Source organism: Pinus tabuliformis, chromosome 2_2 (genome assembly GCF_031772625.1).
Source record: "Pinus tabuliformis cultivar Carrire ecotype Pingquan chromosome 2_2, CPIR1, whole genome shotgun sequence".
NCBI classification, from domain to species: domain Eukaryota; kingdom Viridiplantae; phylum Streptophyta; class Pinopsida; order Pinales; family Pinaceae; genus Pinus; species Pinus tabuliformis.
In genome coordinates this window covers 817,844,974-817,917,062 of record NC_142300.1, presented here as the reverse complement: position 1 = coordinate 817,917,062, position 72,089 = coordinate 817,844,974, and positions in this window count along the sequence as shown.

Below are 72,089 nucleotides of genomic sequence, written 5' to 3'. Positions count from 1 at the left end.
TTATATGTATTATTGTGTTATGTAACATAAAATTTTGAATGAAGAAATAGTAATTCAAGTGGTTTAGAAGATATTGTGGAAGTTATTTAACATTAAGATTTTAAAGAGAATGTCAGTGCTTCATACTATGTCCGCAAGCCCTTATACACTATATGAAAGGCTCATACGAGTTTTGGGGGAGGTGAAGGGTTGAGAATGCAACTCCATATAAGTGGCGGCATCAACTGAGGAAATCATGAATCCTAAATGCAATGATGCATGCAAGGTAGGTGATGATAAGGGAAAGTAAAAGGGTTATGGAATTTTGCTTCAAGGTAGAGTGAGCATATATGTTGGTGCCATCCTCTAATCTTGTTATGTACATTATCCTTAGTAATAACATACAATTATGGATAATATATTCAAGTATGTGTTGATCTAGTGTTTCACCTATCAGTCCCTTGAATGTAGTGTTTTGATAGTGATGTACATTCATTCTATCAAATTTATTTCATAGATTGTCAAGCAATACTATTGTAATAAGGAATATAGCATGTGCATGATAATTGTCCCATATTTCTATGGCCATCATAGTGATTTATTATGTTAGATATATTTGGCTCTAAGCACATAGTTCTTTAGAGACATCACCATTCAACATCAATAGCCTAGTGTGATTGTTCTAAATTTCCTCTCCATCCATGCATAATCTTCCATTCACATGCATGGATAGGGTTGGTGATGAAAACCTTGAGTTCTATGATCCATTTATCAATTGCAATATTTTCTTTTATTGTTTTTTACTTTAATTAACTATTTTTAAACTAAGCAACGCGGACTAGCTATTATGTAGCACTTGTTTTGATAATGGATTGGGAATGAACACACCATTTATTATAAAACTAATGATAAAGTGATGATCAACATTATGAGATAAGAACAAAATGTTGAAGCACTGAAAAACTATAAGTTTCTAGTAAATGCATAAGATTAGTTATAGGAATAACCTAATTTTATTTTTGTTCTCTACTATTATTGAGACTATTGTATAAATAATATACAATATAATTTGAAAGAATACAAGTAATAATTTCAACAAAATAAGATACAGTTCATTAATATCCCTTAATCCATCAATTATAGAACCTGGGCTTAAGAATTACCATCTTCCAATGGTCCAATTCAAGAATTCTAATTAGAATATATTAGATTGTTACCTTCTCTCATGATTAAGTAATAAGCCAAAGGATACCAAAAAAAATGTTGTACTCCTCAACTTACAACTTCAAATTCAACCTAGGGATCATAAAAACTTGAGAGGTGTTGTGGACTATTTGTGAAAACTTCATAGAAACACATATCTAACAATAGGAAACATGTTCACCCTAGGATATCAGGGATTGCTTCATCAATGGAAAGGACTGATAAGAAATTTGATTGGAACTAAAGGAAATTTGCGATTCTACTAAAAGAAAGCTTCAATTTAACCAAAAATAAAGTTACAAAATAGAATTGAAAATAAAATTAACAAAGAGACCAATTCTACTCATATTGACAACAAGGAAAGTTAGGATGAAACATCTATAAATATAAGTAAGCTGAATTGAGTTTTATGATCCAAGGTATAGAAATAAACTTGTTAAAATAACATTTAATCAATATATATTCATCCATTGAAACTAGAGTAAGCCTTGCAACAAGTTATTCTATTGAAAAGCTAAACTAAATCATGAAAAGAAAAAGTTAATTCTAAGTTTAGGCAACCTATCCTAATGCTAAATTATTCTAAGGTTAATATAGCCTCCTTAACAATGAAGAAAAAAAATAAACTCCTTGCATTAGTATGTTGGAATTTATGCTATAGGAAATAACGGATTAATGCAAAATTTTATTCATAACATGGAAAATAGGAAGAATGAGCTAAGCAAGACTAAAATTAAAGAAGTGAAACAAACATGTAAATATGCCATGTTTAGCCTTGAGTGGGCCCTACTCTAGGATTCTATAGGGAACCTAAGAGACTACCAAGGATAGAAAACATGAAAGATAAACATCTACATTAACACACTTGCTCAAAACAAAAACACATCTCCAATGAGTTCAAATTATGTAAGAATGCTTATTTCTCAATACATTAACTAACTTCCTAGGGTTAGCACCTAGCTCCAACTTATGCTAAAAATTTACATCAATTATCGCTTCAATCAATCCTTCATAAAAGGGCTTATGTCTCCAAGATCCCTATAATTAAGGACATATTCTCTAAACATCAAATCCATTCCTAGATTGCCTACAATAAGGTAGAAATACAAACTATTCATGATAGATTTGGTGCCTTCTGTTATGAAACTATCTCATAAAACAGAAGAAAAGATAGATCAATGACTTGAGAAACAACTTCTTCAAGGGGAAAAACTCCTTTACATCACATAAATGAATGTTTCTTGGATTATAAAAATGAGAATACCTCCTTGGTATATATAGGAGTCTAAGAGGTCAAAATATAATTAGAGCCTAAATAACAATAATAATGTAAAGACACAACAATAAAAATAGTGGGCTTCTATGGGGCATAATAGTAACAATATAGGGCCTATGTGGGCACAACAATAACAATAGGGGGCTACACTAGTAATATAGGGGCCTAACATACCCCTCTCCTTCAAGATGATGTTGTCGTCAATGCTTGAGTAGTTCTCGATGTTTATAAAATTCTCATCGTCCCATGTGGAATCTTCAATGGGTAAGTTCTTCCACTTAATGAGACACTCTGAAATTGATCAATTTCATAGTTGTCATGTTCTTGTTTTTGTGAATTCTTCAGGCTCTAATATGATTTTTCCTTCTTTTTCAAGTGTTGGGAGTGGGATCCCCCAAGGGAAGTTTTGGGGCTAAAAGCCCAAGTTTAAGTCAAGTTTTTGTAATATTGTTGTAAAGACTCCACATTTTGTGGTCACGAAGCGCGAAGATATTATGTGTCACAAAGGGTATTCCACCCTTAGTTTTGTAAAGTAAAGTCGGCTATAAGAGATCTACCCATGGTCTGCGGACCATGGGATTGTATAAAGAGAGCTATGCTCTAAGTAGTTAGTAGGATTGGACATGTAAGAGAGACATAGCTTTAGAGCAAGAACTCTAAGTCTTGGATTGTACTGTAGGTAGAGGCTCTACAGGTGAGTGTGCAAAGGCATAGGGTAGAAGTCTGCAGCTGAGTGTGCGGACCCCTGTAGCTGTGTGCGCAGGGCGAACAGAGTCTGTAATACTTGGAAGGTATTAATAAAAGGAGTTATTTTGCAATTTCTGTGTATTTGTTCTGTTGATGGGTTTGGATATTTTGTGTATGAATTTCCTTTATTATGTTTATATGGTGCACGAATGAATGCAATTACATTGAATAATTGAATGCAATCACGAATATCTGCTTACGCAGTGATAACTTTAATTATTTGACAAGATAAGCAAATCACTTAGGATAATTGAGGAATTTGCATAGCGGGCTGCCAGAGCAGTGTGCAAGTACCCGAGCCACAGGTTAGGGCTACGCGAAGGTTGACCGTATACTTTCGCGAAGGTATTGAAGGCTGGAATAGAGGGTTTGTCTCACAAGCCCTAGAGCGAGATCACCTACGTGAAGGCAGGGATAAAAGAGATCAAACGACATCACAACCATCTCAAGGGTGCAGAAACTTGGTTCTAGCATCCCCCCATACTGCTTCGGGTGAGACTTCGATTCGTGCTCCGTAGGTTGATGCCGAAAGGGCTAGTAGTGTAAGGATTTGTTTGGTTAATTAACGCTAAACCTGTGTTAGGACCCCTCAAGCCAAAAAATGGTTCTATTGCCAAGGACAGAATCTACATAAGAGATTTGCAATGTCGTATCATTGGAATCCAACTAAGAAGGATATTAGAGAGTAGATGGATAGAAAGATCGACAAATTCGCAGCACAAGAGAATAGAAACCCATGACTGCCAAAGGAACAGTGGTTGGACCGATACTTGTATAAATAGAGTCACAAAATATTTTTCTTCTCTTTCCCTATTGAGCTATATGAGTGGATCGGGAAGCTAGTAGATAGCGAAGGAAGGTGGAAACTTGACGGTCCTATTGTGTGGACCCCAGAGCTAGTATGAAGGTTGGAAGCATCGGAGGATAAGGTCTCCCGTGCTATCGATCATTAGCTCAATCACATCATAGGAGGATTTTTGACTCAATTTGCGGTCGACACCTCAGTCAACTATAGCGAGGTAAAGCGACGCTTTTACAAAGGACCGCGAGGTAAGTACGTAAAATATTTAATACTTGGATTAAAATGTTGTTGTGCAAAAAATGGTGTATGCAACTACCTTAATGTTTGGGACTATGCGAAGCCAAAAAAATTACAAGAACAAAGGAAAATAGGGTCCAGAGTATAGCCCCTTGATTTCACCTCCATGAAGAGATGAAGAAGGAACAACAAAGGTCTCTCCGCGAAGTTCTATTCACTTAATAATACAAGGATTCTCGTGAATACCACCTCCACCCACACCACCTCTAACTTCACCACCATCGCCTCCAACTTCACCCGTACCCCCTCCACCTCCACTGTGGTTCAGTATGGAAAATACAGTGAAGTTGTCTTTGTTCAAAGGCTTGGAAAATGAGGACCCAGACCAATTCTGGTTCATTGTGAGGGCTATATGTGAAGCTCAAGGTGTTACAGATGATCATATAAAGAAGGTGACACTGGTTAGCACTCTGCAAGATCACGCACTTACCTGGTATATTAAGTACTCTAACGATAACCCAAATGCTGGAGTAGCAAACATCCAAGCAGCACTAAATAGGGAATTTAACAGGCCTAAATCTGAGGTGCAGCCAATTGTGGGATTCAAAGAGATCACGATACAACCAGGCAAGATGCCTTGGGAACTAGATCAGAGGCTGAAATGTACAATCCGTGAAGCCAACATGAATTTGACAGATGGACAACATTGTGGGTGGTTTGTGGCTTCACTACTACCACACTTAAGGAGTGTAGTGTTGTAGCAGAAGATAACAACTTAGGTATTGGCCTTGGAAATTGCCATTGCAAGATCCTAATCTAGGAGTCCAGCAGATCCATGCGCAACTAAAGAATTATGCCTTGAGATGCAAAGTCTAAAGCAGGAAAGGACGGTTCAACCATAAATACGTGAGGAGGTATGGTGCTTGAAATGAAAGATTCAAGGTCATGACAAAGACCATTGCCCGGTCTTTGCAAATTACCTTGCAAGAGGAGCACTGATGCCTTTAAGGCCAGAAGCTCAAGAAGGACCTAGTGTGGGGCCTGCATTATGGTGCGCTATCTATAAGGAAGCCAGAAAACATGCCACGAATAATTGTCACTTGATACAGAAGTATGTACAAGCATTGAAATAGCTGTTCTGCAACTTTTGTAGGTCGGTAGGACATGATGAGCGTACTTGCAGGAGCTATGAATTGATGATGGATAGAACTCCAGCCTACAGGGTTCAGGCCGAAATGCGGCCCCTTGACCAGAATGTAGGGATGATGCAGACAGGATTTCAAGGATGCAGACGAGGCCAAGGTAGAGTAGGACCTGGTAGAGGTCAAGGACAATTGATTTTCTATAATTGCGGAGGACCATGACACTATACCTTCGATTGCACTAATATAATGCTTCCGTCATGAAAGTATTACACACTATTTGATCATGAAATAGAAGACTATCCTACACTGATAGATAGGATACATGACAATGGTGCGCTACCACCTCCACTGACTCAGAACCTATAGATGATGAGGTTTGAGCCACATGAGGAAGATCCAAACGTAAATATAGTGCTCAGAAGTGGAATCATGATAGGAGATGACAAGGGGAAACAACCAGAAGATAGTACATGGGTTTTCAAAGCCCCAACAAAAGAGGCTAAGTTCAATTTGGAGAGTGCTCGTGAAGCCTTCATGGAAGCTAAGAAGAGCTTCATTCAGGCTTCCACCTCAGGAAGCAAGGATAAGCCTGATCTAGAGATGGATCTCTCTATTCTCACAACCTTCCTAGAAACCTGTATGAAGTTACTGCATGACAGTAAGGCAATGAAAGGGTTACAAGAACTCATCAATAGATGCGCTGGAACCGTGCCAGGTGAGCCGTGCGTAGTACGAAATATTATAAAGCATAAAACAAGGACAGGATGGGAGATGAGACTGACTGCACAAATAGGAGAGTATGAAATGGATCAGGTCATTTTGGACTTGGGGTCAGATGCGAATTTCCTACCAAAGTAGACTTTGGAGCGAATGGGGAGACTTGCACTACAATGGTCTGTAATTCAGCTAAGTATGGTGAATCAACAGAAAATCATCCCCATGGGATGGCTGCAGGGGGTGACTGTGGATATTGAGGGAGCAAGCACGCTGGCAGATTTTGAAGTAATAGAGATAGTAGATGACAACAATCCCTACCCTGCACTCTTGGGAATTGATTGGGCTACTGATATGAATGGGGTGATCAATCTAAAGAAGCAAAAAATGATCTTTGAGAAGAAATCACTGTGCGTAATAATACCCCTCGATCCTGCTAAAGGATCGTGTTATACTGAACCTGTCCGTGATTATGAGAGTGATGATGACCTGGACTATATCTATAATGTAACAGTGCAATACCAAAACTAGGTGAATCCCACCGCGGATGGATTGATTACATGGGATCACAAGAGTTCCTGCACTTCGGATTCTAACAAAGAAATAGAACACTGGCAAAATCGGTTACATGAAGTAACTACGCTAAATTGCAACATGATGACCTGGTCGTTGTGCTGTATGTCGCAAGAGATAAGAAATATGCCTATTTATGATGGTCTAAATGATTTAGATATCTTTTTGGATGCATTTGAAAGGGAGGTACCAGACAAGTAGCGCTTCTATGCCTTGAATTGGGCATTGTGTGCTACACCTGCAAGATGGTGGGGTATGCACAAGGGAAGCTTTGATGATTGGCGCGAATGTAGGAGGCTGATGAGAACACAATTTGGGAAGCCTATGCGTGATCAAAGTGGCTCCAAAGACACACACAGGACAAACAGGGCTTATGGAAGCTCGAAAATCAAAGTGATCAGAATGCTTTTGAACCAGGACAAGACCATATATCCCGTTGTCTTGATTGCAATGGTGTGAACAGTTCGTCAAACTGAGCTCGTATGCGAAATTTAGAGGCAGTCAAAGTTCAGGGTTGATCGAGTGACTTGGAAGGCTTAAGGAAGGCACAATTTCACCAAAATTTGGCCATCGGATTCTAGCCAACTTCGAGGTGAAATTGTGGACTCCTTAAAATGACTCCTACACTCAAATTTCGAAAAAAAAAAAAAAAAAAAAGGCTATAGTATTAAAAATTAATATATATATATATATATATATATATTTTCCCCTGGAAAAATCGTAATCTTTCATTATGATTGAAAAATTACATGTTGTAGATGCCTCTTGGCATATGCTGTAAACAGATTTCAAAAAAGATGCTCAAAAAGATGCATAGATCCTTTCACACCACGCAGGGTGTATGGATTTCATGAAATAAACATGTAAAAGCAAAAATATTTATGTACAAGTGGGGAAAAGTCAGACTTTTCTCCCTTTTTTCTTCTCAACCTTTCTCCAAACCCCCTGTGATTCTGTGGGAGTTATGAGTGCTAATGCATTTTCAGCCACAGGTTGTGGGTTGTCAGAATCTGATGTGTCTGATGTGTGTTGGCATTTATTTCTGCCCATATCCATTTCTGATCTTCTTGCCAATGCTGTCTCTATATCTTCCTGTGGGTTTGTATCTTCTGCAGTAGGTTCTTTATTCATCTGATTGTTCTCATTTGGGTTGGCATAATCCATCTCTTCTTCCTCCTCATAGTCTAAGGGAGGTGGTGGGATATACCATCCCTTTGCTTGTTTTTCTGTTTTCTTCTTTTGTGGTTGTCTTTTTTTACTGTTGGGCACATGCTTTGTAGGTGTCCTGTTTGTCTACATGTTTAGCATCTGAATGCAGTGTTTTCATAATCTAATACTTGTGTCTAGCTTCTCTGTCTATGCTTGTTGGGTCCCTATAATACTAGTGATTACCCCATTACTATTGTGGTTATACCCATTATTTATATTTTTGTGCCCCTATTACCCCCATATTGTTATTTCTGTGCCCCATAGAATCCCTCTATTTTTATTTTTGTGGCTTTATATTATTATTGTTAGGTCGGCTGGATTATATTGTGACTCCTTAGATTCCTATATATAGAAAGGAGGTTTTGTCATTTGAATCATCCAATAATTGTTCATTTATGTAATGTAAAGGAGGTTGCCCCCTTGAAGAGGCTGAATTCTAAGGCATTGATCTATCTTTTCTATCTTTTCTTGAGTTGGTTTCATAACATTTAGTATCAGAGCTTTGGATTCTAGGGTTTCGCTGCTCCAAACAGGTCATCGTGGCATTTTCGCTATAACTTTTTTTCTGTGACGTTTCAGAAGTCACAAAAAAACCCATTTGAGAAGAAATCGCGTTGAACCTTGGGTCTGAATTTCAAAGCTTTTCACATGATATTTGTGGAGATATGATCTGTGGAAGTTGGTCTTTTTGCAGACTCCTGAATTACATTCAAAACAGGTGACCTGGGGAAAATCGTCATAACTTTCTCTCTGGGTATCATATTGAAATTTCGTAAGAAGGTACAGAAAGAGGACGGACTATAGTTTCTTGTAGATCTTTTTTAGAACCATAGATCGAAAATTGTACACGTGGCACTTCATACAAGTTCGCTCTTACGGAAAGGTCTATAATCACGACATCTTGGGAGATTGTGTATAAATCTTTCTTGGAGAATCCAATTTGGATCAGATTGGTGGCATTGGAAAGAGGACACAGAGAGATACTACAGGTCATAAATTCAAAACTAGATGATTGGAAAGTACAGAGATACATCAGAGGCAATATCGAGCTCCTACAAAGTGAAAAAAGGTGTGTAGATTTTTTTAAATTTTTGCTTAAGTTTGGTTTGAAAATTTATTTTGAAGGAATTCAAAGGGCATAGTAGAGCATTATTATCAGTAACTGATGCCCTGAGGAAAGAAAATGCAAACACCTAGTAAGGAACCTGAAAGCTCTAGCATGACTCATGAAGAAGAGGAAGAAATGCTACATGATATATCAAAATTACAAGAACAAGTGCAACAAATGTCACGCTCACAAAAGTTAACAGAAGCTAAGATAAATGGCGTGGAAGCTAAGATGAATGGCATGGAAGCTAAGATTGATAATTTGAAGGTAGATTTGAACATAAATTTGAAGACAGGCATGACAGATTTGAAGACAGATTTGTCAAATTTTCTACAAGAAATACTTACTAATGGTGAAAAGGTAGTAAAGGAAACTCATGATGAGAACAAAAGAAATGTTAATCATGATTCCATAGATGCTAATGTTGGATCGAAGAATCACCATATTCCAAAAATCGATATGAGGAAGTTTGATGGCAAGGATCCCGCCACATGGATATTACAGATGGAGCAATTCTTCGATCTCAATAATGTGCAAAATGCACAAAAGGTACGTATGGCAACTGTATATTTGGAACCAAATCAGTTTGTATGGTATCAATGGCTTTGTTCTCGTAAACAATTTATCACTTGGGCAATTTTTACAGAAGAATTGATAGCACATTATGAGGATACAAAAAGCAACACTTTTTTTAGCCAATTGATAAGTCTCAAACAAAAGGGTTCAATAATGGAGCACATTGAGGAGTTCCAAAAATTGAACATAAGGGTAAAAGATATTCCAGAGGAGCATAGGATTGATGTGTTCATAGGGTCTTTAAAGGATAATATCCAACATGATGTTTGCCTTTGGGAACCTGATTCATTAGAGAAGGCATTCAGGTTAGCAAGAAAAATGGAAAGCAAAATTATGGCAACTAGGAAGCATACCACTCACAACTATAAAGACGGAAGTGTTGTTCCCCTAGTCTTCCACAACCTACAAGGTTGACACCACAACAATTGGAAGAAAAAAGAGCAAAAGGGCTTTGTTACAGTTGTGATAGCAAATACACAAAAGGTCATAAGTGTGCTGAGAAGAAATTATTCTACATAGATTGTGAAGAGGAAGAAGAAAAGGAGCAAGAAAGGTCAAAAGAAGAGGATATACTCCAGGAACAAAGCCTAGATGAAGAACAAATAAATCCGACCATATCTTGTAATGCATTGGTGGGAATTACCACTCCTCAAACCATCAAGATAGAAGGACAAATCAAGAAGAAAAAGGTAATAGTGTTGATTGATTCAGGAAGCACCCACAATTTTATTCATTGTAGGGTAGCAAAAGAATTGAATTGCTTCCTATATCCAGCACCAGAGTGTCAAGTGATGATTGCAAATGGAGAAACAATAAATTGCTCTGGAAAGTGCCATAATATCAAGCTATCCATGGGAGAATATGTATTGACTAGCCCAATGCTTTCCATTCCAATGGGAGGTGCTGATGTTGTACTAGGAGTCCAATGGCTACAATCCTTGGGTACAATAGCTTTTAATTTTCAAGAACTTTTCATCAAATTTTCTACGGAAGGAAAGGAAGTTGAATTAAGGGGTATTGCAGGGAAACCAGGAAAGATAATCAGCTCTAATGGCATGACAAAGCTTCTAAAAAAGGAGCAAAGAGGTGTAATTGCACAATTATGTTTGCTAGATGTTTCCACATTGGAATCATCTATTTCTCCAGATCTCCAAAAAGTCTTGGACAATCATTCCAAGGTTTGAGACTCCCAAAGGTCTCCCACCTATGTGTGATCATGATCATGCTATTCATCTGATTTCAGGAAGTGTTCCTCCAAACATCAGGCCGTACAGATATCCCTATGTCCAAAAAAGTGAAATTGAACGTATGGTTGCAGAAATGCTAGAGGCTGGTATAATTCAACCGAGTCAAAGTTCTTTCTCAGCTCCAGTAGTATTGGTGCACAAGAAGGATGGATCATGGCGCATGTGTCCGGATTATAGGGAGCTCAACAAGCTCACTATTAAAGATAAGTTCCCCATTCCTGTCATTGATGAATTACTGGATGAATTGCATGGATCAATTTACTTCACCAAGTTGGATCTTCGTTCGGGATATCATCAAATCAGAATGAAGATTGAAGACATTCCAAAAACGGCATTTAGAACTCATGAGGGTCATTATGAATTTTTGGTCATGCCTTTTGGCCTTACCAATGCACCTTCAACATTTCAAGGTTTGATGAATTCAATTTTCAAACCATTCCTTAGAAAATTTGTGTTAGTATTTTTTGATGATATACTAATCTACAGCAAGTCTTGGAAGGATCATGTTGAACATGTTGACAGGGTGCTACAACTATTGGAGGAGAAACAATTATATGCAAAAAGATCCAAATGTTTCTTTGGAGTCCAGGAGGTGGAATATTTGGGTCATATTGTATCTCATGAAGGAGTTAAGGTAGACCCTAGCAAAATTAAAGCCATTAAGGAATGGAAAATCCCCACATCCATAAAGCATCTGCGAGGATTTCTTGGGTTGACAGGGTATTATCGCAAGTTTGTTAAGAATTATGGGAGAATAGCAGCACCTCTAACAACATTATTGAAGAAAGATTCATTTTCATGGACTCCGGAAGCAACAAAGGCCTTTGAACATCTTAAAGAGGCAATGTGCCAAGCACCGGTCTTAGCTACACCGGACTTCACAAAAACCTTTATTGTGGAATGTGATGCTTCAGGAAATGGAATTGGTGCTGTTCTAATGCAAGATGAAAGACCCATTGCTTTTGAAAGTCGTCCAATCAAGGGAAAGTTTTTAAGCAAAGCTATTTATGAGAAGGAAATGTTGGCAATACTCCATGCACTTAAGAAATGGCGACCCTACCTAATGGGAAGACACTTCAAGGTAAAAGTGGATCATGATAGCCTTAAATACTTTTTAGAACAAAGATTATCCTCTGAAGAGCAACAAAAGTGGGTCACAAAGATGTTGGGTTATGACTTTGAAATCATCTACAAAAAAGGGAAGCAAAATGTGGTGGCAGATGCACTCTCAAGAAAGGATGAGGATGTGGAAGCATTGTTGTGTGCCATTTCTATTATCCAACCAGATTGGATAAACGAAGCAAGGGAGGAATGGAAGAATGACGAAGAAGTGTGGGCACTTATTCGAAAGCTACAACAAGATTCCAGTACTTCTGATACATTTAGCTGGGAAAATGATTCATTATGGTACAAAGATCGCTTATACCTCTGTAAGAATTCCCAGCTAAAACAAAAGATTCTTATGGAATTGCACACTTCTCCCTTAGGAGGGCACTCAGGATTTTTAAAAACTTACCACAGGGTTAAGAAGGAATTTTTTTGGGATGGCCTTAAATCAGATATTCAAAAGTTTGTGGCGGAATGTTTGGTTTTCCAACAAAATAAAGTTGAAACAATTAAGACACGGGTCTATTACAACCTTTATCCATTCCAAGCCAACGTTGGGAGGAGGTTTCAATGGATTTTATCACAAGTTTACCCAAGTCTGAGGGAAAGAGTGTCATCATGGTGGTAGTTGACAGACTTACCAAGTATGCACACTTTTGTGCATTATCACATCCATTTAAAGCCAGTACAGTTTCTACTGCATTTATGGAAACAGTTCAAAAGCTACATGGAAACCCAAAGATTATTGTAAGTGACAGAGATCCCATTTTCACTGGAAATTTTTGGACAAAATTATTTTCTTGTCTTGGTACTCAGTTAGCTCATAGCTCATCTTATCATCCTCAATCTGATGGGAAAACTGAGATAGTAAACAAATGTTTGGAAGGATATCTTCGTTGCTTTGTATCTGATAAACAGACACAAATGGTTGCCTCTGGCTGAATGGTGGTATAACACTTCCTTCCATACAGCAACAAAAATGACCCCATTTATGGCACTTTATGGGTATCAACCACCATCCATCACATCATATTTAAGAGAAAATTCTAAGGTTCAGGCAGTGGAACATCACATCGAACATCAACAACAAGTCCTCCAACTCTTAAAGGATAACCTCGTGTTGGCACAAAATAGAATGAAACAACAGGCAGATCAACATCGCAGTGAAAGAAGTTTTGATGTAGGTGATTGGGTATTCCTACGGCTACAACCATATAAGAAAATGTCCCTAAAGCAAGCTAAGAAGGATAATAAATTATCACCAAAGTATTATGGTCCGTACAAGGTGTTGCAAAAGATTGGTACTATGGCATATAAATTGGAGCTTCCTGCAGCTTCTCGAGAGCTTCCTGCAGCTTCTCGATTGCACCCAGTTTTCCATGTTTCATGTTTAAAGAAGGTTATAGGTGACAAGCTCCCAATTCAAACAATATTGCCAGAACTTGACGAGGAAGGAAAAATTATATTGGAACCGGAAGAAGTCACAGAAACAAGAACTCGACAGCTAGAAAATCGATCAATTTCAGATTATCTTATCAAGTGGAAGAACTTATCCGCTGAAGATTCCACATGGGAGGATGAGAATTTTATGCAGAAGTATCCAGAACTACTCAAGCATTGAGGACAACACTTTTTTGAAGGAGGGGCATGTTGGGTCCCTATAATACTAGTGATTACCCCATTACTATTGTAGTTATACCCCTTATTTATATTGTTGTGCCCCTATTACCCCCATATTGTTATTTCTGTACCCCATAGAATCCCTCTATTGTTATTTTTGTGGCTTTATATTATTATTGTTAGGTCGGCTGGATTATATTATGACTCCTTAGACTCCTATATGTAGAAAGGAGGTTTTGTCATTTGAATCATCCAATAATTGTTCATTTATGTAATGTAAAGGAGGTTGCCCCCTCGAAGAGGCTGAATTCTAAGGCATTGATCTATCTTTTCTTGAGCTGGTTTCATAACAATGCTTCAGCTGAATTTGGTTTGGCAGCCCTTTGCTGAGGTCTACTTCCACACATATTCGTGCAAAAGTATATATTCTTTCCTCCACTCGCTGGGTGTCCATTTTAATGTAACGCCCAATTGTATTTCCAATTCCAATGAGTACTTGCTGATTTCAGAGATATATTGGGAGGTTGTGTAGTCACACCCAAACTGGCATCTTCGAGACAACCATTGTGTTTGCATCAAAATTTGGGAACCATGGTGTGATGAAGAGTCCAGTGGATCCCCAAAACCAAGGTCCTTCCTGCATTACTATGTCTTTTTCTATTGCTGATAGAAATTTCACTATGAAAAACCCCTTAGAGCAGAGATGTATTTCAGAGTGCGTGGTCCAGTTCATGTAGATCCAAAGAAAAATATCTGCCAGTTTCGGCCAAAAGAAATTAAATCTGCATATTATTGCTTTTCTTTCATATATGGTGCATTGCTCATCTATTTCTGGTGTATCTATATTGTATTATGGGGTGTGGTTTAGCTGTTCCACAATGTATGGCCTTGTGTCCATACCTATTTGGTTCGGTACTGTTCCTTTTGTGTTTTTCCCTTATAGGACGTTTTTGAAGGAAATGCTGCCTAGTTTTTTCCTAATTGAACCAGTGCCACTTCCTCCCGCCCTGTCTAGATTCGTTTTATTGTTGGTTGCACCTCCTCTTAACCTCAGATTGAGGATGATTGTTGTCAGAGGTGCGATTCTATATTCCTAAAGATATTTTGTGTCTTGTAAGACTCTGCCCCCATGTATTAGGTTTTGTTTTCTGATGGGGTAACCCAACTGTTGCATAATAATATCTGGCATTTGCTTGATAGAATCTATCTCTTTTACCCAAATTATTTTTGATTTTCCTTCAGGGTATTTTAGAAAAACTTGGAAACTGTGGTCTCTTACTAGGATTCCAAATCTTGTTTTTGGCAGATCTATCCCTGTGATTCTGTTCTGCTCCTTTTGTTCATATCGACACAACTTATTCGGTGAGGGGGCTTCCAGATCTGACCAGAAAGAGGGTCGATCTGCCACAAGATGGTCTGAATCTAAAAGCCCGAGACTCGATCTGTACTCGATGCCGCAGAACAATGGATATGGTGCCCAATCAGGGCTCAATGGCAGATGGATGTCCAGATCGACGTCATAATAAAACAGATCAGCATTTTGATAAGCAGAGATCTGGAGTTTTTCTTCATACCTTTGACAGAGTCGGCGATTTTTCATCCTGAGGGCTCCATTATTGCTAGAGACAGCTCCCTCACCAAGCATGATCTCACAGGCAGCTACGGCCTTGGGGCAGACTATCAAATGGCCGATCCATATACATTTCCTCAGCTCATCCAAACCATTTTTGCCGATCTGGAGTTTATCGGCTGTCTTCGCCGCCTGAGGGAGACCTGTATACACCAGATCTGGGCAAGTTCGCACCTCCGTTTTCCTTATACCCCCTGACTGCTGCAGATAACATAGGAGCCTTACTCTTTGCGCACCGAAGATGTCCCACGCAGGTCGCACGACTTCCGGCTTCTTGGAATCTCCCGAGAGTTGGCCGACGCGAGAAGGAGCCATTGCTATCGTAGAGATTGAACCCAACCTCATATATATATATATATATATATATATATATATATATATATATATATATATATATATATATATATATATATATATATATATATATATATATATATATATATATATAGATATATATATATATATATATATAAAGGGGGATGGTGGGCCACCACCCCCACCACCCCATGCCTCTCCATAACACAACATATGCATTAATAGAAGCCGGTGGGAGTTGAACCCACGGTCAGTAGGTCAGCCAGCCACACCCACATGGCGGCCTCATGTTGAACACCCCAAAACCAACCACAACCGTAAACAACAAATGCGCCATGTATGACGCAACCTCCACGCCATAAGAATTAACGCACCAAGGAATTACGGGGTTTAAGGGGTAGGCCACCCAATGCATACCCGACCCCAAAATTTTAATTATGTTTAACTTAAAAAAAAATTGCGTATTAAATGGAGGGGTTGGGGTTTGACCACCCGACCTCCTCCTTATTATTCGAAGAGTAAACAAGTCTACCTAAACCAAATTATTGATTTATCTACCCAGAAAATTAATATAAACCCAACATTTTCCCAGTGTGCAGGGAAGATGGAAGAACTAGGAGAAGGCATGGAAAACGAGGCAGAGTTAATTTTTTAATTAATTTTTATGCATGTGGAACCATGACTGAGAAAAATTTCTAGGAGGGTGAAATTTTTGCAGTGTCCAAATTGGAAAAACTTTATGTCGATCTTAAACCTCTCACTGACATGAACCCGATGGCGCAATCAATTTCCTGATTTGAGTAGCCGATTTACAGAGGAATCAGAGGAGGGAATCTTTGAGGAACCTAGGGGGAACCTAAAAGATTCCTTGAGCCCTAGATTCTCACTTTCTCAGAATTCAGAAATTTGACAGTCGATTTTCCACTATTCGATGCCAAAAACCTGATGGTGTGTTCAGATTTTCCATTTGCTCATTCTATTTTTCAGCCACTTTTCTAGGTGGAGTGTAGGTGTCATTGTTCATGTGCGAGAACTCATTTCCATGAGATTCGACGCTGCGAGATTCAACGTGCGACCAGCTTTAGCAGTTTTAAATCTGCTTCTTCAGATGGCCCCTGGATGTGAGGTATATGCAGTGTATGTATGTACTTCTTTTTATATGCATTGTGCTGCACAGATCCTTGTTTGATGTTTGATGTGGGATCTTGTTTCTTACTCGTTTTCATGGTTCCTGCTTGATGTGATGTGGAATCATTTGTGGGATGTACTCGTTGTCATGATTCATCATGTTTTTGTTTGAGATCCCTTTGTTGTATGTTGATGGGATACTCATGTGTTGCCATGTATGTTTGCATCGAAATCCCTTTTATGCCATGTTGGTGGGATGCTCATGATCATCATGCATGAGTTTATGTCATGCTGATAGGAGTCCTTTTTGACTAAGAGTTACTGTAACAAAACATATCTTGTAGCCACCCCTACGTGAGGGAATTTTCATTGTATGATAGCGACATCAACTCTTATGTACATCATCACTATTAACAGCACCTAATGCAGCAGCCTACACCATCTTGACACCGGTGCCCGGAGACGTAGCCCCTCTTGGACGAACTCTGTTATCAACAACTTATGTTTTCATGTGCTGATGATTTTCATGTTCCTTTTCTTTACAGCATGTAGATGTATTCATTTATGTTCTTTTAAAAATGAAATTTAGCACATCATGAATGTAAAAGGTCTTGGAAGGGTCCTTTGTCACACCCAGACCCAGATCAAGTGGTATCAGAGTGGTCTTTGTGTGGATGTTGTTGACACCTAATCCTTGTGATTGGGTGAATTATTGTAAATAAATAATTGAGAAATGTGAACATTCATCAGGAGATGAACTGAACAGTCTCTCCCTCATGTATATAACAGACCTGCCTGATTGAATGAATATAGGAATCAGTTTTTGTTTTGTGGAGTTACTGCCTAGCCTGACATGGTATCAGAGCCAGCTCCTTGTTTTAGCTATTATGCTCCTGTAACTCCTCTGTCCTGGCCTTTGCCTCTGCCTTATTCCCTTCTATCCTGAAATAACCTGCCTCTGCCAGCACTGCACATCTGTCCATACTGTCAATTTTTTTATAGCACTGTCTTTTCTTGTTTTAGCACTGAGGCTGACACGCCACCATTGATGAAGGTCCAGCTCCTGTTGAATGCATTATGGTTCGATATTGAATGGTATGCGTAACGTTGTCCAGTGAGATACCTGTATTGCTTTAACGTTGAATGGTATATGCCCATGCGTTTGAGTTTGTATTTCTTTAACGTTGAATGGTATATGCCCATGCGTTTGAGTTTGAACTGAATTTGTATCTGCGTTAAAACGACTTTGGTATATGCCTATGCGTTTGAGTTTTAACGTTGTCCAGTGGTATCAATCGTTTGGTTTATTGAATAGTATCAGCGTTTGTAGTGGTATTTGACACAGCGTTTGAGTGGGAAGTTTGAATGCGTTTGGTAACGTTGTCTAATGGTATGCGCCCGTCCAAGTTCTGGTATTGAACTGACTTTTGGTATATGTGTTGAATGGTATTGAACTGACATGGTAGCAGATGCGTAAAATGGTTTCCATTTGAATGCGTATTAACGCTGTATATATTGAACTGCATTGAATGGTATTGAACTGCGTTGAATGGTATTGAGCTGCGTTGAATAATGGTATTAACGATGTCCCATTAAACTGCGTTGAATAATGGTATTAACATTGTCCCATTGAGCTGCATTGAATAATGGTATTAATGTTGTCCCATAACGTTTTATTGATTGGTATATATGGTATATGAATGTGAAATGCTGTGCGCTGTGGAATATTAACACTACTTTATTGAATGCATTGATTGGTATATATGGTATATGAACGTGAAATGATGTGCGCTGTGGAATTGAATACGCTTCTCTTATTGAGTTAATGGTCCAGTTATATGTTGGATATATTATATGAGGATGTTTTTTATAAACATTGGAGGGATTTGAAGAAAACATAGTGCATAAAGTATTTGAAATCTTTTTGCCCTTTTGAGTACAATTTCACTATATATCAGCAGAAGTATTTTTTCTATCAGCAGAAGTATTTTTTTTGCAGAATGCATTGAATCATCTCTATGGTAGGAATAGTTCTCATTGGCAAGGAGAACTATCCTGATTGGTCCCGGATGATACAACACACCCTCATCTTCAATGAGTTGTGGAAAGAAGTGTGTGTCGGAGAAGGAGAAAATGACCCAGTACAGCCTACCTCAGACAAAGAGCTCGTCATTTGGGAAAATAAGAACAGCAAAGCTTATGCATTAATCACAACATCTATAAATAAAGAGGTGAGTCGTCATATTTCATCATATTCAACTGCCTTTTAAGCTTTACAAAATCTGAAAGAACTCTATGACTCACATTCTGCACTTGAAGTCGTCCAACTCATGATTAAACTCTTCACTCTTGAATTGCAAAGTAATGATCCTCTTGCTCTTGCATCTGAAATAAAGTCTATAATGCATGATATCAAATCCACTAAGATTGAGTTGGATATCCCTCTTATTGCTTTTCTCAAGGCATTTTATCCTACTTACTCCAATTATCTTAAGTCTTTGCAAGCAAATGGAAATCTCAAAGATATAACCTTTGACTCTCTTGTGAAAAAGTTTGCTGAAAGAGAGAAAGATTTTGGAAAGAAGACAGCCTTTGAATCTTCTGAAGATATTGTGTGCCTTGCTCATAAAGAAAAGCATCCTACTTAATATTCTACAAGAGAAAGAGGTGGACAAAGAGGAAGAGGAAGATATTTCAGAGTCATGGGGGGCAGACATTCTCAAGGAGAAAAGGTAGATCTACACTGCATTCGCTGCAAAAGAAATGGATCACATGATGCCTCTACATGCAAGATACCATGGGACAAAATTGAGTAGAAAAGAAACCAACAGAAAGGTAAAACTAATGATACAGACAAAGGTGAAGCACCTGAATCCGCTCACTATATTGAGGCACAATGTAACATTGGAGTAAATGAAGATTTGTTTAATGCTTCACTTGCTTCTTTGAAAAATGATTGGTTGCTTGATTCAGGAGCAACCTGTCACATGACTCATAGAAAAGATTTTTTTGAAGATTTCACTGACAATGTTGATGGAGCAGTATACTTTGCAGATCAGTCAAAAATCAAGCCATCAGAGCTTGGCACAATCAGGCTTAAACTGCCTGGTCTTCCAGACTTTCTTCTGGATCATGTTCTATATCTCCCACAGCTCAAGAGAAACTTGTTGTCCTTGGTCCACATCTGCCAGCAAGGTCACTCCATTCATATGTTTGATGGCAAGCTTGAGGTAAGAAAAACATTTGACCACTCACTTGTCATGAGGGGAATAGAAGAAGAAAGGCTTCTCAAACTGCAAGGAACCTCTGCTCATGCACGACATTTCTCATATATTTCTCATCATGAAGAAGGTACACTTCCATCAAGTTTATTATGGCATGCTAGATTTGGACATTTAAACTATGACAGTCTCCGCTTATTGAAGAAAAATGGTGTTGCTGGTTTGCCTACAATTCCTAGGAAACATAAGCAATGTGATGATTGCATTCTAGGAAAGCATAGCAAACAGTCTTTTCATGATTCACATTCAAGAGCACCTAGGAAGCTTGAACTCATTCATTCAGATTTATGTGGTCCAATGCCTGTTTCTTCTGCAAATGGAAATAAATATATCATGACGTTTATTGATGACTACACCAGAATGTGTTGGGTTTATTTATTGAAGAACAAATCTGATGCTTTCCAAACATTCAAGAATTTTCATAAATGGATTGAAAATGATGCAAAATCTCATATTGGGTCTATTTGTACTGATAATGGAAAATAATATACATCAAATGAATTTGAAAACTATCTTCGCCAACATGGGATCAAACATCAAACAACTGTGCCTCATAATCCCCAACAGAATGGTGTAGCTGAAAGAATGAATAGAACAATCTTGAATATGGTACAATCCATGCTTTTCTTCAAAAATGTAAAGATAATGTTTTGGGCTGATGTTGTTCTATGTGCTGCATATATAAATAATAGATGTCCATCTAATGCTATAAGAAACAAGACTCCTTATGAATTATGGTATGGACATGTTCCTTCGGTAAAACATCTCAGGATCTTTGGTTCCACCTGTTATGCTTTGATACCAAAGGTACATAGAAACAAACTTGGTGCTAGAAGTCATAAGTGTATCTTCCTGGGGTATTCAAACACCTCCAAAGCATACCGCCTCTATGATGAAGTAAATAGAAAGTTTTTTGTATCTATGATCCAGGTGGATGTTGGTGGCCACCCACATATCCCATTTGGACCCCCACAACTGTCTCTTTCAGCTTTTTTAGTTTCCTAAATTGTAGCACAATTTACTATTTTTAGCAGTTTTTCGGGTCCTGAACTTCCGGAGCCGTTTTGAGTTCCTAAACGACGTTTTTTTGGGAATCTGGGGCAAAATGGGTCCATGGACCGATGTTTCCTCCCAAAGTGGTAGTACTCGGATAGATCTTTCTAACGAGCTATTGTATGCATCAAACGGAGACTGTATGCCAAAGTTATGACCCCGGGAAATTGATGTACCAATTTACCCAAACGGGGCCCACAATGTGGCGTTTCATCTTCTAGGGTTAGGTTTCGGGATGTGAAGGGTTTTCCATTGTTTCTCAACAATAAATAGGCCTTCGAGCCTCATTGTAACACAGTTTGAGAACAGTTCAGAGGCATGTAGCCGCACATCTCTTCTCAGAGATAAGCTACCATCACCCTAGCTGGTTTATTTCCATTTCTGGTTGTAAGCATATTTCAGTATTTTACAGTAATGAACTGATCCGGATTTAGACAGGAACGCAATAGATTATCGAGATAACCATAAATACAGAGATGCAATAACCATAAACATAGAGATGCAGCGGAAATAATGCTTCATTTCATTAATGTAAAATACTGAAATATGCTTACAACCAGAAATGGAAATAAACCAGCTAGGGCGATGGTAGCTTATCTCTGAGAAGAGATGTGCGGCTACATGCCTCTGAACTGTTCAAAAACTGTGTTACAATGAGGCTCGAAGGCCTATTTATTGTTGAGAAACAATGGAAAACCCTTCACATCCCGAAACCTAACCCTAGAAGATGAAACGCCACATTGTGGGCCCCGTTTGGGTAAATTGGTACATCAATTTCCCGGGGTCGTAACTTTGGCATACGATCTTTGTTTGATGCGTACAATAGCTCGTTAGAAAGATCTATCCGAGTACTACCAATTTGGGAGGCAACATGGGTCCATGGATTCCCAAAAAAACATACATTGGTCCCCAGATTCCCAAAAAAACGTCGTTTAGGGCCTCAAAACGGCTCCGGAAGTTCAGGACCCGAAAAACTGCTAAAAATAGTAAACTGTGCTACAATTTAGGAAACTAAAAAAGCTGAAAGAGACAGTTGTGGGGGTCCAAATGGGATAGGTGGGTGGCCACCAACATCCACCTGGATCATTCCTCCCCCCTTAGGAAGCAATGGTCCCCATTGCGTTGAGTTCCTCCCTGAGATGAGGAAGCTTCTGCTGAGCTGGGTCTCTGGTGAGCTGTTCTGCAATCTCTGCTGTGACTAGAAATGGTGGGAAGCATGGTCGGCGATGGTCCACATTGAACGCTCGGTGTAAGCGAAGGAATGGAGGAATGTTGTGCTTCAAAGCATTGTTTCCTGTAGCTTTGGTACTGGTGTAAGGACCATGTCGGAGTGGTGGGAGCTTCTGATGGGCTCTTGTATGGCGTTCTTTCTGCAGATGTAACCAAACTTTGTTGCCCACCTGAAACATATGTGGTGCCCTTGTGGGTGAGGAGAAGTTGTTCCTGTGTTTTGTCATGACTCTATCCCTTTGTTGCTATTGCTGCATGGAGGAACCCTTTACAGGGGTCATGGATGTAGCAACGATCTTCCCCTTACTTTGGGAGTGAACCAGACAGATAAATTTCCTGGTCTGTGAGATGAGCTTGCTGACTTTCTTAGCAGTGACCAAAGATGTGGCAGTAGGTGGGGCTACCTCTGGTATCCTGTATAATGAATTACTCAAAGAAATAATGACAACACGAGGCCTTGACTCATACACAGCATGTCACCTCCACAAGTATGGCTGGCCTAATAATACATCAAAAACATCCAGAGGTGTAACATCACATAATACCTCGTCTGTGAATGGTTTGATGCTATAGGGAAGGCAGCACTGCTGGCGAACTTTGAGATCTCATCCTTCATGAAGCCACCCGATACTATACAGCTGTGGGTGTGGTGTAGTCGGTAGGCCCAACCGCTTCACGACCTCTGCTGAAACGAGGTTCTTTTGGTTGCCACTGTCGATAATGAATTGTAGCGGTGAACCCTTCACCCATATCTGTGAGTGGAAAAGACACTCCCCTTACTCTGGATTTTCGGGCTCATCTTTCTGGATCTTGGCGGTGGAAACAGTGGCGCTGGGATCCGCATCAATGATCTACTTCCCTTTGCCATTCCCCTTGTCGGGTTCTGGCTCAGGATCAGAACATGCATCTGATTCAGAAGCCTTCAACTCCACCACCAGCGACTGCTTGGTCCGACACTCACTTGTGTTATGAGTGGGACTCTTGTGGAACTCACACCACTTTCCTGTGTCCTTCTTCGGCTTCGTGGTGTTGTTCTTTTCTTGCAGCTTTGACAGGTTGTCTTGGGTCACCCCGCCTTGGCTTTGTCCTTTAGGCTTCGGATTTGCAAATCCAAAGTCTCGCTTCTTCTGTTTGAACTTTTGCTCGATTTTGACAGCGTATCGGTATGCTGTGCCGAGTGAGGAAATGTTCAAGAACCCCATCTCTTCCTGGATGTATCTGTGTAGGCAGCCGCGGTATTTGAGTACCAGATGCAGCTCAGAATATTTGATACCCAACTGTGTGCGAAGGGTATGAAAATTTTTTGTGAACTCCGGCACATCTTGGTCTCGTCCCTACCGCAGTGTAGTCCATTTGATGTATTTGTCCTCATAGCTTCCGACATGGTAGTACTGCTCCTTGATGGCATCCCGGAAGTCATTCCAAGTGGGTGTGGCTGAAAATAGTGATCCTGTACTTTCATCCTTCTGCTCACAGTAGGTTTCCCACCAGTCCTTGACATGGGGGGCTGCTTTGAGAAGAGCGAAAACAATCTTTTCCCAATTTGAAAATTCATGAACAGAAAAATACCCATTTAGCAGGCTTAACCATTTATCTACGGCATCTGCGTCTATTTGACCCTCGAAGATGGGGATTTCAAAATTAACTTGTACCTTGAAGGGTGTGGCATTTCCAGAGTCGCTGTTGGAAGCCGATGCGTCGCCTCTGGGTAGCCGCTGAAGAATCTGTGCAAAGCTATCCATCATCGAGTTCCTTTGTCGCTCGAGGGCTTCTTCGAGAAAGATTTTGATAGGATCTCCTGCTCCCTCGTCTTTCTTCTCATCCGCCATGGGAGGCCGTCGAGATTTTCGAGGCCGGTCTTGCAAAGGTTCGACCAGTTCAAGCCCTAACTCCTTATATCCCGACCTCGTTGGGGACATGCAAAGAAAAACAGAGAAAAAGCAGACCGCTCTGATACCACTGATCCGGATTTGAACAGGAACGCAATAAAATACAAAGATAACCATAAACACAAAGATGCAGCGGAAATAATACTTCATTTCATTAATGTAAAACACTGAAATATGCTTACAACCAGAAATGGAAATAAACCAGCTAGGGTGATGGTAGCTTATCTCTGAGAAGAGATGTGCGGCTACATGTTACACTAAAAAATGTCACCATGACTATTTACAGTTAGTATGGCTCAATCAACAGTCATGCTACCCTCTTAGGCAAGTCTTATGCCTCTGCTCTCCATGTCAAACTCCAAAAAAGAGAGAAAGTCTTGTATAAATGTATTTATCTCTGGGAACGCAGGTTCTCTCAACCTTACCTGCGGGGACGCTCCCAATGTTCACAAAAGCTGCGTCCAAAGACGCTCTGTATGTAAAGGGACAGGTGCGTCCCCCTGTAAAGGTTAGAATGCGCAAGTTTCATCTTTAAAAAGTTACTTGTGGTCATTTCTAGAGCATTCTAGAAGGTTGTTCGACGTGTATTGGGCGCCTCCAGATGGTTCATGCACTCCTATCAAAGAGGAACTTATCCCATCAATAAGGGAGCTATCCCACCCAAAGAGGGGATTATCCCATTGATGGTGGACCTGATTAACCTCCTCTTGAGTACTATAAATACAGGCATTGGGCCAGAAGGAGGAGAGGTTGAAGCTATACATTTTCTAAGGGTAAATGCTGCAAGAATTAGGACTCCCATTTAGAAGCTTGTGAGGAGAGATTGCCATCTTTGCTTGTTCTATTTGGAAGTGGGTGAGCTTTGTCAAAGTAGAGGAAGACTCTTGTGGACCCTGGAAGGAGCTTGCACAACACCAAGGCTCAGGTTGTAATGGTTCCTTTTGATTACCTTTAATGCAAATTGGTCCATTCTTCTCAATAACTTGTTGTTTATGGGTTATTTCATGTACTCCTTGGTCTATATGTTGAATATGCTTTGTTTTATGTTATAATCAGGTGCTATTTAATTGTTTGACTGTTGGTGATTGCAGGTTTTGGAGAAAAGGAGGAGCTCATCCAGATCAACAAAGCTTGGACTTCTACAACAGCGTTTGGACAAAGGTAAGAACGAAACACTTGATTTCTCATATCATAATGCATGTTTAGAGAAGGAGAGCTCCAGTTTGTTTTGTTTGTCATTAGAATGTCTTAGACTTCTAGGAAGGTCGGTTGTGTCCGCACTCTTGACTGATTCCGTGTGACAAATTGGCGACTCCACTGGGGAATCCATTGATGAGAAGAGTCTTTTCTTTTGTGTGAACTTTTCTTTGAGAAAATTGGTTTATTTTTCTGGTTTTGGCTCTGTGATTCTGTCTCTGGGTGGGTTAGCTTAGGATTAGTTTTATTTTGCTTTTTCTTGAGTTTTTCAGTAGGACGCACCCTCTGAGTGCTGCACGGTGCGTCCCTGGACGCACTTTTGCTGTGTGCACAGAGCGGGCCCGCACCTGTGCTAACGGGTTGCCTGCGTCCCCTGCTAAAATTTGAGAAAATTCCATTTTTTGCATTTTTTCTCTTAGATCTTGTTTTTTCTGCCCAGATTCATTAGTCCCTTGCCAAGAATCTTCACCTGAACTTGTTTTCATAGCATTAAGTGTTTTAGTGGATTTCATTGAAATTTAAGCCTAGGGTTTGATTTTTGAGTAGATCCTATAGTGACTTTAATGGTGGAAGTTGTCAAGCCTTAGATCTCTCTGGTTTGGTCAACCTTCTTAAGAGTCGGATCTGTCGTAAGTCTACCCGTGTGAGCAACCAACCTGTTGAGTTGTCTCTTTGGTCAAATTTCGAAGTGCTTGTTGATTAAGTCTTGAATTCCATTTTACAAAAAGAACAAAAAAGATTTGAGTTTTGTTTTGATCAGCTCTTGATTCTGCAATAGCTGGTCCTTGATTTGATTTTGGTCAAGTAAAACAACCTAGAAACATCCTTGTAGGTTTTGGCCTCGTTAAGTTTGCTTAGAGTAAATTTACCTTTTAGTTTGCTTGTGAATGAATTTTCGTAGATTTTAATAGTTGTTAAGATTGATTTTTGTTAAATTAGATTTATTTGCTTTATTAAAAGAAAAATACAAAAACATCTTCTTTAAAAGTCTTGTTTCAAGTAGCTTTGAAAGTTTTGAAAGAAAAAGAGTTTTTCGTGCAAGTAAAGAGTGGTCATGTGTGTGTGCTTGAAAAGAAAAAGAGAATCGTTTCTTTGATTGTCTTTTCTAAGGAAGTTGTTTTCTCTAAAATTTGCATTCTCTCAACTCTCTTAGTTAAGAATTTCATTGAAAAAGGAAAGTAGCGTAAATCATCTTAGGTGCATCTTTGTAGTGGTTGGAGTCGAGTCTACACACCATTGGTTTCACTTCCACTACCTTGTGACTTTAAAGAACAACCATAAAAGTAACGCTTAAAGTAAAATCGAAATAGTAACTTTTATTTACTAGGGCTCTAAAGCACCAATTTAGATCAGGCTAGTGTCTTGGAGTAGGTGAGTAATTAACTCTCCAAGACAACAAAACCAAACAAGTAGCTTATCTTGTGATAGAATAAATCCAATTGTCTCACTTGTACTCTGGGAAAGCTCCTCTTAAAGGAGAAGCATGAGCTCGTGTCCGAACCAGTGAGGGGATCATTCCCCCCTCGTTGGGAACAACGCCAGACACGCACGTATTACAAACGGTAAACCTAGGATTAACCATTGTCGAGAAGCCAGGGGTCACTTGTCGGTAAACCTTGGATTATTGTCAAGGAGCCGGTAAGGGGATTGAGCTTGCTACTCTGCCCTTGCGTGCTGTCGGAGTTTAGACTGTTCCCCCAGGTGCATTTGTTGCGGTTGGTAACCTTAGTGACCATTATCTTTAGGATTCTATCGAGGTGACGGTGGAGGGAAGGTCCCACTGTACCTGGAGCAGACGTCGGTTATACTCACTTGGATTTTCTGGGGGGTTAACTTCACTCGAGACGGTTAAAGTGGAGGAACTTGGTCCAGTCTATTCATTAAGTAGGTTGCCGGGGTAACTGTTCCACCCGCCATTTCTGTACTGAATCCAGCGAGGTTGGGCTTCATCACCAACTAGCGCTTTTGGTCCGGAAGACTACTGTTTGTGTTTGGTTTGACGCCCTAGATTCTTTAGGCGTGTGATTCAAATTTGTTTGGTTCTTTAGAGACTTTAGGTGGTTTGATTTGAAATTTTATTTTGTTTTCGTGTGTAGTAGTTAAAAGTTTTTAGCTGTGGCGGGATTACCGAGACAGTCCCGTAGACTGCGGGGCCAGTCTCCTGAAGTTGTTTCTGTGGCCGAATTGTTGAGAAGATCCCGTAGACTTAGGGGTGAACCTCCTCAAGACGAGTCCAGTCATTTAGAAGGTTTAAAGGTCCTTGTAACTCCTCCTAGCAGCAGTAGAGTAGGTTAACCTGAAGAAGGAGAATCTTCCTTGGTGATCCATCCAGATTACCAAAGTTTAGAGACAGGTTATAATCCCGAAGCTGTTACAGTTTCTGAGCTTGTTGGTAGTTTTTCGTCTGCTAGTAATACAGGCGAAGAACCAGAAATATCCGAACCTATTACTCCGACTCCTAGTGTTCCTGATTCACCGAGAATAGAAATAATTATCACCGAAAATCTTCCTGTTGGTTTGATTTCTATTGAAGAACTTGTTCCAGAGGAAGAAATAGGCGTCTCTGATCCTGAAGATCAAATTACCCTTGATCTAAGGGAGCGTGAATCTATCTTTTACAGTCCTCCTAGAAGTACTACTTGGTACCTTTCGTTAACCAATTATCTAGACAACTTTGGGATAGGTTTTTCTACACCTCGTACTCCTTTTCCACCTGGAGGTATTCATACTCCTGTAAATATGTCTGGTCAGTCGTCCGTGTTTACACAAAGTCCTGAATCTTTTTTACATGGCAGTCCTTCTGTTCCTACTGGGTATCAATCTCTTTCTGGTACCTTTGCGGGAGCGTCTCCTAAACCCGTTGATCATGGGTTATTAATTGGAAACAGTGGTAATGTACCATTGGGTGTAGGAGACATTTACATGATGTCAGGTTCAGTTCCCGTTTCTCAACCTCAAGGTGGCCAATTACCGCCTGGGGGGCAACCGCAGTTAACGCCTGGGGGGCAACCTCAAGGTACACAAATCGTGTCTGGGGGGCAACCTCAAAGTCAGTATGTACCTATGGTGCAATACGTGCCTCAAGGTCAACCCCAGCCTCAATATGCACCCCAGGGTCAACCTCAGTATCAATATCAACCTCAAGGATGGGAACCTCAAGGATGGCAACCTCAAGGGTATCAACCCCAAGGTTATCAACCTCAAGGGTACCAACCTCAAGGTCAAGGTCAACCCCAGTATCAGTATTTACCTCAAGGTTATCAACCTCAAGGTCAATACTCGAGTCAAGGTTATCAACCGCCTCAAGGTCAGTCATATGTTCCAAGTATGGGAACTGCACCTTACAATTATCAATCCTACCCTCAATCCGGTTATGGATCTCAGTATCCTCAACCTGTTACGGGTCAATACCCTGGAATGTTAGTGTGGGATCCATCACAGGGTCAACAAGTGTTGCAGCCAAGTATACAGATGGTTCCTCAAGCTGGACAACCCATAGTTTCTGGTCCAACCCAGCAACCGCAGCCTGTCTAGTCAAATGTTCAAACTTCTGTAACTTCGGTAGTTACTCAGCCGCCAATTGCACCTAGTACTCCATCTCAAACGGCTGCTGCAACTACCGCTACATCTACCATACTTACTTCTGGAGTATCGACGGCTCCAGTTTCTACTATCCCTGTTACCACACCTCAGACATCTTTACCGTTGTCTGGATCTACGATTCAAACCACGGTCCAGATGCCTGTAGGTCAGCCTGGTATAAGTACGGTTGTCACTACTCAACCTCAATTTGTTCAACCTCCGTACCAGGGACAGTACCAACATGGGCAAGCTGTCCAACAACCGGTTTACCAGTATCAACCGTATCCTGGGTACACTTATCAACAACCTCAACAACCCCAGTACGGTCCGGTTAATCCTGGTTTTCCAGGAGGATATAATATCCCAAATGCAACTCCTGTTCCTAGTTATCCTGGATATCCTCCTCCTGGGGCCGGTATTGTGACCCAGAGTTTTAGAGATCCTAACCGGCAGTTACCGTTTATCGCAACTTTGGATTTACCAGACTTGACGCGCCTAACGAACGATCCAATTCAATATCTTCCGTTCTGGCCGCCAATGCCAAATAAGTTGCCCAGCGATATACCCAAGTTCGAAGGTAAGTCTGGAGAGGATCCGTCCAATCACGTGATGACTTACCACCTCTGGTGTGCTTCAAATTCTATCTCGGATGATTCGATCCGCTTACGTCTTTTCCAGCGTACACTCATTGGTCTCGAGGCCAAGTGGTACATTGAGTTACCACGGGCCTCTTTTTACAATTTTAGCCAGTTAGCTACCTCGTTCTTAACTCACTTTCAGTTGCCGGTCAGATACGATAACGGAACGGAGTTATTAACTTCACTAAAACAATCGACGTCCACATATATTTCTGATCACATTCATGAGTGGAGACGTCGAAGAAGGCTAGTGAAAGTTTTTATCCCAGACCAAATCTTAGCTGAATGGTTTGTCAAATCATTATTACCGAAGATTACTGAAGATGTAGCTAAGGCCAGAGTAGTTACTGAGGAGCAAGTCATTGCTCAGGCACAATACCTTGACTTAGTTTACACTCAGTCGGGTACATTACACGAGAAGATTCCGGATCTTCCAAAGTCGAATCAAATCGCTGCTGCTCCTTCGGGATCTCATGCCGCTGATGGTATGATTGGCATCGTGAATACAAAGAGCAAGAAGAAGTCTTCCAAGGCTTCAACTACTCCTATTATCACTTTGCCCGATTCCCCGATAGGAGAGTCTTCTCCTGAACCTACCGCCGATATTCACGCTGTAGAGTCATCTACGGCCAAATCAAAAAACGGCGGAAAGAAGAAAGGAAAGAAGAAGGCTAAAGCAGACAAGGCTCCGAAAGAGAAAACCGAAAAGTCGAAAACCACTGACGAAAAGCGCAAACCTCGATATCCTTGTCTTATTTGTGAAGAGGATCATTTTACGAGAGATTTCCCTCATCGGGCCGAGGTAGTGAAAATAGTCAAAGGTTCTCCCACTCCTGCTGTGTTAAAAAATCAATTTCCGGAGCAGGAGAATAAGATGATAGGTTCTTCCTCGAATGCCAGTGAAGAACCCATTTTGATGATGTCTCATGTGAGGATTGCGACTCGATCGCAAGATTACGGTAGTAAGAATCCTGTTGATGGTAAGGAAGCAGAATCTTCTCATTCTAATCCATCAACCTCAGCTCCTGGTTCCGATCCACTACAGATCGAAAAACCTAACCCAGACTTAGTAATTAAACTGCCCGCCAAGGGTGTACTTCGAAGGTCTGCTTTTAATCCACATGCGAGAGCGGCCAAGAATTACAACATTGTTGAGGACTTAGCTGTTTCACCCTCAGCAATGTCGGCGTTAGAAGTGCTGCAATCATGTCCAGCACAACGAAAATTGCTTTTGTCGGCTATAGGAGCTGTTGATGTTCAGGATCCGAATCTAATGATCTTCGATCTAGAAAATAGTACGCCGCGTCTCCCCCATCAAATGGCTTTCCAAATTCCAGTGATAGTCAAAAACAGGCCTATTCATAGGACTGTGATTGATGAGGGAGCTTCTACGTGTATTATGTCGATTCAATGTTGGAGATCCCTTGGTTCTCCTTCGTTGAACCAATCCCCCACCATCCTTAAGGCCTTTGATGGTCGTGGGTTCCGTCCGTTTGGTATTCTACAAGAATTGCCTATAGGGGTAGAAGGTAAAACCGTTAGTCTGGATGTGGAAGTGGTTGATGCCCCTCTAGACTACAACCTTCTTTTGGGTCGAAGTTGGTCATATGCTATGATAGCGGTCGTTTCATCGGTCTTCAGAGTAATTAAATTTCCACATAACGGTAAGATCGTGACTATTGATCAGCTGACATACTTTTCATCCGACCCAGCCTCTTCTGAGAGTATCCAGCATGTCGGTAAGACGACAATCCCTTATCGGGACGTTGGTGTAGGTTTAGTTAAGGATTCTGGTTTACTGGGAACTTTTCCTCTCCCTCCACTCAGCATAGAACCTTCGTTTGCAACAATTCATATGATTACATCAGAAAACATTATTTATGATGATCCTTGGTTTGTCCCATCTGACTCTAAGATAGACTCATTCGGTAATGCTATGCCCTTGAGTCCATATGAAATTGCTTATGAAGCTATCATGTCTTTTACCGACTTTCATTCAACCGAGGTCGACCAAATGAATGTGGTCAGTGAAGAGTCACTTTTCACCTCACCCTTAGAACGGATAGCATTTCCCGAAGTCGTGTCATCTGACGAACAACTTCGCGAAATCCTTGAAGCTTCAAAGGCGGAACGTCGAAAAATTCGGTTTCAATCCCAGCCATACAAAATTATTGGAGATACACTTTATCGCCGGGGCGCAGACTTAGTTTTTCGACGTTGTCTAACTCACGAAGAGGCTGAGAGAGTTTTAAATGATTGTCACTCAGGAGCATGTGGCGGTCATATGTCTGGGTATGCCACAGCTCAGAAGGTGTTGCGCGCTGGTTACTTCTGGCCATCTATGTTTAAAGATTGTATCATTGCAGTCCGGAAGTGCCACAACTGCCAAGTGTTTGATCGAAAGATGCGCGCACCACCTGCTCCTCTCCACCCTATAATTGCCATTGGTCCATTCGCCAAATGGGGTATCGACTTTATTACTTGTAACCCTCACTCGGCCGGGGGGCATGCGTATATCATCCTCGCGGTTGATTATTTTACTAAATGGGCCGAGGCGATGCCTACATTCGACGCAAGCGGCAAAACAGCTGCAGTTTTCATATTCAATCATATAATAACTAGGTTTGGTGTCCCACAAGCAATCATTACTGACCATGGGAGCCATTTTTGAAACACCATGATGACTGAACTTACAAGCCAGCTTGGTTTGCGCCACGACAGCTCTACTCCTTATTATCCACAAGCCAACGGTTTGGTTGAGTCTTTCAACAAAGTTCTGGTTATCATGATCCGATGAACCATTGGTATTCATCGGTCGAATTGGCACAACATGTTATTTTCGGCGCTATGGGCATACCGAACCTCAGTGAAAACCTCAACAGGGTTCACTCCTTTCCAGCTAGTTTATGGCTTGGAAGCAGTGTTACCCATTGAATGTGAAATCCCGTCACTTCAAATGGCTGTCGAATTACTCCCAGCTACTTCCGAAGAGGAGAAACGTTTATTGTACTTAGCTAAATTAGATGAGACTCGACGTGACGCTGCATTGGGAATCGAGACTCACGCGAAGCGAATGAAAGCTCAGTATGATAGAAATGTGACCCCTCGAAGTTTTTCGGAGGGAGACCTAGTGCTTTTATATGATCAAGCTAACGATAAGCTAGGTGCTGGAAAATTCGTTCCTATGTGGCATGGACCCTATATTGTAAAACGAAAGCTAGCAAAAGGGGCTTATGAGCTGGTAGATTTTGATGGGGACTCTTTGGGTAAACCCAGAAATGGACTTTACCTAAAGAGGTATTATGCTTAAATGGTGGGTATGGAGAATTTTTAGTTAGGTTAGGTTTTCTTTCTAGCTAGTATGATTATTAGTTAGTCAGTGTGCTTAGCTTAGTGAGTGTGTTTTTCGTCGTTATTCTGGCTTATCTTGGTTTTACTCTTGATATTACAGATGTCGACGCCTCTCCAAACATACATTGGATTTGCTGATGGTGCTTGTCGTAGTACACGGAATATCTCTTCCGCAGCTTGGGTTATCTATTCACCCTTTGACGAGTTAGTTTCTATGCATGGGGTAAGCCTCGGTCAAACAACGAATAACATTGCAGAATACAGTGCAGTGGTTGAATTATTATCCGAATCTATTTCATTTGGAATTCGACGTTTGATAGTGAGGTTAGATTCTGAACTTGTTGTATTACAACTTAATAGAGTTTATGCCATTAGAAATCCTGTGTTATTAAGGTTGTTTTTGAGAGTGCGTCTCTTGGAACGTGAATTTGATTACATTGAATATCAGCATATTCCAAGGTCTTTAAATACATTAGCAGATGCAATTGCTTCTCGAGTGTTGGACAGATATTTACGATAATCATGCAAGTAAATTTAAAAACATTTCATCATACATGTTAAACAAGATAAGCCGGTAATAGTGATATATATATAGATAGGAGTGTGTCAAAAAATATACATCGTCTTCGATCATAGGTTGAAAAACACCTTATGATCGGCAAAAATGATAAGTACGAAAAGCCAAAAATGTCACATGTGTCTACAAAAGTGACTAGTCAATCACTGGGGGTGCTCCCTATACGACACCACTGCACAGGCTACCTTACGCAAAAATCTCCTAAACGGCCCAAGGACTGCGACTACAAAGTGCTGAAGCCTGATAGGAATGTCATCCATAGTAGTCTCAGGCATATCTGTCGTCAGACGCTCTAGATCATGCTCCAACTCAGCTAGTACTTCTGCAGACGCGTCCTGTGGGGCCGGTACCGGTGAAGCTGGATGTCTCCTCTCAAAAGGTCGGAGGTTGGCTGGACGCTGTGGACCAACATCTGCATTTTGAAACTTTTACTGTCAGTTTTGAGACGATATATATAAAAAAAAAAAAAAAAAAAATACATAATTTGAAAACTTGTGAGAAATAAAGTACCTCTGTCATCCCATTGTTCTCCCTGTGGAAGAACCATGTCCGGATCATGTCGAAAATCTACTCCAGCGTACGGAAAGTCCTGGATCGAGAAAACCTGGTCCTCCAACCAGTGAAAGTAACTATCAGAAAATCGAACAACTGCCGCGCCCTCGTCAAGATGCCGGGCCATCACCGCAACCCATCGTACCAGCTTTGGCTCCCGAGGACCCAAGATATCAACAGTGAGTTGCTGAGGGATCAGCATCGGAACTCTCTCTAAGGCAAAGCTCACGACTAAAGGCCCATATCCAAAAGTTTTCAGTCGTCCGTTCTTTGCCTTAGTCAGTTGGCTCTTCATATTAGCCGACACAGCATCACACCAGTTGAAAATGGTGCCTTGGTAACAGTCAATTGCCATTCGCATTTGGGACCCAGAAGCAATGTGCAAAGCGGCCGCGCCGCAAATTCTGGTAACCGTGAAAGAAATAACTTTGAGTTCACGCAGAGAGATGTGTTTGATCTCCATGCCTTTCGAATGGTGTGCCCCAGGTGTGCACCAATCTTCCCGGAGACTAACAAGGGATTGGCCACCCGGCCTAGTCCCGGCTAGATTGAGTTGCTCGCCTCTGTTTGGCAAGCCAGTGAGAAAGTATACATCCGAGGGCTCTATCTCGAGCTGGTGCCCTCCTATGTAAAAGCATTGCTCTTGAACGTTCCATCTCTCAACCAGCCATTCTAAGAATCTTACCTGAGCCCTCATGCCCGGTATGGCCCAGTATTTCTATAACCCGCATGCTTTTAGGGCATCCAGGGAAGGTTGGTGTTCTATTGCAGCTTCATCAACCTCTTCGTGCTCTCTTTCTCTCCAATCCAACATGGTGAGTGCCCTACACACCAAGAAATGATGATTAGAATTAATTTGGGGAAATTTAAATGGTTATTTGTGAGGATTGGGGTTTCAATTTCCGCGTTCCACGGAGGACGCACCCCGCATTTGGAACACAGGGCGTCGGGACGTAGCTGGCCTGAAGGTGGGCTGCGTCCCCCGACCATTTTCCTGTATAGGAAAAAGTCGGGGGACGCAGGTCACCCGAAGGGCACCTGCGTCCACCGAGGAGCGCATTTTGAAACCTAAACCCTCCCAAAAAACAAAGCTAAAACCTAAAAAACAATTTTAATCAGATAGAAATGAAGAGTAGGATGTTGTAAAATACCTGGAAGAGACGGCGTTCGATTCTGACGGTCGGATTTTCCGCAGCGACCACAGGAAGTTTCTTGTCAAAAGCTCCTTTTTCAACCTCAACAGTCAAACGGTAAAAATGACATGGTAAAAAGTCTTTTTATAGGTTTTTTGGATGAATTTGTTCATTTTTCACCATGGAAAGATGTTTTTCGATGTATTTTTGCCTATCTTAAACAGGTATGAGTAATGTGTCGCTTTTGTGCAGGACAAAGGGACTTAGAGGGAAAATTGTCATTTTTTCACGAACAAAATATCAGAGTCATCTTTTAAGCCCTTTTCTGACTCCTAAAATATGAAAAGATTGCCGAGCGTTTCTTTTACACTCGTTAAAACGGAATTAAAAGACGGTCCCCTTATAGCTCTTTTCTGACCGTAAAATCAGGAAAAGATTGTCGGGTTTTTGTCGTTTCAAACTCGATACGGAAATAAAACGACGTGTCCTTGATCGCTTTTTACTTTTCAGGTCAGTGGCACTAATTATGAAAGTACTCCTTGGTCGCAAGATCAAGCGGTTCCCCCAGGTATTATTTTATACTTTTTCGGGCTTGAGGGACACAAATCTACGAAAAAGTTCAACTTGGAGTCTTCTTAAGTTTTTCAGACTCTCTAAAATTGAAAAACACCGAGTTTCTCCTATACTGGGCTCGTTAAACATTTCACAGTAAAGGACCTGTTCAATTACAAACAGGAACGAACCACTCCTTCCTAGGGTTCGAATCAAAACTAGGTTGGACTCATCCGAAGGATGAGCTTATAATAAAGCACATGTTATCCTCCTCAAGCTTGTTAAAAATAAAGAGGTACTTGCCAGAAATGGTGGGGGAAAAGAGAGAAGAATGAGCCTATTTGTTACCTTTTGTCTCAGAAGAAGCTTTACTACCACTCTTGAACACGACACTTTTCATTCACCTGGGTTGGGAAATTCTTCACCTCACAGTTGATCAAACCACTTTTGAAAGTCTTTAACCGGGTTCCAGGGATTAACTTTGAGTTATTCGTCACCAAGCCATCTGTCGTGTCGTTATGTGTTCAAGAGGTCTCCAAGCAAAACTTTCATCTGCAAAATACTTGTCATCCATTTGACCATCCCTGAGTCAGTCCTTACAGCAACATTTCTTCAACTTGAACAATGATTTCGTGTTGCAGGCTTGCCTGCAACGGGTCGCTTTCTATCGACATCAGCACATTATCTAGAGAGATGACTTAGAAATCGTCAGTACCTTGAAGTCTGCATGCATCAATGGTAGGTTTCTCGCCTTTGACGTCAGTTTACATCATTGACTTTCGATCGAAGGATTCCGTGAAATGTTCGACATCAACTCATTCATTCACATCTCATGGATTGTACTGGGTACTTTGAGAACCATTGACATTACTGGTGGTCTCTCTCACACTTGTTAACAGTTTACATCATTGACTGGTAATCAAGTGGTTTCTACCATGTTCGACATCAACTCATTTATTCGCATGGCTAGAATCGTACCAATTCGGGAAGTAGAGATGAAGACCTTGGATCTAGTTTCCACCATCCAGGCTACGAGGAGTTTTGTATTCATTATCTAAGTAGACTAATCATAAACAAATGGCTGCGTCCATACTGTGTCTACAAAAGTCTATGATCGTGATGTACTGCAAAATCATTCCTGTATCAGAGTAGTTAGTCTATTAGTTAAAGTTTTGATCTGAGTATGGGAATGCCTACCTCAGTGATGATATAATCTTATACATGTATTTTGTGTTGAAAATTGCAGGTTCTGACCAGGCTCTCCACGGGATAATCCTTGAAATGATAAAGCGCTTCACCCTTCCTAGATATTACAAACCCTAATCTATTCCAGGCTTCGCACTTTAGGGGGCAATCTGTTACACTAAAAAATGTCACCATGACTATTTACAGTTAGTATGGCTCAATCAACAGTCATGCTACCCTCTTAGGCAAGTCTTATGCCTCTGCTCTCCATGTCAAACTCCAAAAAAGAGAGAAAGTCTTGTATAAATGTATTTCTCTCTGGGGATGCAGGTTCTCTCAACCTTACCTGCGGGGACGCTTCACAAAAGCTGCGTCCAAAGACGCTCTGTATGTAAAGGGACAGGTGCGTCCCCCTGTAAAGGTTAGAATGCGCAAGTTTCATCTTTAAAAAGTTACTTGTGTTCATTTCTAGAGCATTCTAGAAGGTTGTTCGACGTGTATTGGGCGCCTCCAGATGGTTCATGCACTCCTATCAAAGAGGAACTTATCCCATCAATAAGGGAGCTATCCCACCCAAAGAGGGGATTATCCCATTGATGGTGGACCTGATTAACCTCTTCTTGAGTACTATAAATACAGGCATTGGGCCAGAAGGAGGAGAGGTTGAAACTATACATTTTCTAAGGGTAAATGCTGCAGGAATTAGGACTCCCATTTAGAAGCTTGTGAGGAGAGATTGCCATCTTTGCTTGTTCTATTTGGAAGTGGGTGAGCTTTGTCAAAGTAGAGGAAGACTCTTGTGGACCCTGGAAGGAGCTTGCACAACACCAAGGCTCAGGTTGTAATGGTTCCTTTTGATTACCTTTAATGCAAATTGGTCCATTCTTCTCAATAACTTGTTGTTTATGGGTTATTTCATGTACTCCTTGGTCTATATGTTGAATATGCTTTGTTTTATGTTATAATCAGGTGCTATTTAATTGTTTGACTGTTGGTGATTGTAGGTTTTGGAGAAAAGGAGGAGCTCATCCAGATCAACAAAGCTTGGACTTCTACAACAGAATTTGGACAAAGGTAAGAACGAAACACTTGATTTCTCATATCATAATGCATGTTTAGAGAAGGAGAGCTCCAGTTTGTTTTGTTTGTCATTAGAATGTCTTAGACTTCTAGGAAGGTCGGTTGTGTCCGCACTCTTGACTGATTCCGTGTGACACTACATGCCTCTGAACTGTTCTCAAACTGTGTTACAATGAGGCTCAAAGGCCTATTTATTGTTGAGAAACAATGGAAAACCCTTCACATCCTGAAACCTAACCCTAGAAGATGAAACGCCACATTGTGGGCCCCGTTTGGGTAAATTGGTACATCAATTTCCCGGGGTCGTAACTTTGGCATACGATCTCCGTTTGACGCGTACAATAGCTCGTTAGAAAGATCTATCCGAGTACTACCAATTTGGGAGGCAACATGGCTCCGTGGACCCATGTTGCCCCAGATTCCCAAAAAAACATCGTTTAGGGCCTCAAAACGGCTCCGGAAGTTCAGGACCCAAAAAACTGCTAAAAATAGTAAACTGTGCTACAATTTAGGAAACTAAAAAAGTTGAAAGAGACAGTTGTGGGGGTCCAAATGGGATAGGTGGGTGGCCACCAACATCCAACTGGATCAATCTAGAGATGTAAATTTTCTTGGATCATCCAAATCTAACAATGCTGTTGAGCGGCAACTTGATCGCTTGGATAGATTCGCAAAAATGAAATCATTTCAAGAATTTGATAATCAGATTCCACATCTTGAAGGGGGGATTCCTATACTAGATCAACATGTGGAATCTTCTTTTGAAGAACCCTCTCCCTCGCATGAAACTCCAACAACGGATGATGCTTTAAGTGATGTAATTGATAGAATTGGGAGACTCAACCTTGATTTAGTCCCAACTCAATCAACAGAGAAGCCTGGACCATCTCAGAAAGGTCCCCCAAAGTGGCTGACGAAGACACTTGAAAGTGTTCATCCTGATGAAATTGGAAAAACAGGAACCAGAAATTCAAACCGACAAAATGACTCTAATTCACCTGTTGATATGGATGTTTCTTATAATTGTGAATTGAACTTGTCTACAGATTTTGAACCAACTTCCTTTAAAGAAGCTACTTCTCATGATGAATGGAAAGAAGCGATGCAAAAGGTGCCCTCATAAAGAACGACACTTGGAAGCTGGTTGATCCTCCATTTGGAACCAAACCAATTGGCTGCAAGTGGGTCTACAAGAACAAGTACAAAGCTGACGGATCACTTGACAAGCACAAAACTAGGCTTGTGGAAAAAGGTTTTGCACAGAAGGAAGGGGTTGATTATGAGGAAAATTTTGCCCCCACAACAAAATGGGCCACCATCCGGACACTCTTTGCACTAGCAGCTCAGAACGGTTGGAAAGTCCATCAAATGGATGTAAAAACTGCCTTCTTGAATGGAGATCTAAAAGAGAATGTTTTTATGTCCCAACCTGAAGGATTTGTTGTGAAAGGACATGAACATAAAGTATGCAAACTTGTGAAGTCCTTGTATGGCCTCAAACAAGCACCGCAAGCCTGGTATGAAAAACTAACTGAGCATCTTCTGAAACTCAACTTCAATCATTTTGATCTTGATGATGCAACTTTATTTGTCAAGAAAGTTGGCAAAACAGTTGTATATCTTGTGGTATATGTAGATGATCTTTTAGTGACAGGGAACAATGAAAGCTACATTGCATCCATAAATAAGGAATTGGGGAAAAGTTTTGAAATGACTGATTTGGGCTATGTTCATTACTATCTTGGCATTGAAGTAACCCAACATCCAAAGTCCATATTTTGTTCTCAAAAGAAATACATTGGAGATTTGTTAAACAGATTTGTCATGACAGAGTGCAATCCTCTTACTACTCCAATGGAACAAAACTTAAAGCTCACATCTATTGAGGGAAAGGAATTTGAGGATGCAACAAAGTATAGACAGCTTGTAGGAAGTCTCATCTACCTCACTACTACCAGACCAAACATTTCATTTTCTATTGGAATCCTCTCCAGATTTATGCATAAGCCTTGTGAGGGACATTGGTCTGCTGCAAAAAGGGTTCTAAGGTACTTGAAGGGAACTCAAGACCTTGGAATCAAGTACACACAGGTGGACGACTTCAGCTTGATTGGATACTCTGATTCAGACTTCGATGGAGACAAAGAAATTGGGGTATCTACTTCAGGATATGCTACGAGTATTGGATCAGGAGCTGTCTCCTGGAGATCACGCAAACAATCAGTTCCAGTAGATTCCACAACAGAAGCAGAATACATGGCAGCAGCTAAAGCAACAAAAGAAATTGTGTGGCTCAGGAAAATTTTGAAGATTTGCAGGTAAAACAAGTACAATCAACCCCACTCATGATTGACAATACCTCTGCAATAAAGTTGGCCAAGAACCCAAAGTTCCATGATCGAACCAAGCACATCAATACTAAATATCATCTAATTCGACATCATTTTGAGGCCAAAACAATCCATCTCCGTCATTGTTCCACAAATGAGCAAATTGTAGATATCTTCACCAAAGCGCTTGGAAGAGAAAAGCTTGAAAGATTTAGAACGATGCTTGGACTCACCAACATCCCTTCAGATTAAGGGGGGGAATGTTGACACCTAATCCTTGTGATTGGGTGAATTATTGTAAATAAATAATTGAGAAATGTGAACAGTCATCGGAAGATGAACTGAACAGTATCTCCCTCATGTATGTAACAAACCTACTTGATTGAATGAATATATGAATCAGTTTTTGTTTTGTGGAGTTACTGCCTGGCCTGACAGATGTGAATTGCAGCGTGAACGATGAAACGTGTAGCGACAATGGATGAAAAATTGATGTATGAGACCATGCTCAAAATTTCCTAAAGAGTGGAAATAATGTATGAAACTCTACAGAAAGAGATGGAGGAAAAGGAGTGATTGCAACTTCAGTTGCAAGCCATGGAAGAGGCCCTGGAAGAACTGAAGCACAACAACCAGAATCTTCAAACAAATTATGCTGAATTGAAGATGCATCTACATGAAGAGAAAGATGAAAAACGTAGTTTTATACGAAAACTGCAAGCAAATGACGAGCCCTTAGAGAAGCTGCAGCGCGACCCATGTGAGGTAAAAAGTAATTCTCTGTCTTCATGTATGTTTCTTGATGATGATTTCGCTATTTTTGAAAATCATACCACAGGAATTGGCTCCAAACTGTTGAAGAGAATGGGGTATGAAGGAAAAGGCTTGGGCATTAATGGCCAAGGCATTGTCAATCCCATCAAAGTAGAAGAACTACCTCGTCAAGCAGGACTTGGGTATGTCAGGAAAGAAGTTGGGAAATGTACCAAGACAACTAGCAAACTACCAACAATAGATGATGAGAGGTCCTCATCAGTTCTTTCCAAATCGATAGAGGAGGTAAAATATGTTGATGTCCTTTCGGTTTCATCTTCACATAGTATGATTTCTGTTGGAGATTTGGAGATCCCAATTACAGGGAAAAACATGAGGCTCTTACCAGGATGAAGCATGAGAAGGAAGAAAAACTTGGTCTTAATAACCAAGGCATAACTAAAGCATTGGAGGATGTGTAGAGACCTCAATTTGCAGGCTTGAGATACACTGAGGGTGAATGCTTGAAGGTGTCAGATTATTTTGAGACGTCGTTGAAATCGTCGAGGAAAGAGAATGATCAGAACACATCCCCATCATCCCATGGAAGTGCCCATGGCAGGGAAAGAGCTGAGGCAAGCTCTTATCGCCATAATTAAATTAGATAAAACAAGGAAAGGTATAACTACTCTCGACATTCGAATGTTCATTTCGATTATAATCATGCTTTTAAAGATGAATGTAAAACATGGAATCAAAACACATGTACCTTTTGTGGATTAAATAACCATACATTTTCTAAGTGTTGGAAAAGAATGGCAGCACACAAAAGGATGATGCGTGAAAGACCCTCTCAACAGCAGGTAAGGAAATAGGTTAAGCAAATTTGGAGGAAGAAGATGTATTGCAATCATTGCGATAGAAATGGCCATCAAAGAGCCACTTGTTATAGGCTCCATCCAGAGCAGTGCCTTAAAGACAAAGTGCCAAGGCATGAACTAGGTGAAACGATTGTTTGACAAGCAAAATCTCCACAAGGAGGCAACCCATTCACCTTGATAAGTAAAAAATGGTTTCTAGACATGTTATCATTTCATGGTCGTGCTTTTGTAAATCATTTGTTGCATTTTAAAATGTAAAAGTCATGACGTGTTTCCATCACTTGTTAAGCAACAATGATGTCTAGTCTTTTTCTGTGTTGCATGATAAACTGTGAAAGTGATGTCATGTTTCCATCACTTGTCAAAGCAAAAATAGTGTTCGTCCTTATTGCTGTAAATCATGTGTTGTAGTGATGATGTGTTTTCCATCACTTGTTGGAGCAACAATGATATGTTGGCCTTGTTTTCATAGCTGGGGTATTGTTTCATTTCGATGTAAACTTGACCACCGAGTATGTGTTATAAACTCATGGCAGGTGCAGGATGCTTGGGTCATTAGTTGGTCATGTAAGACAAGCATGTAATTTGAAAAACAATGTACTACAGGTTGCAGAGGTTGCAGGTGTCGGCTCATCACTTAAGGCTCCGAAGAACAAAGGTGAAGGAGATGGAAGTGGGACCTTTTTTAGGACGCTTGTGATGTAGACAAGGTACAAAGAAGTTGTAGATTATTTTTCATGCTTTTGGAGGAACAAAAGCTCCTCAGTGGGGAGGATTGATCCAAGTGGCTCCAGAGACACATACATGACAAAGAGGGCTTATGGAAGCTAGAAAATCAAAGTGATTAGAATTATTTCAAACTAGGACTAGAGCATAGATCTCATCGTCCTAATCGCAATGGTGTGAACGATTTGTCAAACCGAGCTCGTATGTAAAAGTTAGAGGCAGTCGAAGTTCAGGGTTGATCAGGTGACTTGGCAAGCTTAAGGAAGGCACAATTTCGCTGAAATCCAGCCACCAGATTCTAGCCAACTTCTGAGAGAAATTGTGGCCTCATTAAAATGACTCCTACACTCAAATTTTAGAAAATTAAAAAAAAAAGACTAGTATTAAAAATTAAAAAGAAAAATATATAAAAAGGTGGGTGGTGGGCCACCACCCCCACCACCCCACGCCTCTCCATAACAAAACCTATGCATTAATAGAAGTCGGTGGGAGTTGAACCCACAGCCAGTGGGTTAGCCAGCCCCACCCACATGGTGGCCCCACGTTGCACACCCCAAAACCAACGCCAATCGTAAACAACAAATGCACCATGTATGACCCAACATCCGCACCATAAGAATTAACGCACCAAGGAATTATGGGGATTAAGGGGCAGGCCGCCCAATGTAGACCCGACCCCAAAATTTTAATTCTGTTTAACTTAAAAAAACAAATGGCGTATTAAATGGAGGGGTCGGGGTTTGACCACCCGACCTCCTCCTTATTATTCAAAGAGTAAACCAATCCACCCAAACCGAATTATTGATTTATCTGCCCATAAAATTAATATAAACCCAGAATTTTACCAGTGCGCAGGGAGTATGGAGGAACCAGGAGTGGGCAGATAAAACAAGGCAGAGTTAAGTTTTTAATTAATTTTTATGTAGGTGGAACCATGACTAAGAAAAATTTCCAGGAGGGTGAAATTTTTGCAGTGTCCAAATTGGACAAACTTTATGTCGATCTTACATTTCTTGGGGACATGAACCTAATGGCGTAGTCAATTTCCTGATCTGAGAAGCCGATTTGCATAGAACCCGGAGGAGGGAATCTTTGAGGAATCTAGGGGGAATCTAAAAGATTCCTTAAGCCCTAGATTCTCACTTTCTCAGAATTCAGAAATTTGACAGTCGATTTTCCACTATTCGACACCACAAATATGATGGTGCATTCAAATTTTCCATATGCGCATTCTATTTTTCAGCCACTTTTCTAAGTGGAGTGCAGGTTTCAGCATTCATGTGCGAGCAACCATTTCCATGAGATTCGACGCTGCGAGATTCGGCTTGCGACCAACTTCAATAGTTTGACATTCACTTCTTCAGATGGCCCTCGGATGTGAGGTACATGCAGTATATTCATGTACTTATTTTTCTATGCATTGTTCTTCAAAGATCCCTATTTGATGCTTGATGTGGGATCCTGTTTCTTACTCATTTTCATGATTCCTGCTTGATGTGATGCAGAATCATTTTTGGGATGTACTTGTTGTCATGATTCGTCATGTTTTTGTTTGAGATCCCTTTTTTTATGTTGATGGGATACTCACGTGTCGCCATGTATGTTTGAATCGAGATCCATATTATGCCATGTTGGCAGGATGCTCATGATCATCATGCATGAGTTTATGTCATACTGATAGAAGTCCTTTTTGACTGAGAGTTCCTGTAGCGAAACATCTCTTGGAGCTACTCCTACGTGAGGGAACTTTCCTTGTATGATAGCAAAATAACATATTATGTACATCATCACTATTGATAACACTTAATGCAATGACCTACACCGTCTTGACACTGGGGCCTGGAGACATAGTCCCTCCTAGACGAACTCCGTTATGAATGGCTTATGTTTTCATGTGCTGATTATTTTCATGTTCCTCTTCTTTACAACATGCAGATGTATTCATTTATGTTTTTTTTTTAATGCAATTTAACACATCACGAAAGTAAAATTTCTTGGAAGGGTCCTTTGTCACACTCGGACCTGGATCAATGTGACTGACAAACAAGTATGATGGGAAAAATGATCCACGCACGCATATGGCCAAATGGACGCAGGCTTATGGAGAAAAGCCCCAACTTGAGTGGGTGCACTTGTTCTATCATACACTGGATGTTATCCCAATCAATTGGTATATAGAAATAGAGATCCGCCATGGGATAAACGAATGGGATATCTTGCGCGAGGGATCCATGATGACATTTAGTTTTGAAGATGGGTTTGGCAGTATTGATGAAGCACTACAAGAGGTGAAAGCAGTTATGTTTAGGATACCGCAAGATTCTTTAGACCTGATTCAACCTGAATGGGCTAGTCCACTGAGTCACGTGCTTGAATGTTATAATGTAACTGTTGAAGATGAGGATGAGGATCCGTAGAAGATTAACATTCTAGAAATAGAAGGCCACCACGAGGTTTAAGGACCACAGATTAAGAAACCTGATATAACCACGCCGGTGTAAACAAAAAAAGTGAACATTGGTACGGAGGCAGAACCCAAATTCATGAAGATTGGAGACTACTGGGATGACGCAACGGTGGACAAGGTTGTTGAATTGCTCCGCGAATACCAGGACTTATTCCCTACAAAGTTTACGGATTTGGAAGGAATAATCGGAGACCTAGGGGTGATGAATATCACGTTAAAGCCCGACGTGAAGCTAGTTAAGTATAGTTCATAATATGATTGAACTATATTTGGGCCGGTTAAGCACCACGTAGCAAGCTTGCGCTTGATGTTGGATACCTGTCGAGGGTACTAGATCACGCTCAATCTCAAGAAGTGTCTATTTTATGTTCCTTTTGGGAACCTATTGGGGCATGTGGTTTGTAGACAAGGATTGATGGTAGACACTGTAAAGATCGCAGTGATATTGAACTTGGAAGCGCCGAGGAGTGTGAAACAACTGTGTGCTACTCTGGGACATATGATATCTTACTAGAAGTTTATCAAAAGCTATGCCCAAATCACTGTGACGATGGAAAAATTGTTGAAGAAGGATATCACGTTTTGCTAGAATGATGACTATAAGAAAATCTTGGATATATTGAAAGAAAAGATGGTTACTGTGTTGATTCTAGTCTTCCCAGACTGGAAGAAAGAGTTTAATATATATGTCAATGCGTCATGTATAGCACTGGGGGCAGTACTGACACAAGATGGTAGAGAAGGCTTGGACCATCTGATTGCGTTCGCAACCCACAAATTATACAAAGTAGAGAAGAACTACTCTACTACTGAACACGAGGGGCCAGCTATGGTGTGTGCGCTCCAGAAGTACTGACACTACTTGCTAAGAGGCCACTTTAATATGTATACAGATCACTCCACGCTGAAGTACCTAGTTAATAAGCCTGTGTTGGGGGGGGGGGGAATCTGCAGATGGCTCTTATTGTTCCAAGAGTATGATTTTTAAGTTGTTGTGAAGCCTTGACGATTGAACGCAGGATGAGACCATCTGTCGCATATTGAAATAGGGGAGGAACCTACTAACTTGTAAGAAGGATTGCCTAATGCACAACTATTTGCAGTACATGTCGCGGATGCTCATTTTGAGGATATAATACACTTCATAACTATAGGAATTACACCAGAAGGATACTCTGTCCAAAAAAAGAAGGAATTAGTGGTGCACACGGAAGATTTCTCTATCATTATTGGGCATCTTTACAAGATGGGGACTGATGAGATATTGCGACAGTATGTACCTAAGTTTGCGCGAAGAAACATCCTTGCGAATGCTCATGGGCCGCTACAGGAGGACATTAGGTAGGGAGGGAAACTGTGAAGAATATTCTATGCGTCGGGTTGTGGTGGCAAACCCTTCATCAGGATTCAAAAGAATATTGCAAGGTGTGTTATGTATATCAAAGAATAGGCAGGTCATCGCGGATGGATGAAATTCCTTTGAATCCACAAATAATGTTGCAACCCTTCGAAAAGTGGGCAACAGATTTTGTAGGACCTATTGAGCCACAAGGGAAGACAAGAGCAAGATACGTTATCACTGCGACGGAGTACTTGACTTGTTGGCCAGAAGCGCAGTCGGTAAAGGATTGCACTAGCCTGACGACTGCAAAGTTCCTTTTTGAGCATGTACTAACACGATTTGGATGTCCAAGGATTTTGATGAGTGATCATGGTATGCACTTCCTGAATGAGACGATCATTACACTAACGAAGGAATTTAAGGTATATCACTAGAAGAGCACACCTTATCACCCACAGGCTAATGGGACAGTGGAAGCGTTCAACAAAGTGCTTGAAAATGCACTGACCAAGGTTTGCAATTCTTAGCGAAGTGATTGGGACCTACACATACCTGCAGTACTGTGGGATTATCGAACGACATGCAAGAATTTGATGGGACAAACCCCTTTTAGGCTTGTCTATGGTGTGGAAGCCGTAATGCATATGGAATACATCATGCTTAGTCTGCGCATAGCAGTGCTCATAGGTATGACATATCATAAAGACCTTCAATAGAGGCTTGCGTAGCTGGATGAACTCAAAGAAGAAATATTTTTGGTTGGATTTCACCAGCAAGTCCAAAAGCAGCGTGAAAAGGCATGGCACGATTAACACATCAAGCTGCGCACATTTAAGGTAAATGATCTGGTTTTGTTTTACGATAGTAAGTTTCATAAATTCCCCAGAAAATTCAGGATGCACTGGTTAGGGCCTTATGTTATTAAGGAGATTACCAACGGAGGAGTGGTATAGTTGGTCAAGTTAAATGGAGAACCCTTCCTAGGAAAGGTGAATGGAAGTCACTTGAAGCCGTACAATGGTGTTCTGGCCATGTGAATAAATGAAAGTAGCACAGTCTTAGCACTCCAGGCAGCTAAAAGGAGGCACGAGACAATAAACTACACTGCCCAAGTTGGGGAGCTGCGCGATTGGAAGATGGTGTGAAGAAGTGATGTGTCACTGGGTCCAAAACAACATAGAGGGAGTTATGCTACCCAGGGAGAAATTGTGCAGATCGGCTAGAAAGTGATCGTTAAAGTCACTGTTCATGAAAAGACAGCAGAGGTGACGCTAAATGGAGTGGGCGGTTGGCATTTAAGACAAAATTTATGGCTTAGATCCTTGAAAATCTGCTGCCAATCCGGCATTAATGAACTGATTTCAGGGTGAATGATCGGATTTGAATTCAAATTTCCCTATAAATTACAAGTGGATGTCCAACAAGAAACACTCGGCATTTTTAGTATTTAGCTATTGAGCTCTCAGATGCCTATGGACCTAGAGTTTTCCGAAGCTCTCAAATAGACTCCTGCATTTGTGAACTTGCCTGAGATGTCACGAGTACTGATAGAGAGTGTTATGTCCTCACCCCCAGAAGTTATCAATACATAGCAAGTGGTAGAAGAGCCTACACAAGATGTGGAGAAATAGACTGAAGAAGCTACCCTAGAAGTAGCTGAAAAACTAGCGGAGGTCCCTAAATCTCTAAGAACGCCGAGACCGAAGCCAACCCCAACCAAGGAGACTGTGAAAGATAAGAAGGGAAAGTAGCTTGCCATCTTGGTATGTGTGTCACTGAGACGAAACCAAATAAAGCCCACTTCCTAGGAGAAAGGAAAGGCTATAAACCTGGAGGGATAAGAGGAGGATATCGAAAACATCCTCATGGACAATGAGGATGTGGGAGTGGAGATAGAGGAGGTTGAAGCCCAGGGTGCAAACCCTATTACACGGTTGTCAGAGTATGTCCCTCTGCACAAGCCTAAGTACAAGGTCCCAAAGGACATTGATGAAAGTAAGACTCCCCTACAAACCCCTTTTCTACTGGATGAAATCGCTTTCCATGGTCTGCATTTGCCATGGGTGCCCACATTGAAGCTCAAAGACTGGGACTTGGCAGACCATGAGAAGTTCCCACACCTAGTGGCCGAAAAGTTGATGCACTGCATCATAGACACAAAGACAGGGATGACTACACTCGAGCTGAGGAAGTGGCTCAGAGGAGTAGAGAAGGCATGATTACTCAACCTGCTCTGGGTGTCGCACTATAGCTGCACCCTCGTGATAGTTTTAGTCATCAAGTAGCTGTTGTGCTTGGTGAATGATGGGTGTCTGTGGCTGGAGGAGCCGATACCCATCACTAATATGTTGATTCAATACATCACACACCTGCCGTATATATGTGAAAATCCAGCTATGGTCTTTGGTGGCAAGGGCGGTGAGATGGCGCTCGCAGAATCAATGAAAGAAAAGTTCAAGTTGGTGAATAAGTCGCACGGGTACGTAATCTCCAGCATCAGCGACCCTGCTGTGAAGGTGGCAATGCAGATCCTTGTAGGGAAGATGATGCGGAAGTTCCGTACTGATGAGGTGTCAAAACCTGTTGTTGCACTCGCACAACAGTGCGTGAAAGGAGTATAGTTTAACTGGTTGGACTACCTTCACGATGAGTTCCTAGCAAACTTTTGTGAGGCGCAGGAGCAAAGAAAGACATTCCACTACGTGTGGCTCTTGCTACCAATTGTTCTTGTAGCGTGGGAGGTACTGGAAGAGAGACAATTCCCCTCGGTCGTGCCAGACCTTCTTGAAGTAGCGAAGTATGCTTCGCTCTGGGTGACCAAGGATGTGGACCACGTGCGGGATAACAAGATCTTCTAGATCTTGATGGAAATGAACATCAGGATGGCTATCAATCGCAAGACACAATTGTCACCCATGATATATACTAACTTGTAGAGTTATGCTGAATTTAAATCTGATTTCCATCGGATCTCAATTAGGGCGTGGAAGGGCCCTACGCAAAAGTGGTATGATTTTCCGTACCTAGACACGGATGATGCCATAAATGCAATGTTGGATAAATGGACGGCGAAGTAGCACACCTCCACAGACTTGGTAGTAGGTGGAAGCAAGTACGCCACACAAAAGAAGAAGGACGAGGCTAAGCTGAAGATGATGCAGCTGGTCAAGAAGAGGAAGAAAGAGGCCACTGAGAAGGCCAAGGCAGAGTAGAAAGGAAAGAAGGCATGAAAACAAGCAGGAGGCACAGAGCGGGGCTCTGACAAAGTTGCGTGGTTGCCTTCACCTAAAACTGAAGAAGAGGACATAGAGCAGCATGGTGTGGACCCTCAGGAGATGTTCAGCCGTATTAAGTACCCGAGAGAGCTAGAAAAGGGAGGGTTCAGAAAGAATTCCAAGGTGACCAAGACTTCGCTGGACCCCAGCACACTAACAGAGGGAGATTTATACGACATCGATGACACAGTCAGAAATTTCAGTGCGGAGCCCTTGCAGCAATTTGAAAAGCATCAATAGATCATCCTCAGGGCCATCCAGACTAGACTACAGGAATTGCAAGCCTACGCGTCGCAAGTTGGTATGACGTCTACGAGCTTGGCTATTGACACATCTAAGGCTATCGATATGCTTTGCACGAAGTCTTCTAGCACACTAGTGCTACTGGATGGAGCACTGACAACAGAAAATAAAGCTGACATGCCCATTTTCAGCGCCTTGAAGGGTGTGGGATTGAACCTCGCAGTGCTCTTGCGTGAAGCACTCCACTCCTTGCAGGATGGAGTAATTGCAGAGTTGAGGGCTCGTGAGCACCACACCCTCCAAGTGATCAACGAAAAAAGAATAAATAATGAGCAGATGGACTTATAGAGGGATGCTTCCATTGTTGCTAAGGCCGTGGCAACTAACCAAAGATAGAAGATCATACAGATCGTGGAGGAGGCCTGCAGAATGGTTCCAGAATTGGCCATTCTCGAGGAAGAGCCAGCTGAGGTCTGCATTTGTAAATTGGCCACAAGGGTGCGCGACACTCGGACGTAGATGGCCCGTGTTCAGTTGGAGCTGAACTTGTAGATTACAAAGCTTCGGTTGCGGGCTCAGCTTTTAATGCCACTTGTGCTAAAGTAACAACGGGTAGCTGTTGTGACAGAAGTAGTCACGGTAGTGGACAGTGCAGTAGCAGACTGCACCCAGTTGTTTGAACAGTCATTTGAGGTCTTCACCAGCTTGCAGGAGGATCCAAACATCTAGAGGCTCAAAACGGAAAGGTGCGAACTCCAATAGCACTATGACGAAGTAAAGGGCACAACGCGAACTGTCGCATTAACATAGAGGTTAGCCAAGCTGTAGGAAGCCAAGCAGCTGAAGGAACAGGTGGACACAGTGCTGAACAAGGAAGAAGTGATGAAGGCACGACTAAAGCCCTGGCTAGAGGAAGCTTATGCAATGGTAAGAAATATTGAAGGCAAGCTTGTGACTCTGCAAGTGACGCAACAACAGCTTCAGGCTAACAATGCAGGGGCAGTAACTGAGAATATAGTCGAAGATGTGAAGCAGGAAACAACTTAGTGCACAGCGGAAGTTGCAGTCATCAGGGTTGAGTTGGACGGGCTTCGCTCAAAAGATCTCTGTGCCTACCGAGTGACTCGAGGGTGAGTCATGATGTTTATGTTAGGGGCTTGTTGGGAGCGGGATCCCCCAAGGGTAGTTTTTGGGCTAAAAGCCCATGTTTAAGTAAAGTTTTTGTAATATTATTGTAAAGACACTGCATTTTATGGACACGAAGCATGAAGACATTATGTGTCACAAAGGGTAGTCCGCCCTTAGTTTTGTAAAGTAAAGTCAGCTGTAAGAGATCTACCCATGGTCCGCGGACCATGGGATTGTATACAGAGAGTTAAGCTCTAAGTAGTTAGTAGGACTGGACATGTAAGAGAGACATAGCTTTAGAGCAAGAAGTCTAAGTCTTGGATTATAGCATAGGTAGAGGCTCTACAGCTGAATGCACAGAGGCCTAGGGCAGAAGTCCGCAACTGAGTGCATGTACCCCTGCAGCTATGTGCGCAGGGTGAACAAAGTCTGTAATACTTGGTAGATACTAATAAAAGGAGTTATTGTACAATTTCCATGTATTTGTTTTGTTGATGGGTTTAGATATTTTGTGTATGAATTTCCTTTATTATGTTTATATGGTGCGCAAATGAATACAATTACATTGAATAATTAAACACAATTACGAATATATGCTTACGTGGTGATAACTTTAAGTATTTGACAAGATAAGAAAATCACTTAGGATAATTGAGGAATCTCCACAACACGGTGCCACAACAGCGTGAAAGTACCTGAGCCACAAGTTATGGTTGCGCGAAGGTTGATCATATACTTTCACAAAGTTCTTGGAGGCCGGAATAGAGGGTTTGTCTCACAAGCCCTAGAGCAATATCACCTGCGCGAAGGTAGGGATAGAAGATATCAAATGACATCACAACCATCTCAAGGGTGTGGAAACTTGGTTCCAGCATCCCCCCATACTGCTTCATGTGAGACTTTGTTCTGCGCTCTGCGAGTTGATGCCGAAAGGGCCAATAGTGTAGGGATTTGTTTGGATAATTAATGTTGAACCTGGGTCAGGCCCCCTCAAGCCAACACCAAGTTATCGAAATATTCTAGATTTAATACATCTGTGGTATGTATCTTTAGACTTAGTTACCGGAGAATCCATAGTAAAAACCATTTTCCGTTAACGTTTCAAATCCCAATTGGGATCCATCATCAGGACTTTCTTGAATTCTGATAGTAGAAGAGCTTAATTGAGGGAATTAAATAGTTGTGAGGAAAGTGGATTTTAGGATGAGATGAATGTAGGCTTTGTTTTAAGAATTTTAATGAAAGCACCTCAATTGTTGCAAGGGAAGAACAACATCATAGGCGAAAGATTAGAGAAGTTCTTGCAATTATCAAACATCAACAGAATCTAAATAGAGACAATGGTATTGAGATTAGTGGAAGTTGGATGCCCTTAATCAGAAAAATTAAGGTCACCAATACACCTCAGGTATAGCAATCAATGGGTAGATTTTCCTCTCCTATTTTAATAGTTAGTAGTTAGTAGTTGTGCTATAACAATTTAAGTATAATAACAATAATAATTATTAGTTTTTAATTACAACATTTACAATAATAATTATGATAATAGCTATTACTATTATCACTAACTATTATTATAAACTATTATTATTAAATATTAATTAAGATCTATTAATAAATCTATTAATTAGTTAAACCATTTTTAAAAATTAAGCATTCCCTAGTCAATATTCACAATAATGAATACTAATGTAATTATTACTATTAATTATTAGGTCTTGATATTAATTATCAAATAGTTCAATTAATTATTTATTATTAAATTATTATTTATTATTAATATTGATTTCTAATATTATCAACATTAATTACTTTTAATATTTTAATTATTATTATTATTATTAAATTATTAAATTTTTTAATATTTATACAATATTAATAAATTAAAATTATTAATTAATTTACTAATAGTTAATTTTAATACATTAATTATTATTATTATTATTTTTTTTAATACAATACAATATTAGTATTCATTAGATGCTAATAAATATTTATTTCATATTATTAAAATTATTAATTATTAATATTATTAATATTCATTATTAAGGTTTATATAAAATTAAAAAAAAAAAAATTACTCATCAATAATTAATAAAAAATTATTCAAATCTGAAATTAAAATTCTTAAAATAAAGCTAACATTCATCTCACCTAAAATCGACTTTCCTCACAACTATTTAATTCCCTCAATTAAACTCTTCTACTATCATAATTCAAGAAAGCCCTGATGATGGATCCCAATTGGGATTTGAAACGTTGACGGAAAATGGTTTTTACTGTGGATTCTCTGGTAACTAAGTCTATGGAAATATTGTTTGAACTCAGAGATTTTCATTGATAACCTTCTTTAAGCACGAAACATGGAAAACTGGGTGTACTCGGGAAGATGCAGGAAACTCCAATTTGTATGCCATAATACCAATATTTTGCAACACCTTGTACGAACAATAATACTTGGGTGATATATTATTATCCTTCTTAGCTTTCTTGAGGGACATTTGTTTGTATGCTTGTAGCTATAAAATACCTAGTCACCTACATCAAAACTTCTTTTAATGCAATGTTGATATACCTATTGTTTCATTTGATTCTACGCCAAAGTGAGGTTATCCTTTAGGAGTTGGAGACCTTGTTGTTGATGCTTGATGTGATTTTCCACTGCTTGAACCTTAGAATTTTCTCTTAAAGATGATGTGATGGATGGTGGATGATATCCATAAAGTGTTATAAATGGGGTAATTTTTGCTGCAGTACGGAAGGGAGTGTTATACCACCATTCAGCTAGAGATAACCAATTGACCCATTTTGTTTGTTTAATAATACAAATCAACAAAGATATACTTCCAAAAATTTGTTCACTATCTTAGTTTTCCCGTGATATTGATAAGATGAGCTGTGAGTTAATTGAGCACCAAGACAAGAAAATAATTCCGTCCAACAATTTCTAGTGAAAATGAGATCTTTGTCACTTACAATAATCTTTGGGTTTTTGTGTAGCTTTTGACTTGTTTCCATAAATGCAATAGCAATTGTATTGGCTTTAAAAGGATGGGATAATTCATAAATTGTGCATACTTGGTAACTCTATCAACTACCACCATTATGATACTCTTTCCTTTAGACTTGGGTAAGCTTTTGATAAAATACATTGAGACCTCCTCCTAATGATGACTTGGAATGGCTAAATGTTGTAACAGACTCAGGGTCTTAATTGTCTAAACTTTATTTTGTTGGCAAGCCAAACATTCTTCCACAAAATTATGAATATTAGATTTAAGGTAATCGTAAAACAATTATTTCTTGACCCCATGGTAAGTTTTTAAAAAAATCGATTACCATCCTAAGGGAGAGATTTGTAATTCCAAAATAATATTTTCCTTGATTTGAGAATTATTATAGAGATATAAGTCATATTTGTACCATAATGAATCATTTTTCCAGATAAATGTATCAGATGTACTGGGATATTGCTGCAAATTTTGAATGAGTGTCCACACCTCTTCATCATTCTTCCATTCATCCATTGCTTCAGCTATCCATTCAGCTTGTATAATAGAAATTGCACAAATAAATTCTTCCAGACCCTCATCCTTTCTTCATAATGAATTTGCAACTTTGTATATGATTTCAAAGTCATAACCTAACATCTTTGTGACCCATTTTTACTGGTCTTCTGAAGATAATCTTTGTCCCAAAAAGTGTTTAAGGCTATCATGATATTTTGCTACCTTGAAGTGTCTTCCCATTAGGTAAGGTCATCATTGCTTTAGTGCATGTAGTATTTCCAACTTTTCCTTCTCATAGATATGTTTGTGTAAATACTTTCCCCTAATTGGACAACTTTCAAAAGCAATAGGTCTTCCTTCTCACATTAAAACAACACCAATTCCATTTCTGGAGGTATCACATTCCACAATAAAGTATTTTGTGAAGTTTGGTGTAGCTAAGACCGATTCTTGGCACATTGCCTCTTTAAGATGACCAAAGGCCTTAGTTTCTTTTGGAGTCCAAGAAAATTCATCTTTCTTTAGTAATGTTGTTAGAAGTGTTGTTATTCTCCAATAATTCCTAACAAAATCGTGATAATACCTTGTCAAGCCAATAAATCTTCGCAGATTCTTTAGGCTTGTGGTGATTTTCCGTTCCTTAAATGTATTTAATTTTGTTATGGTCTAACTTAATACCCTCATGAGATACAATATGAACCAAATATTCCACCTTCTATGCTCCAAAGAAACATTTGGAGTTTTTTGCAAATAATTGTTTCTCCTCCAATAGTTTGAGCACCCTACCAACATGTTGAACATGGTCCTTCCAAGACTTGTTGTAGATTAGTATATCATCAAAAAATATGAACATAAATTTTCTAAGGAAGGGCTTGAAAATGGAATTTGTAAAACCTTGAAATGTGGGAAGTGCATTAGTAAGGTCAAAAGGCATGACCAAAAATTCATAATTACCTTCATGAGTTCTGAATGTTGTTTTTGGAATGTCTTCAACCTTCATTCTAATTTGACGATATCTTGAATGGAGATCCAACATGGTGATGTAGAATTCTCCATGTAATCCATCCAAAGATTCATCATTGAGAAGAATGGGAAATTTATCTTTAATAGTGATCTTGTTGAGCTCCATATAATCCAGACACATATGCCATGATCCATCCTTCTTATGCACCAATACTACTAGAGCAGAGAAATAGTTTTGACTAGGTTGAATTATAGCAATCTCTAACATTTATGCAACCCTACGTTCAATTTCACTATTTTGGGCATATGGATATATGTAAGGCCTGATGTTTGGGGGCACACTTCCTAGAATCAAATGAATAGCATGATCATGATCATGAATATGTGGGAGGCCTTTGCGAGTCTCAAATACCTTGGAATGATTATCCAATTTTTTTTTGGAGATCTGAAGAAATGGATGATTTCGATGTGGGAACCTCTAGTGAACATAATTGTGCAATTATGCCCCATTGTTACTTCTTTATAATATTTGTCATTCTGTTAGAACTGATTATCTTTCTTGGTTTCCCTGCGATACCCCTTAATTCAAATTCCTATCCTTCCCAAAAAAATTCAACAAATGTTCTTGAAAAGTAAAAGCTATTATACCTAAAGATTGTAGCCATTGGACTCCTAGTATAACATAAATACCACCCATTGGAATGGAAAGACTTGGACGATTTAATATATATTACCCCATTGTTAGCTTGGTATTATGGCACTTTCCAAAATGATTTGTAGTTCCTCCATTTGCAACCATCACTTAAAACACTGGTGTTGGATATAGAAAGAAATTCAATTCCTTGGTTATCTTACAATGAATAAAATTATGGGTATTACCTGAATCAATTAACACTATTACCTTTTTCTTCTTGATATATCCTTCTATCTTGAGATTTTTAGGAGTCATAATTCCTGCCAATGAATTACAAGATATGGTTGGATTCATTTATTCTTTCTTTAGGCTTTGTTCATGGTGTATATCCTCTTCTATTGATGGATAGAACAAATCTGATGCTTTCCAAACATTCAAGAATTTTCATAAATGGATTGAAAATGATGCAAAATCTCATATTGGGTCTATTTGTACTGATAATGGAAAATAATATACATCAAATGAATTTGAAAACTATCTTTGCCAACATGGGATCAAACATCAAACAACTGTGCCTTATAATCCCCAACAGAATGGTGTAGCTGAAAGAATGAATAGAACAATATTGAATATGGTACAATCCATGCTTTTCTTCAAAAATGTAAAGATAATGTTTTGGGCTGATGTTGTTCTATGTGCTGCATATATAAATAATAGATGTCTATCTAATTCTATAAGAAACAAGACTCCTTATGAATTATGGTATGGACATGTTCCTTCGGCAAAACCTCTCAGGATCTTTGGTTCCACCTGTTATGCTTTGATACCAAAGGTACATAGAAACAAACTTGGTGCTAGAAGTCGTAAGTGTATCTTCCTGGGGTATTCAAACACCTCCAAAGCATACCGCCTCTATGATGAGGTAAATAAAAACTTTGTTGTATCTAGAGATGTAAATTTTCTTGGATCATCCAAATCTAACAATGTTGTTGAGCGGCAACTTGATCGCTTGGATAGATTCGCAAAAACGAAATCATTTCAAGAATTTGATAATCAGATTCCACATCTTGAAGGGGGGATTCCTATACTAGATCAACATGTGGAATCTTCTTCTGAAGAACCCTCTCCCTCGCATGAATGATTTAAGTGATGTAATTGATAGAATTGGGAGACTCAAACTTGATTAAGTCCCAACTCAATCAAAAGAGAAGCCTGGACCATCTCAGAAAGGTCCCCCAAAGTGGCTGACGAAGACACTTGAAAGTGTTCATCCTGATGAAATCGGAAAAACAGGAACCAGAAATTCAAACCGACAAAATGGAGGTGATGTAGATGACTCTAATTCACCTGTTGATATGGATGTTTCTTATGATTGTGAATTGAACTTGTCTACAGATTTTGAACCAAATTCCTTTAAAGAAGCTACTTCTCATGATGAATGGAAATAAGCGATGCAAAAGGAGTATGATGCCCTCATAAAGAACGAAACTTGGAAGCTGGTTGATCCTCCATTTGGAACCAAACCAATTGGCTGCAAGTGGGTCTACAAGAACAAGTACAAAGCTGATGGATCACTTGACAAGAACAAAGCTAGGCTTGTGGCAAAAGGTTTTGCACAGAAGGAAGGGGTTGATTATGAGGAAACTTTTGCCCCCACAGCAAAATGGGCCACCATCCGGACACTCTTTGCACTAGCAGCTCAGAACGGTTGGAAACTCCATCAAATGGATGTGAAAACTGCCTTCTTGAATGGAGATCTAAAATAGAATGTTTTATGTCCCAACCTGAAGGATTTGTTGTGAAAGGACATGAACATAAAGTATGCAAAGTTGTGAAGTCCTTGTATGGCCTCAAACAACCACCGCGAGCCTGGTATGAAAAACTAACTGAGCATCTTCTGAAACTCAACTTCAATCATTTTGATCTTGATGATGCAACTTTATTTGTCAAGAAAGTTGGCAAAACAGTTGTATATCTTGTGGTATATGTAGATGATATTTTAGTGACAGGGAACAATGAAAGCTACATTGCATCCATAAATAAGGAATTGGGGAAAAGTTTTGAAATGACTGATTTGGGCTATGTTCATTACTATCTTGGCATTGAAGTAACCCAACATCCAAAGTCCATATTTCGTTCTCAAAAGAAATACATTGGAGATTTGTTAAACAGATTTGGCATGACAGAGTGCAATCCTCTTACTACTCCAATGGAACAAAACTTAAAGCTCACATCTATTGAAGGAAAGGAATTTGAGGATGCAACAAAGTATAGACAACTTGTAGGAAGTCTCATCTACCTCACTACTACTAGACCAAACATTTCATTTTCTATTGGAACCCTCTCCAGGTTTATGCAAAAGCCTTGTGAGGGACATTGGTCTGCTGCAAAAAGGGTTCTAAGGTACTTGAAGGGAACTCAAGACCTTGGAATCAAGTACACACAGGTGGATGACTTCAGCTTGATTGGATATGGCGCGGTGGGGAACGGACGATTCAGTAATGTTGTTAGAGGTGTTGTTATTCTCCCATAATTCTTAAGAAATTTGCAATAATACCTTGTCAACATGAGAAATCCTCGAAGCTGCCTTATGGTTGTGGTGATTTTCCATTCCTTAATGGATTTAGTTTTGTTAGAGTCTACCTTAACACCCTCATGAGATACAATTGTTGAGGCTCATCAATAGGTACATCAAAAAGGTAATAATGTGATCCTCCAACTTTAGAATTATCTGTTTCTCACATTTATTTATGATTTTTTTTATATTATGCTTAGTGGGAGTGGTAAAATATTTTTTTCTTATATGTCATGTGGCCTAATATGTTTTAAATTCATGAAATGGAGAAATTTCGAGATGATTTCAATGCAAGAGCTTAGAGTAGACAAAAAGGAGATATTCTAGGAGGTTTTCCACCTCCTTAACTTCCTCAATCAGCTAAAATCACCACTTTCTCTCTCATCATCTCGAGGTCATTGGAAGCCAAGTAAGACGAGGTCATTGGTAGCCGAGCAGGATGAGGTCATTGGCAACCAAGCAACACGAGGTCACTGGTGTCCAGGAAAGTGCATTTCAAAGAGATCTAGATCCACCTTTCTCAAGTTTTGGGAGACAAACATCCTATTTTGTAGGGAGTTGTTGGTATCTACCGTCTTGTATAAATAAACATGCCAAAGAGCTCATTAGGATTCAAACTTTTTTTTTCAGCTAAGAGGCTATTGAGCTCAAGCACTTGATACTATTATTTTTGACTTGTTATGTGATGTATTTGACATTGATGCAATGATAATGAGAAGTTTCTTATTGATCCATCACTGAGTTAGTTTCATAGGGTTGAGGCTCTTGGGTTTGGGCCCAACCCCAGTGGCTTAGGTCCCTCTTATGTATTGGTATTTCTTTTTAGCTTAGAATGTTTGTTAGTTTTCTGCATTTTATTAGAATATAATTCCTCAAAAATCCTATGACTGCTACCTCTATCTCATCTCTCTCATGGGATCATGAATATAATAATCTACAATCATAGCCCAAAAATGTTATGTTTATGATTTCTTGGAAGAAGGTTTATATTAGTCATCTTCTTTTTCATATGTTTGTCACAACTTAGAAGTTGATTCATTGACTAGATCAGAGTTTTTGGCATAAATTAGATAATGTTTAAATTCAACTCATCTTTTCCACCATTGGTTATGTTATTTTGTAAATGATAAGAGATCATGTGCATGTGATGTTGCAGGGTTGTTGGATATACAGGAAATGAGCCTTTCACCATCTCCATCTAGGACTTCTTCACCCTCTTTGATGAATCCCAAATGTTGTTCTTGAGCTCCTTCTCTTAGGTCACTGTGAGCAGCCCTCTTAGTCCAAAACAAGCCTTCCTAAGGTGTTGAGCTTGGCTATGTGCATTGACCACATTTCTTCCATCTATAAAAACCTTCATCCACCTTTCCATCCCTTGATCTCATAATTCCTACCTTCCAAACCCTCTCATCATCCTTCTTGTAGCATTGCAAGCCTTCTTATAGCAATACATGGTTCCTGTAGCATGCTTGTAGTAGCCTGTTTTACAACCTGTTTTGACTTGTGATGCAAGTTTGACTTACTTAAGGAGTAGGTTGACCCCCAAATTGGACCCCATGATCAAGGGCAGCACCTAGTCCATTCTAACCATCATTTTTCCTTCATTGCAAGATAGAATAGCATTAGCTTCTTTATCGTAGATTTAACACAATTAGAATATTTATTTATATGCAAGTTTGAATTAGATAGATGATGCATGAAATCTTGAGTTATGATTTGGTAGGATAATTTCTTGTTTACAAGTGAATTTGATAGTTATATGGTTGATTGCAAAATAGTGTAGTTTCCTTTTTGCAGGTAGTATAGCTATTGTGTTCTTTCATGAATTGATTCACTAGCATTTACAAGTTGGTAGCATCTACCAGTTAGGTTTTGAAAATCATTTACCTTTGAAATTAGAGGTAGCTTCTGAATTTCATTTTCAATAGTTAATTTCCTCCTAATTCAACATAAGAATGGTCTTGGAGAACTATTTATCAAATGTCTTAGTTAAAGGTGGCATGAGTAGAATTCCATCTATCATGTATATAGAAATCTCACCTCAAAGTTTGTACAAACCCCAGGTTGATAAATAGAGTTGAGGATCCCTTGGGAGTTGCATCACTCTTGGTGCAATACCAAGGCTCACCATTTTTTTGAACCATTTCTGGATAGGTGTCTAGGTAGATGTTATTTCCACTTAATCATTACCTTTTGTTTTGAATTCAATTTCGAAAAAATAACATAGAAGAAGAAAAAAATTCTTTCATGCCTAGTAGGAATAGAGATACTCAAGGAAAATTCTTACCATACACCCCCACACCCTCAAACTATCAACCTTTACTCTTCCTCGATCACTGTCAGCTTCCCTCTCTGACTACAGGGGAGTTAGAAAACCCTTTAGGTGAACAACCTGAGATCTTTGAAGAACCTATTGGGGGATGAGAAGAAGCCATTTCACCTACCTAAACCATGGCTGAAAATAGGAATGATGATATCTTCTCTATTAGAGAGACTAATGGAGATGCTATAATGAAGAATATAAGCCCTAATTCCCTTCCTCAATTCCATGGCTTAATCTCTGAGGATCTTGATACTTTTATGTTTGAATTTGTTGTTGTCTATAGGACCTATGACTATGCCTTTGATGACCAGAAGCTAAAGTTATTCCCATCTACCCTTAAGGATGAAACCTTGCGCTGGTTTATGTGTCTACCTGGGGATAGTTCCATTACCTAGGCTCAAATGCAACAAGCGTGCAACAAAAAGTACATGGACTACTGTAGGTCCAAAGAAATCAAAGAGGAAATCTTTAGAATGACTCTTGGACTCGATGAATCCATAGAGGACTGTGAGGAGATATTTCAGCTCAATTATAGGAGGTTCAGGTGCACCCTTGATCCTGATTCACTCAAGTTATTTATTCTCTGAGGGATCAGGGAGGACGTTCTGGAAACCCTCAACATGTTGTCTAAGGGAGACATCTATCAGCTATCCTATGAATATGTCAAAATAGTGATCAAAAACCACTCTAGGGATGCTAGGAAGAAGGGTAGGGCTAGTTAATCCTTGGTCAGTGACTCTCCTTCCACAACATCCATCGATAATGAAATTCAAAACATGTTTGAGGAATTTAAAATTGAAATGTTGCATACCTTTTCATCGAAAATGGATACCATGCAAATCAAGAGGAGACAAGAGGAAGCAGAGAGGGCCTTAGCTATTTTCTGCCCTAAATGCACTAGAAGGCACCCCAAAAATGAGTGCCCATTAAATCTCATAGAAGTCTCCTCAGTCTGTGAGGAAAATCATGCCACAAATAGATGTCCTTCTTTTCCTGGCTTAAATATGTATACCAAGGGGCAGAAGGTGGGGCCTCAAGGACGTCTACAATACCAGCAAGGCATGCAAGGTGCATTTTATTCTTATTACCATCCCAACTAGAATGCACCCTTGCCACCCTGGTACTATCCCACTCATCCATCATGGTCCAAACTTCCTTCTTGGCCTTATGCTCCTCATTATCCTCCCCAACCTATCAATCAACCATTTCATCCATATACTTCTCAACATCCTCATTGGAATAACCCATGTCAAAGGTGGAGGCCTCAACTGAATCAACCACCTTATTTACTGCCTCCACCTCCATCTCAACCACAACTCACTGATCTTGCTCCACTCAAGAAATCTCAGATGCCTTCTCAACCCAACCTGAACCTGAATAACAAGCAAGCAAAACAGGTCTACAGTGGAGAGACATCCTACCCTGCCTATGTTGTGGAAATTCAAGAAATCAACCCCAGGTCTGGAAGAGTTCTTCCAAATAACCAACCTCCATATCCACCTGAAGAGCTTGAATAATAAAACAAATATATTATCTCTCAATTAAATCCATCTCCTTTTCCTAAGAGATTTATCCATCCTAACCATCACATCCCAAAAGAGACTAATCTTCTGGGAGAATTGAAGAATTTGTGTGTTAAAATACCCCTCCTCAAAGATATTAAGGATATTCCCATCTATAATAAGCTTATCAAAGAGAAATTTTTCAAGCAAACTAGGAGGAGAAAAACAGACACCCCCACCATCAATGTTATTGGTCAATTATCTAATTTGATGTTGGGGAGAGTGATTTCTCCAAAATATCTAGACTCTGGAAGCCCAGTAATAGGTGTGCACATTGATGGAATCATTGTCCCTCATACTATGATTGGTCTTTGGGTTTCCATCAATGTGATCACTAAAGAAACCATGCTAAAAATAAACCTCCAAGGATCCTTGAGAAATACCACCACATTGATGCAACGTCCTAATAGATCCACAGTGGATCTTGAGGGAGTTGTTGAGGATGTAATGGTTTCTATTAACTCCTAGGAGTATCCTATTGGCTTCTTGGTTCTCTAATCCAAAACTAAATTCAACGGTTATCCTCTTATATTTGGAAGGCCATGGTTAGACAATATTGATGGTTACATTAGTTGCAGGGTCAAGAACATGACCATTAAGAATGGGCATTTCTCCAAACAATTGGTATTATATCCTCCTGCTTATCCATCCATTGAGCATGACTTACCCCTACGGTTAGAAGAGGAGGAGGAAGATGAAGTGTATCATACAAAATCCCATTCAATTTGTACCCTAGATGTTGTTATATGAGGGGGGAAACACGATGAAGATGATCTCATTGACGAGATCCTCTAGAAGCCCCAATACCATGCCTTTTGTTGAGATTGTAAAAGAATATGAAAGTAATCCTTGGACTAAATTATGCTTAGTTGACCCAAGTCCTACCCATGTCAAAGTTGTAGAATTTGGTCCATCTAGAACCATAAATATTAACCTCTCTCTCTTACCCAACCAAGAAGAGAAGTTGTGCAAGACGTTGAGAGAACACTTAGATGATTTTGCTTGGAACTAGAAAGAAATGAAGGGGGTGCATCCTTCAATTTATACTCATCACATCCACTTCAAGGAGGGATGAAAACATGTGTGCCAACCTTAGAGGAAAATAAACCCAACCCTAAAGGACATAGTAAAGGAAGAGTTGCAAAAGCTGCTGGATGCAGGGTTCATATATGCCATCTCAGATAGTGAATGGGGGTCCCCTCTAGTTTTGGTCACAAAGAAGAATGGGAAGTGGAGGATCTGTGTAGACTACAGATAAATGAACAAGGACACTAGGAAAACCATTTCCCTTTTCCTTTCATAATCAAGTTTTATATGGTCTTGTAGGGAATAAGTTCTTCTCTATCCTAGATGGATTCAGTGGTTACAATCAGATCTAGATCAGCCCTAAGGATTAGTACAAAACTATATTCACATGTCCTTGGGATACCTTTTGTTACAGGGTGCTCCCTTTCAGTTTATGTAATGCCCCTACCACTTTTCAAAAGGATGTTCTGAGCATCTTTGCTGAGATGGTCCATGATTCTGTAGAGATATACATGGATGATTTCACTCCCTGTGGGTGTGACTTCCTAGAGGCTCTCTCTAACCTAGGAAAAGTCTTGAGAAAGTGCATTGAAATGAACCTCTCACTTATTCCTAAGAAGCGTGAATTATTAATGAATGTAGGGACTATCCTTGGGCATTCAATATCTTAGGAGGGAATACAAGTGGACCCAAACAAGATTGCCATCATGAAAAGGGTCCCTACTCCTCAAAAGCAGGGGGATGTTAGGATTTTCTTGGGCTTAGCTGGATATTAGAGGAGGTTTATCGAGGAATTTAACAAAGTGGATTCACCATTGTTTGGATTGTTTTCCAAGGACTCAAAATTCTACTGGAAAAATAGCTTCCAAGACACTGTTGAGATTTTGAAAGAGAAATTAGCCACTACACCCATAATTTGGGGCCCAAATTGAGCTTTGCCTTTCCATATCCATGCTGATGCATCAGACAAATTTTTGGGGTAGCCTTGGGAAAAATATATGGTAAGTTGCCTTATTCCATTTACTTTAATTGGAAAAATTGGTCTAAAGCTAAATTGAACTACACTGTAACTCAGAAAGAACTCCTAGTGGTTGTACACTTCTTGAAAAAATTCAGACACTACATCCCTGGATACCAAATTTTTGTGCATAATGAAAATGCTGCTATTAAATACTTGATGAATAAGCCTGTTGTCAATGCTAGAATAATTATATGGTTGCTATTGTTATCGCAGTTTGATTTAACTATCATTGAAAAGACACGAAAAGAAAATGTAGTTGCATATTTTTTTGTCTAGACTTGCTTTGCATGTAGGTGATGAAGGGATGGTCAATAATCAACTTCTAGATGAGAACTTATTTGATATATCATTTCTCTCTCCATGGTTTGCTGACATATCCAACTACCTAGTTGCTGCAAAATTTCCCCAAAATCTATCATCTAGGGAGAAGAGAATAATTGTAAGGAAAAGTGCCCCTTTCACTTTCATTGGGGGCAATCTCTTCAAGCTGGGACCATATCATATCTTAAGGAAATGAGTGAGGGAAGAGGAATTATTTGACATCCCCTCAGCCTGTCATGATGGGCCTTGTGGAGGTCATTTTGTTGCCAAGAGAACAACTTTCAAATATTTACAAGCTGGCTATTATTGGACAACTCTCCACCAAGATGCAAGAAGGTATCCCAGTGGTTGTGATCAGTGCCAAAGGATGGGGAAACCCACACCCAAGGATGAAATTACCCTACAACCCCAGGTGGCCTTAGAGTCATTTGACAAGTGGGGCATGGATTTCGTTGGGCTAATTGATCCACCATCAGGGCAGAAAAAGTAAATCACTATGTGCACTGATTACTTGAAAAATTGGGCTGAGACAAAGGTTGTTAAGGTGGAAATAGAGGAGAAAGTGGTTGAATTCATAAGGGAAAATGCCTTCTACAAATCTGGGTACCCCAGAGAGATAGTCACTGATCAGGGATCTCAATTCACATCACATCAGATCAAGAATATTTTAAGGCAACATCATATCACACACAGAACATCAGTTTCCTGTCACCCTTAGGAAAATGGACAAGCATAGGTTACAAATAGGGCATTGGAGAGAATCCTCACCAAGGTTGTGAGTGACATAATGAGGCATTCGGAAAATAGATTAGTGGAGGTCACTTGGGCCTATAACACAACTTGGAAAACAACTACTCGGTTCACTCCATATGATCTGATTTATGGAAATAAATGTCTTCTCTCTATTGATTTTGAGTATAATACTTTGAGAATGGTAGCCCAATTAGACTTAGATGTTGTTCGAAAATACTAAGACGGGGGGTGAATTGGTATTCCTTAGCAATTAGAACTTTTAGATATTTTCAGAGCATTAGATAATCTTCAATTATTATCAATATTTATGCAGTAAAAAAAATAAATAAAAGAACACAGGAGGCACAAAAATTTTAGGTGGAAAACCCCCTCCGGGTCAAAAACCATTGAAAGATTTTCTAATAATTCTTTAATATTCAACTCCAATTGAAAAGAAGGCTCCAACTTCCTAGAATTTATAAAAGCATTCTTCTTCAACTCCCAGAAATGGACACCTCAATGACTGATATTCTTTAGTAGTCAACTGAATAGATGCCCCAATAGCCAATGAGCTACAACTCACCCTAGCTCCACCCTTACCACCCTGTAGAAGAATAAAAGAGGAACGGATTCTCGTACCAAGGAAGATGGTCCACTTTACAATGATATAGAATGATGTAGAAGAAGAAGAAACACTAGACCATAACCACAACTATGACTCAACCACCTAATGATGATCCTAGACCTCCCAAAACTGCCTCTTCAACTCTTGGCAGATAGACACTTGTACAAATTTTACAAAGATGCTTTTACAATGACTCTGTACAATGATACTTTTACAATGATTGTATGCAGTGCTTCCCACTTGAAGACTTCATGTAGTGAACTTCTTGTTGATGTTATGCACCTTGATTGCTACTCTTATCATGCTACCCTTTCTCACTCTTCAGAACATTAGATTATGCATTGAGTCTTCTCTTGATGAATATATAATACTTGCAAAAAGTCTTCAAGGAAATACCCATGACATGATAATAGAAAAACTTACGTCATTCCGTAGAGCATATGTCAGTGCTAAACAAAAACAAAAACAAATTAGAATACAAATAACCTAATGCAATTAAGAGATGAACATACATATACAGAAGATACTTACCTATAGCTTACCTCTGCTACATCATTTTGCTGCACCTTGCTCTTTGCTGCCCTAGAAAGTCTGGTCCTTTACATCCCTTGACAACACTTGATCTAGTTTTTTCTTGCCTTCTAGGAGCATGATATTTAATATAATGTATCTCTATGATTTCAAATACCAAATATATGATCTTCAGTCCTGTAGTAGCCATCTGAGATTTCTTTCCAATTCCACGGGTCTAACCCAATTTGGACTCTTCAAGACAAAGTTATGCCCAATATCTCACAATGACCTTATTATGAACTAGTTCAGTAGAGAGAACTTGTACAACATGTTGTGTGTCATTGTTTCCTCCTTCAGCTTTGAAATTGACACACAGAAAGCTATAGTCTATGCACTATCCGCCACTTTTTACATAATTCCAATCCTCTTCTCAGAGAGAGAGTTATGACAATTTTCCCAAGGTCACTTCTTTGAGATGAAATTCAGGAGCCTGTAGAAACCCTAACTTCCATAGATCATATCTCTGAAAATATAGCGAACCAAGATCTGAAATTTGGTCACGACGTTCATCAGGATTTCAAATCAAATAGTTTTGATTTTAGAATCTAAGACTTCACAGAAATGAAGTTATAGCGAAAATGCTACGATCATTATTTTTGGAGGATATATGAGATTTCTTTTTATAGAGTTGAGAGGGGCTTCTATAGAGAATGTTGGAGGGATTTTAGGAGCTTAAAAAATTATTAATTATTGACTGTTCAATGACCAAAACCAATTATGAGTGCCATGCCACAACCCCATAGGTTTTTATCCCACTAACTCGGGTTACTAACTTTAAACATGAATATCTCTCAAACCGTGAAGAATTACTTGGCATGTCATATATCAACGGAAACATCTTGGTGAGTAGAATCCATCTAGAAGATCCTTGACTCAAAATAGAGAAATTTGTCAAGTCAAAATTCCTTGCAAGATCAGAGTAGCCCCTGGTGTTGCTTGGGTTGACATCAATGACAACCTCAGATCCTATTTAGGTCAACAATCTCCCCCTTTGGCATTGATGGCAACACAAGTACTCCCCTGCGATCAGGACACCTCTTCCTACTTCCTTCTCTCCCCCTTTGACATCAATGGTAAAGGGTAACTCCCCCTAACACACAACCATCCTACGGACCTATACACACTTCCACTCCTCCTTTATTTTCTTAATAAGGAAAATCTAATGATAACTTGGGAGAATCCCATGCTTCTAGTGAAGATATTCAAATTCTTCACGAGGTAAAGGTTTAGTGAATATATCAACGATTTGTTCTTTTGTACCAACATATTCATGTTTGATATTCTTTTCAGTGACTTTCTCTCTAACAAAATGATATTTTATCGAAATGTGTTTTGTTTTTGAATGCATGACAGGGTTCTTGGAGATGTTGATGGCACCGATGTTATCACATATGACGGGAATAGGATCACTGAACTTTACTTGAAGATCTTGCAAATTTTGTTTCATCCTAAGGACTTGAGTACAACAAATTGTCGCTGCAACGTATTCTGCTTCCATTGTAGATAACGATATTGAGGTTTGCCTTTTTCTCAACCATGATATGAGATAACCACCTAGATAGAATGTTGCTCCACTAGTACTCTTACGATCGTCAACGTTTCCTAGCCAATCTACATCTGTAAAGGCTTGAATAATGAGATTGTTTCCCTTGGGATACCACAAGCCATATTCTGTTGTTCCCTTTAGATATCGAAGAATTTTTTTGACGACAATAATATATGATTGTTTTGGTGCTGCTTCTAATCTTGCTACTTGTCCAACTGGTTGCATAACATCTGGTTGGGAGGTTGTTACTTATATAAGACTACCAATCATAGATATGTACAACCTCTGATCCACATCCTTAGATGAGTCGTCTATGCTCAATTTGCAACTTGTTACCATCGAAGTAAGGATGGGTTTGCAATCTTCCATTTTGAATTTCTTGAGCATTTCCTTGATGTACTTGGTTTGAAATATAAATATTCCTTTCTCTTGCTGAGATATTTGAAGCCCTAAGAAGTATTTCAACTCGCCAAGTAAAAACATCTCGAACTCACTTTGCATCTTTGTAGCAAAGTTCTTACTTAGTCGATCATCATTGCTACCAAAGATTATATCATCCACATATACCTCAATGATTGTTAAATTATATTTATCTATTTGTACATAAAGATTGCTATCAGCAGTACCTTTCTTGAACCCTTGTTGACGTAGATATCTATCAAGATGAGCATACCATGCTCTGGGAACCTGCTTGAGACAATACAGAGCCTTCTTTAACCTGCAAACATAGTCTTATTTTTCTGATAGTAGAAAACCTTCAGGTTGTTCGATGTAAACTTCTTCTTCTAATTCTCCATTTAGAAACGTTGATTTAACATCCATTTGGTAGACTTTTATTTTTCTTGAACATGCATAGGCGAGAAACATCCGACTGGATTCCATTCTCACGAATAGTGTAAATGTTTCATCGAAATCATTTCCTTCCACTTGTGCATAGCCTTTGCAAACCAATCTTGCTTTGTTTCTAGTAACATGTCCATCTTCATTCAATTTGTTCCTGAACGTCCATTTAGTCCCAATGTCATTTTTATCTTTTGTTCGTGGAACTAATTCCCAGGTTTTATTCTTCTCGATTTGATCCAATTCTTCATTCATAGCTACTACCCAATTTTCATTCTGGCTGGCTTCCTCAAAACTACTAGGCTCAAAGGTTGCTAGAAACAAAATGTGAGCTTGTTGTGATGAACGAAGATGTCGACCTTTTCTTGCTCCAATTCCTTCATTTATGTCACCAATGATTTGATTTGATGGATGGTTCTTTTGAATCCATTCTTTTGTTCTCTTTCAAGGAGATTCTTGTTATTGTTCATGTATATCTTGTTGATCATTATTTAATTCTTTCTGGTTGACAGTTGCTTCTTGTTCTAGAATTTTCTCTGTACCTTTTTCAGCATCTGTCTCAAGTTTCAAATATTTTAGATCCTCATCATTATCCATTAGAACACTATCTTCGTCAAATGTAACATTTATGCTCTTCGCTATCTATTTTCATCTTAGATTATAGCATTTATAGGCCTTTATTTTGCGCGAGTAACCAACAAAGATACCTTTATCAACACGTGATTCAAACTTACCCAACTTTTGATCTTCTCTTTTGATGTAACATTTTATTCCAAAGATTCTGAAATATTTTACATTAGCCCATTTTCCTTTCCATAATTCATATGGGGTCTTATTGCAATTATTTATGAGAAGACTTATGTTGATATTGAAGACTATCATATCAATTGCTTGAACCTAGAATTTTTCATCCAGTTTTGAGTCCTTCAGCATTTTTCTACCCATTTCCTGTATGGTTATGTTATTTCTTTCAGCAACTCCATTTTGTTGAGGTGTTCATGCTGTTGAAAATTGTCTTTTTATTCCATTTTCATCATAGTATGGCTGAAATAATTTGGAAGTGAATTCTCCACCATTGTCTGATCTTAGACACTTTATTTTTAAATCAGTTTCATTTTTGACCAACTCCTTGTAGATCTTAAAGGACTCAAATGCTTCAGATTTTTTCTTTAGGAAACTAACAGTTGTCATCCTGGTATAGTCATCTATCATTAACATGAAATATAATTCTCCATCTAAGCCTTTTGTTCCCATAGGACCACATAGAGCAGTATGTATCAATTCCAATGGATGTGATGCAAAGTGTTCTTTTACTTTAAATCTAAATTTTGTCTGCTTACCGTGTTGACAGGCCTCACTATTGGAAGGTTTTGAGATTTTCGGCATTTCTCGTACTGCTTCTTTTTTGCCTGTCCTGACAAGATTGTCAAAGTTTATGTGACTGATTCGTTTGTTCCATAACCAACTTTCATCTTCTTTAGCTAGTATACATGCTTTAGTTGCTTCATCTAGAACATATATGTCATTTGGAGCTCAACTTATTGTAGCCACAATTTTACCATACCTGCTGATGAGCCCCAAAAATGGATAATTATATGGGCTCATTCAACCTCCTAATTCGGCTTAATCCACCATTCTCATTAGTTTATTGCATGTTTTTTATTATATTTATGCTAATAGAGTGAATTGGGTTAGTCATTATGCCAACAAGTCTAATGGGTGCTTTGTGTAGTCTTTTTGGTCAATTTGGAGACAAAATCAAGGGGTTTAATGAGCACTTGGCAACCAAATTCGTGGGAGAAAAAGAGAGAGGATTTGTAGGAAGGTGTCCCCTTCATTTATGGGCCCTTACCTTGAATTCTCCACCATCAGCTCGGAGTTCAAGGGCCACCAAATCAATTATCCAAAGGCAGCCAAGCAAGCCAAGTAGGACTGCTGTTAACTGCAAGTTTTGGGCAGCCGAGTCCCTAAAGTTTAGGAGGACTGTTGGGGTACTCAATTTGTATAAATAAGAAGGATTAGGGCCTGATTTTGGTTAGCCAGTAGTTAGTCATTTGGTATTTATTTTGTAGTCATTTTGTAGTTCGATTTTTAGGCAGTAGATTAGCTTTGCTTTCAGCACAATTTCAAGTTCTCCTTGTGGACGGTTTTGGGAATGTAACATTTATTTTGATCTATAAAGATGAATCCAGCTTTGCACCAGCTCTAAATCTATTTTAGGAGGCTGTAGCTCTTGGGGTTGGGCCCATCTCAAGCGTCCAGTACCTCCTTTGTTTACTTTCATGTGTCTTTGTTGCATTCTTGGAATAAAATCTGCAATTTAGATTTGAATCTTGTTTTGTTATTTAGGTTGTTTTTGATGAGTAAAATATATTTTCATGCTCAGATTTAGTTGATAGGTTGTTAACAGAAAAAGCTTCAAGAAAAGGGCCATCAAACATCTGTGGTTTCACCTCTCCCTCAGTGGGATCAGGAGCTGTGACTAGGATGACTTTGCTGCCCACAAAAACACTGATTTTGCTTTGCCATGCAATCACTAGTGTTTGATTTTCACGTGTAGAAGTTGGTTACAAGTTCAGACTTTCATTTTCTTAGTTGCATGAGTTAAAATACATGGTTTCATTGCAGGTCACACTTCTGTTCATTCTCTTTACTGGCAGCTAGCATATTAGGTCAACGTAACTAGGTCTTTGAATTTACAAGTCTTTGTTGGTTCAGATTGGAAAAACGACTTGCAGAGCACCTGTACCACTTCTTCATCTGCTTATTCTCCATCAA